Source organism: Lepus europaeus, chromosome 4 (assembly GCF_033115175.1).
Source record: "Lepus europaeus isolate LE1 chromosome 4, mLepTim1.pri, whole genome shotgun sequence".
Classification (NCBI taxonomy): Eukaryota; Metazoa; Chordata; class Mammalia; order Lagomorpha; family Leporidae; genus Lepus; species Lepus europaeus.
In genome coordinates, this window is record NC_084830.1 from 129,185,147 (window position 1) to 129,256,583 (window position 71,437).

The 71,437-nt window shown below is 48.4% G+C and overlaps 1 protein-coding gene across 2 annotated transcripts; it reads right to left on the bottom strand.

The window, feature by feature from the left end:
* Positions 1 to 722: 722 nt before the first annotated feature.
* On the bottom strand, positions 723 to 46,616 carry SLC36A1 (solute carrier family 36 member 1). Of its 2 annotated transcripts, XM_062188809.1 has the most exons (12): positions 46,507 to 46,616; positions 34,675 to 34,819; positions 27,445 to 27,535; positions 25,945 to 26,033; positions 25,369 to 25,464; positions 24,444 to 24,528; positions 23,513 to 23,731; positions 17,943 to 18,041; positions 14,500 to 14,666; positions 12,254 to 12,423; positions 8,901 to 9,010; positions 7,039 to 7,130 (listed from the first exon to the last, which is right to left on the bottom strand). In XM_062188809.1, exons 2-12 carry the CDS (start codon positions 34,812 to 34,814, stop codon positions 7,122 to 7,124), a joined length of 1,275 nt encoding a protein of 424 aa, XP_062044793.1. In that variant the 5' UTR covers positions 34,815 to 34,819; positions 46,507 to 46,616; the 3' UTR covers positions 7,039 to 7,121. The 2 variants fall into 2 exon arrangements, with proteins under 2 accessions (XP_062044792.1, XP_062044793.1); XM_062188808.1 differs by lacking the exon at positions 8,901 to 9,010 and having other exon boundaries at positions 723 to 7,130.
* Positions 46,617 to 71,437: the final 24,821 nt, after the last annotated feature.

The window sequence follows — 71,437 nt, forward strand, 5'->3', positions numbered from 1 at the left end:
CATAGGACAGCCCCACAGTGAAGAACTGTCTAACCTACAATGTCAACAATACTGAGGTTAAGAAACGCATTCCTGGGCTGGCGCTGTGGTGCAGATTAAGCCGCTGCCTGTGACACCAGCAGCCCATATAAGTGCCTGTTTGCATGCCAGCTGTTCCACTGCCAATCCAGCTCCCTGCTAGTGTGCCTGGGAAAGCAGCAGAGGATGACCCAAGTGCCTGGGCCTCTGCCACCCATGTGGGAGATCCAGATGAAGATCCTGGCTTCGGCCTGGCCCAGCCCTCGCCCTTGTAGCCTTTTGGGCATGAACCAGCGGATGAAAGATTCCTCTCTCTCTCTCTTTCTTTATCTAACTGCTTTTCAAATAAAATACATTTTAAAATAAATAAAAAGAGGCAAACTATTCAAATACTTCACTAAAGAAGATAGATCAATGGCCAATCAGCTCATGAACAAATTCATACCATCACTAGTCACAAGGGAAATGCTAATTAAACCACAATGACAGACCACTTCACGCCTAGCAGGAGGACTGTTTAAAAGACCACAGTATTAATTATTGCTGAAGATGAGGAGCAACTCTCAGACTTTGCTGATAGAAATCCAAAGTGGAAAAGCATATGCTTAGCATTCATTTACCAAACAACCCCACAATTCCACTCCTAGGTATCTACCCAAGAGAAATAAAAACATATGCCTACACATAAATATACATAGCAGCTTTATTTATAATAGTTAAAAACTGGAGGCAACCCAAACATCAACTGGCAAATCGGTAAACAAAGTATGGTTCATCCATACGAGGGACTACTACTCAGCAATGAAAGAAACAAATTACAGCTGCATGTCACGGATGAATACGTGAAGCATTATGCTAAGTGAAGACGCCAGACACAAAGGGTTACGTCCTTAAGGGTTCCATATACGTGAGCTTCCAGGAAAGGCAGAACTAGAGGAATAAAGAGATGAGTGGCTGCCAAGGCTGAGAGGTATGGGGATGGGATTGACTGCAAAGACGCACAGGGGAATTTTCGGGGTCAAGGAAGCATCTGTGTCTTGATTGAGATGGCAGTCACATGACTGCATTTGTCAAAGTTCACTGAACACTTGAAAAACAGGTCAGCTATGCACCCGTTTTTAAACCCAGAGAGGGGAGACCAATGGCCAAGGGTCTAGCATAGCACACTCATCAAACACACACACAGTTCCTTGGCACATATGCAGTGGTCTGAGTATGAACAAGCCAGATGCAGTCCTGCGTCTCTCAAGTTCATGCCTCCAGCAGTGCAGTGGGCTTCCCTTGAGGGTCCTGGCTATCTGGAAGGACCTAAGGTGTAAATGTAACAGGACTAAGAACTTGAAGAGGCAGACAGTCCAAAGAGGGCCCAGAGCTCTGCGTATCAGAAGTGGGCAGGACATGAGCATAGCCAACGAGTTCATCGCCAAACAACGAATGAAACTACCTCTGAGCTTTGGTTTTCCCCAAGTCACCTACCATCTCAGAAAACTACTCGAGGCACTTTAGAACCTTCTCTCTAGCCCTCACGTCAAACCCTGAAGGTGGATTTCCCTTCCAAGGCTGCCACGGACAGTGCTTTGGGTTCTGGAACCAGAAGGCTCTGTGTGTATCCCAGTTCTGCCATTTCTAATTTGGTGGCTTGGAACAGTCGAAGGAAACCCACTTCACTCTCCAGTTCCAGAACAGATCTCTATAATGAAAACAGAAACACACTCCCACCTTCCTCTCTTGGCAAAAAGGATCAGTGTTCTTTAAGGGCTCTGCTTTTAAACACAGTTGGCCCAAGAGCCAATGAGGACTGATTTTCAACTTGTCTAAGGGACAGCTCGGAGGGCCCTGTTTGTCCTCTTACTGTGACTAAAAGGGAAAGGGTCCATAGTATCTCTTCCAGGTTTCCATCCTGAAATCAGTCTCCACCTTTCTAGAAAGCTGACTGTTGGGCACTGTATCAGTTTTTTCTGAGAAACAGAGAGAGAGACATTTCAAGGAAATGGCTCCCGTGACTGGGGGGCCGGCCATCCTGAAACTCACAGGGCAGGCCAGCGACTCTGCAACCCTGGAGCAGGAGCCGATGCTGCAGTTGAGCGTGACTCTGTTCTTTCTCAGGGAGCCCCTCGTTTTGCTCTAAAGCTTCCAGCTCGCTGGAAGAAGCCCACTCACATGATCGAGAATAATCTTTCACTTAACGGCAGCGGACTGTGGATGGCAGCCACATTTATAAAAGACCTTCTCAGCAACATGTGGATTATGTTGGAGTAACGAGAGATGCATAAAACTCGCCACCACACACCTTTCACGTGGGGTCAACTCACAGGCACTGAAGGGGTTGAAAACTGCTGCTCAGGTCTTCAAGAGAAGCACAAGTTTCAGCAGGGTTGTCCAGTGGCATAAAAGATTTTCTGCTCCCTTTCTTGGACACCTCTCAATGCTACGCATGGCTCTCTTGTTCATGCTACTTCTCTGTAAGGACTGAGTGGTGTAGGCCAAAACACTTTAACCTAAGATCTAGTAAAGGGGCCTGAGTGTCATAAGAAAAAAATAAGTATGAAAACAAAAATGCACTGTGGCATAGCAGGTTAAACCACTGCCTGTGATGCTGGCATCCATTGTGGGTGCTGGCTAATATTCCGGCTGCTCCACTTCTGATCCAGCCCCCTGCTAATGCACCTGGGAAAGCAGCAGCAGATAGCCCAAGCGTTTGTTCCCCTGCCACTTACATGGGTGTCCCAGATGAAGCTCCTGACTCCTGCCTGGTCCAGCCCTGGCAGTTGTGGCCTTTTGGGGAGTAAGCCAGTGGACAGAAGCTCTCCCTGTCTCTCTAACTGTGCCTTTCAAATAAAATAAATAAGCTTTAAAAAATGCAGACTGCAACCTCTCAAAAATAAAAAATAAGATTCATTTATTGAAAAGGAAAAGTTTAACACATGATCCACAAGTAGAACCCAAAATAAGACCTCCTACAAGCCCTGGAAAGATCCACATTTTTACACAACCATGCTGGGGATACATACCCTGTAGCACAAAACGTACATGGTACTGCTGGCTGCTCAGGACCTGCCATGTGACAGTTCTTATTTCTCTGGTTCCCACATCCATTGACATGCTTCTCAATCATCTCCTGACGTTATTGTTCACCAAAAGAAAACAGCTTCCCCAGCACCATCTTCTTGTAAAAGAACAGATAAAAAACAGCCACCGCTACCCCCTCTCCATTGCTGCCTCCCTTACTCTGGTCACCTCCTGTCAGTCAGCACCATGAGTATCCTCAGACCAGGGAATGACTCAGGGGAAGAAATGGGACAGGCTGGGGCCAGCAAAGTCAACAGCCTCGCAACCAGCAGGACCAATGGCCTAAGAGTACTGACCGTGGTGTAGAAGACAGACCATATCTCTTATTCTGTCCTAATGGTCTTGAAGCTCTGTAATGCACTTTGGAAAATTAAATTCTAAGGCAGACTTGAAGCCGGCCTCCTAACCACTAAGTATCGCCTCTTGGGCTCTGTGTCTCCTCTTCCAGGAAGCAGCACTGTGTTCCCACGGGGGCCGAAGCTAAGCCTGCCTGATCATCTCTTCGGCTATGAAATAAGACTCCTGACACGGACCCTGTTACTGTGCGTAGTGAGTACAGAGAGCTGTAAACAGACATAAGTTTTTTTTTTTTGCACTTCCCCAAAATGAGGTGAATGTGTAGTGTTCAACACACACAGATGATATTCCAAGAAGGTGAGAGAACAGCGAAGAGGGAAAAATAATGTTTCTAGCATACCTGTTTGGGATCAACACTTGAGGACTATCATTAAAAGTGCAAATCGTAGCTTTGACGAGGGTGGAGAGTGAGCGGAAAGCAGTGAGCACCGGCTGGAGAGGCAAGGGCGTGTAGGTCCAGGCTAGGTCACGCTGTGCGTTCGCGGCATCTGGCCATGGTCTGTGCGGATGAAGGGCCCCTAGGGGCTGGGCAGCAGCACAGTCTAAATAACGTCACTTGTAAAGGGTGACAACACCCAGGCTAGTGGAGGAAAATGCTGGGTCACACTCTTCCCGGCAAGCACCTGCATTTAATAGGAGGGACTCTGCCCATGGAGAACTGGACACCTATTCCCAGAAGCTGTGCTTGGAGGAGGGAACCAGTCAGGGGCTCAGAGAGAGCTCCCTCTAGGGTCACGGCTGGGGCTGAGCTGGGTGCAGGGACACAGGGCACAGCAGTGCCTGCCCAGAAACCCCATGGTTTGCCACTGGTCCAGCAGATGCAACCCCGTGGTGCAAAGCCTCCTCTGCAATCAGATGGCTACTCATCCCAGTGTTTTCACCCAGGGCCCGGGGGCGGGGCACAGCAAAAGGCTGGGAAGCTGGCTCCCAAACAGCCATGGCAGCACGAGGGAGGCCTCATGACTCACAAAGGCCCAGGGGCCGCGGCAGAGACTCAGGTTTGCTTGCAGGAGAGGAGGAAACGCTGGGAGCCATGCAACTGCACAGCCGGGCACCCCTCTGCCTGCATCTAACCGTGTGTGGCCCAAGGCAGCGTGAGCCCAGAAAAGACATTAACCAAGGCGCCAGCCAGGCCAAATGAGCTTCCAGGAAGCCTAAAGCAGGAGCCATCTCTCCCCCACACCATGCTCTCAGCGCTAGGAGTCTTGAACTGGAGCCAGAGAACCTCAGTGCCCTGCTGCCCAGTCCTCAGGAGCCAGCATCTCAGACCTCACATGGCCAGGACTGCCTCTGGCAGCTCCAAGTTCCCAGAAGCCTCCAGTAAGGACGCCATGGGCAGGACTGGAGCCTGGCCCCCTGACCCACATACACCTTCCCACTGAAGGCAGCTCCCAGGACAGCTGGGGACACAGCGAGGCTAGCAGCTGGGCTGCCAGAGCCCCAGCTCGGAAGCAGGAGATGGCAGCCTCTGAGCTCACTCTGGGCACTTACAAGCCACAGGCCTTCCAAGGGCAGGGCCCCTGTGAATCTCAGCGAGACCCTTGGTCACAAAAGCACCTGTTAAGGATCACAAAAGAGCAGAAAAGGTAGCCGAAAGCACTGTTTTCCTACAGAAAAACAATGCAACCAGGTGGTATCTGCCCAAGTAAGTTCTTAGGCAGGTCAGGAGCTGCTGCAGTGACAGCCTACTGCTTCCCCTGGCTGGACACTGGGAAGTCGGCTCTATCTACCTGGCGACAGAAAAAAGCTGGGGCCAAGAGGGCGGGTCCCAGCAAGAATGAGCTTTGGTGAGACACACACACAAAAAAAACCCTGACAGATCTCTGCTGCTCTCCCTCAACTCATGGGGCCCTGCAAGGGCCTGGTGACAAGAGTGGGGCAGAGAACCCGCTCTGTCACACACGTGCACACGCACACGCAGCAGCTGGGCACAGGGGTCAGAGAATGCCTTCTGGAAATACCCCTCGCACTTGCAGGATAAGCCGAACACGAGGCACTGTGTCCTCCTCAGGCTTCTCCGAGGTCTGCTCTCCTTCTGAAGGCCGACCTGGAGGGGAGCCAAGCCTGAGGCTGTTGGTGACACTCAGCGCAGCAGGCAAGGGAAGGACAGGGTCACCGTTAGTGTTCAGCAGTTCCTTGCCAAGTCCAGGTCATGGAGGCAGCGTGGGGCAGGCACAGGTTCTGCCCTGGGTCCCCAGGGATTGTAAACAACCGAGCACCACGTAGTGTCAGACCAGCTGCTGCTGTCCTGTGGACTACACTTCCAGCTCCACGCACGCCGACCTCAACTTCTCATCCGTGGCAACAGCAGGTGTCTCCCCAGCATGATGGTGGCAACCGAACGTGGCCACCCCTTTGGCTTGTCGGGGCTGAGGCCGATAAACAGGCTTGGACGCACAAAGCCACCACGTGAGGAGTCTCCCTGATGGAAATGCATCCGGCATGTTCATCCTTTCCTGGGGCCTCGTGCACCTGCAAGTGTCTTTACAGAATGAAATCAGGCTGGTCACCGGGAGGCACAGCACAAGCCTCCCCCCAGGGATGTGCACATTTAGAAGGTCCTGACTCAAGTCTTGGAGCGCCCAGCCAGGGTGCTGAGGACCCACACTGACGTTCCCAGGAAAAGCCGGGTGAGGGTTTACAACAATTCGTTCCAACCTAGATCGAGAGGCAGAATCTAAAAACCAAAGCTAAATTTTAAATAAAATATAAGTATCTTCCACTGAGGCAGCACTTTGTGTCTTTGAAGAGCTACAGCAAATCACAATCCAGTACTGTGACCCACATGGAGGAATCCAGAGGCAAGAAGACGCCGCACAGGGGACAGCAGCGAGCCACAGAGAGGATAAAAGCCCCGGTGTGTACAGCAGGGGTTTGCAGCCTCTGGACAGGTCCAGATACCCAGTGGGGACTTGAGCAGGAAGGAGAATACTGGGGTGCAGTATCTGGGAGAGAGATGAAGGAGAGTCCTAGCTTTACAAACAGGGGGCATTCCCACTTAGATAATCTAGGCCTGGCCTAGCCAAGGAGAAAACATGAGGTAAGGGCCACTAAGATTCTTAAATAAAGTGAGCTGTGCAACAGGAGCCCTCTGAGAGAGGCGGAGCAGAGGGAGAGAGGCAGAGTAAAGGAGGAGGCATGATGAGGAAAGAGCTGAGAAGTTCTGGGTTAAAACAAGTACAAACCAACAGTGACAGCACTGTTCCTAGTGGTACTTCCCACGAACCTGCGACCCACCCGAGCCCCTGCCTTCAGTCTTACCTGGCCCACAGTCCCCAGGCACCAGGTGGAGTGGAGCCCAGACAGGAACCCTGCCCTTTCCCGAAGCATGGACCATCCCCAAGGTCCTGGGGACAGGTGCTGGGGGACACACAGGGGTGGAGGTGAGCAGGTGCAGAGTATGCACCCGGATCACTAGACATAGGCACTGGTGGAATTGATGAAGATGGGAGCGTTGCTTGGCTGGATCAGCTCATAGAGGGCCTCGTAAGTCCCCACCACAAAGCCCGTGAAGCCCAGGATGCTGATCAGGGCGTCCTTGGCGATGGTGAGGGGACTCATGCCCTCCGAGTAGTAGGTGGTGATCTCCAGGAGGGGCGGGATGATGAGGGCCAGGGCGCTGCTGCTCACGGAGCCCACCAGGGAGATGACCAGGTCCAGGCGGGGGATGAGGATGGCTAAGACACCTGCAGGGAGAGAAGACAGGCAAGTTCAGGATTCCAGAAGCTGGATGAGACCCTCTCATTGAACAGTATCTTCTAGGGTGGAGAGCTCTAGGAAAACTCCGATGTGACCCAGTCTGACCTCTAGATCATGGACACCTGGAGGTGTGAGACAAGCACAATCGGCAGAACTGAACAGGGACCCAACCTCCTGGCTCCATCCCCTGGCATTCAGCACTTCCTGCCATAGTGCAGGACTTCCATCCTTTGGAGGAATGGGGTCCAAATCACATTCCAAAGCAATCTCTGCCAGAGGGTGGGGGTTTGGAGACAGAAGGAGGTCCAGCCAACTACCTAGGAAAGACACAGGGGCAACTCAGATCCCTCGATCTTTATTCTATGAGTTAAAGCCCCTGGAAAGAGACAAACAAGAAGCAGCCAACTGGAAACACCCCCTCCTCCTGCTCCCCAACCCCCTCTTTGAAAGCCCACCCGCAGAAAGAGGACGAGAGCGTATTCCCAACTGCAGTTAGGCAGCTCTCAGCCGGGCTTGGCCGAGGCACGTACGGAAAGAGGGTCCAAGGACAACCTACAACAGACCTCGAGATTGGCCAAGAGGGCTCCAGGGGTATTGCTAAAGGCCTTCCCCTCAGGTCTGGACACATGGAGCCTCCGGTCTTGTAACCGCTGAAGCAACATGGGGCCAACGGTCGAGTTCAGAGAAGGAACTCACTGGGATCCTGGAGCCTGCGGTTTTGGGCCAGCTTCAGAAAAAAGCTGACTTATGCACAAGAGCAAGAGAAACGCTCTGAAATGAACACACACACGCTTTACAGAGACACCTGGAACACCCACGGCTCCTCTGTCAGGAAGCTCTTGCTGCTATTTTATGACCTTCGATGCTGGTGAAACCCACTGTGTTACTTTTAAGTGTGGAGAAGTTTGCCTTTAAAATTAACCATGGTCTTGCACAAGTAAATAATTCGATTTAGAGGGGTTACAACTAAAAAGATCCTAAAGCAAGGGAAACAACCTACATGTTAAAACATTAAAGCAGTAAATGTGTTTAGTAAATACCATCCACCCACACAATAGAATAGCATGCAGTCCTTAAGATAGTAATGAAGTGTATGTATACTCCGGATGTAACATTAAACTAAACTTGGAAAAGGAAGTTATACATTGTAATCGCAACCATCCTTACAAGATACACAAGATAAAATGCAGAAGAAATCTATTGTGTTAGGTCAGTGGGATACTGGGAATTTCTTTTTGAATTCCAAATGTAATAACATTAACTTAATTTTTAGAGTAGTATTTTTGTAGAAATTTCAAGTCAGACCCAAAGTATTAGAATCACAGAATTCTGGAGTCAAGAGAAGCCAAGGGGATCAGACACAGATGCTCTTCCTAACTCACAGCAGAGGACCCTGGGGCCTGGGGAGAGACCCTGAGGCAGGCGGGGCACAGGTGCACAGCTAACTGCTGGCACTGCCCTTCTTCACGGAGATGCACCTTGCAGAAATGGGCGAGGCAAAGGGCAGTGAGAAGCCACTGGGTTTATACCTGGAGCTTCCTGCTCTACAAGGCTTGGCTGCCTGGGATGTTTCATCACTGCACATTTGGCCTTTTAATGGACACGGTTTTATGTCGCTTCTTCAAAGACAGGTTTCTGGAATTCTCAAGCCCAACACAAGTGAAATGTTTCCCATGGCAAATGGCACAGAGAATTAGTCAGAACCACTCAAAGACAGGTTAGTGCCTCAAGGAACCGGAAACAACCATTGATCTTACAGCTTTGGACTCTGCCAGGTAGAGCCAGCCTCCTCCAGCCTCTCCTCCTACCCCAGTGACGGACCTGCTCAATCTGCACTTGCACAGCCAGGCTCCAAGGAAACGCGGCCCTAGACGAAATCATCACAGAGTGAGCACCACCCTCCACACTGCTTCTCTTCCTTCCCTCTCCGGAACTCTGCAAAAATGAGCTCCAAAAACCAGGCATGAACCCAGCCATCTGGGAGATGGGGGAGCAGCGAGAAAGCTGAATCCCAAGTAGGAAAAACTGCAATGGGCCCAAAACCCCCGTTCCTCTTGGAGATGGAGAGTGATGAGGAGGAGGACGAGCCGGGGAAAAGACAGGAAAACACCGCACACAGCACCAAACAAACCGCCAGTAAGATGTACAGGTAAAATCCAAAGTGATCAGTCACATCAAATAGCTAAAATCATACACCTGTCTGTCCCCAAGGACCTGAAAGGACACAGCACCTCACACAAACTCACACAGACACATTTAAGCTGACGCTGCTTCAGCGCCTCCGCTGGTTCCCTGACTCACTTCAGACTCTCCAGGGAAGCTACGAGAAACCAGCGTGCTCTCCGGGATGCAAGGGCTGCCTTCTCTAACAGGATGACACAGCAATGCTCAACTGTGACAGATCTCAGCACAGGGAAGACAGGTGCTCACATCTGGCCGTCAAAAGCAGCCTTTGAGCATCACGCCCCAGAAGGGCCATGAGAAGCAGAGAATGGGGCCAGGGAAAGTGAAGCAAAACCAAGAGGCTCCAAAGATAGCACAGGGTCTATGAATCAGGGACCGCTGCCTGGGCGGGGGTGGGGTGCACGGTGGAAATAAACCTGGCAGGAAGCAAGACATATGCCACAGAGAGGTGAAGCCAGGCTTGGCAAGAAAATGGGGCAGTGACAGGCTCAGTTCACCGCCCCGTCCTACTGAGCAGGGAGAAGAGCTGGCCGTCCTAGCATATTTTACCTAGACAGACCTTCTATTTCTTTTTTTATTTGAAAGGCAGAGTTACGGAGTGTGAGAAAGAGAGATTTCATGTGCTGGTTCACTTCCCAAGGGCTGCAACAGCTGGGGCTGGGCCAGACTTGAGCCAGGAGCCAGGAACTCCATCTGGGTCTTCTACCTGGGTGGCAGGGGCCCAGGCACTTGGGCCATCCCCTGCTGCCCTCCCAGGCCCACCAGCAGGGAGCTGGATCGGGAGTGGATCAGCCAGGACTGGAAGCAGCACTCATATGGAATAACAGGGTCACAGGCAGTAGTTCAACCCACTGTGCACCCATGCCAGCCCCGACCTACTTTTTCTAAGGAACCATTTTGAAAAAAAAAAGCGGTTTATTTAACTATCCCCATCTTTCTTCCAATACCCTTCAGGTTTGAGAATTTAGTGCTCAGAGTTCACATTATAAGTAGTGTGTAAGCTCCCTCCTCAACATTTAGCGCTAATGTATCCCGAGAGGAAACACACACCTGAATCAGAGCACAGAGAGCTGCTGGCAGAAGACAGGGTTAACATCTCGAGTTCACGGGTCCTGTCTTAGCAGCACACACCGAGGCAATTTACTGGAAGAGCAAGATACAGCATGCTCTTTCCTTTTCAGTCACTCGCAACAGCGTCTGGCTTTAGACAGCTCCGGGGGTCTGGAATTAGCTCCTGCTCAGGCTGCTCCTCTCAATCAGTCTAGCAGAGGGCCTGAAGTCTGCCAAATACAAGCTACTAACAGAAGCCAGACTCTCACTTGTCATCAGTGCTCTGGGGCCGCGGGATCTGACGTGTCTACTTCCGCCCTGTTCCTACCCAGACCTGTCCTGCACGAAGCCCTCAGGAGGACTGTGCTGCCCTGGTTCTAGGGTGCTCCTTTCCCCACAAAGGTCCTGGACACTGGACCTCCACCCTACTATCCTCAGAGCAGAGTAGGGAAGGGAGCTGCAGGTGCCTTGGAGGTAGGTCGGGACAGGCGTTAGGATGTCTGTCTACTCCTCACATCGGCCTTGGTGGAGCTTCAAAAACAGGCAGCTTTTTGCTTCCCTTCTCCTGCTGCCTGTCCCCAAGTAAGTCATCCCCGACTGTCCTGATCGTGCAAACACTCGGCCACATTCATGGCTTTCAGCCCTCAGACATTCAACCCTGGTGCCATAAAAAAAAAAAAATTGTAGGGGCCGGCGCTGTGGCTCACTTGGTTAATCCTCCGCCTGTGGCGCCGGCATCCCATTTGGGCACCGGGTTCTAGTCCCAGCTGCTCCTCTTCCAGTCCAGCTTTCTGCTGTGGCCTGGGAAGGCAGTGGAGGATGGCCCGAGTGCTTGGGTCTCCACACCTGCATGGGAGAGCAGGAAGAAGCACCTGGCTCCTGGCTTTGGATCGATGCAGTCCTGGCTGTAGTGGCCATTTGGGGGTGAACCAACGGAAGGAAGACCTTTCTCTCTGTCTGTCTCTCACTGTTTATAACTCTACCTGTCAAATAACTTAAAAATTTGTACAGACCTATCTTTACTTCACAGAGGCCTGGCCTAATTTAAGGAAAATTCCCAGGGAAGTCTCAGAATACTAAGGCAGAAGAATAAAACTCTTACCTTTCTTTTTTAAAAAAGAAGCAATACACAGCCAAAAAAAAAAAAAAAAAAAATCTATACTTGCAGCATTTCAGTTAGGAAAGCAATTGCAACTCTCCCAGAAATTTAAATTAGCTTTAGTTTACCAACTCACAGAAGTAGCCAAAAAATTGTTTTTATTATTTTCATTTGTTCTAGTTTTCAGCCAACACCAAATAGGGTAATATCCTATCTTCTAAGTCACACTGCTTGACATGGGGTTGGGGGAAGGGATGACAAGAAAATATAAAATGATAGGCCAAACATCTAGATTAATCCACAGCAATTTTCCCAGAAACCTATTTAGTCAAACTGCTAAGAAAAATGTCTACAATAGAATCATGCAAGCCCAGAATGAAATCTCAGGGAGAAAGTCTCACCCTGGAAAAAAAACTATTGAAAAACAAACATGCACCTTCTATCAAAGTAACCTGCACTCATTACGAATGCGGGTTAAATGGCTCCTTTACTCCTTATCTGGGTTAGTAATTGTACGTGGTTCCTCTGAATTACGACCCTCTCCACTACACGTGCTACTGTAGCTGTAGATGAACAACTACCATCATTTTAGCGTGTGTATCATTAATTCACATTACAGCTGTGCGCAGCTCCCTCTGAAAGTGGGACAAAGTGCTAGGTTCCCTGCTCATACAGCAAGGTGGTTTCACCACAACACACACTCTCACTTGTAAGCCCTGGGGACGGGGTGCCCTTCGGGGAGAAGCGGAGGAGCCAATTATCTTGGCTTCTGCTCACATGTCAGGCAGACCAGCACCGTGCGCACAAACAGGTCCACCACCAGCTCGCAGTGCTCAGGCGCTCGGGACACGAAGAAGGGGATGATGATCTCCGCTGGGACGTAGAACTGCAGTGCGTAGGTGAAGAAGATGCCGACGGAGTAGAGCAGCTTAACTGACTGGTACAGCCTGCGGACAGAGCCGGGACACATTCAGAAGCCTGCCCCGCACACTCAGACACTACCACGCACACGTGGCCCAGGCTGGCAAGACCTGTACCTAGGTTAGAGGCGCACCTGTTCTTTACACACAGCGGTCTTCTGGCGAGCCATTTATCTAGCGGATACACTTACACGTGTGCAAGGAATCTTACCTCCAACAGACCTCTCTTGCAGCACTATTTAAGGACGAATGACTAAATACAGATTAAATGCTAATTAGTACGGAACTGGTAAAACAAATCATGGTGTCCTCAGGTAACTTTTTATAAAAAAAAAAAAAAAAAGATTTATTTATTTAAAAGGAAGAGTTCCAGAGAGAAAGAGAAACCTTCCAGCCTCCTCTGGTTCACTCCCCAAATGGCTGCAGCGGCCAGGGATGGGCCAGGCTGAAGCCAGGAGCCAGGAGCTTCTTCCAGGTCTCCCACATGAGCGCAGGGGCCCAAGGACTTGGGCCATCTTCCCTTGCTTTCCCAGCAGTATTAGCAATGGACTAGATCTGAAGTGGAGCAGCCAAGACTCGAACAGACACCCATATGGGATGCCAGCACTGCAGGCAGTGGCTTTGCCTGCTACACTACAATGACAGCCCCACCTCATGTAACTCTGAAAAAGTGTGAGGCAGAACTCTAGGTGTGGATACGGAACTATCTCCACGGTAGACCATCAGGTGGAAAAATGATGAAGCACCATGGAGTCTACACAGGTACAATTTGTCTTAAAAAAACCAAAGCCAACAACAACAAAAAAAAACCCACAGGAGTAGGCATTTAGCCTAGCAGTTAAGATGTAGCTTGGGATAGCTATATCCCATATTGTAACACCTGGGTTTGATACTCGTTCTGGTTCCTCATTCCAGCTTCATGCTAATGCAGAACTTGGTGGGGAGGGGCACTGGCTCAAGCAATCGGATTTCTCCACTCATGTGGGAACATGGTCCTGGCTCTCCACTACAGTCCGGGCCCAGTCCCAGCTATCCTGGGCATTTGGGGAGTGCACTAGTGGATAAGTGCTCTCTCTCTGCCTCTCAAGTAAATAAACTTCACAAAAACAAAAGAAAGGAAAAATGCGGGAAAATAGAAAACCTTCCTCCCACCTCCCCCACAACATTTTCACAGAAACGAAACCTCTCAGGAGGAAACAGCAACACACTAGGAATGCAGCTGCCTCTAAAATGGAAAACTGGGGACTAAGGAGATGGTGGGGTGATGGGCTGAGAGGTTAGCACCCCGTCTGCCTCTGGAACATCCTGAATCCTTGTCACAGAGTGTGGACACACATTAGGAACACAAGGAAAGTGTAACACGCTTATTCATATCTTTCCTATCCAATCTGTGCTTCCCAGAACCAGAGGGTGGCTGTGCAGGACCAAGGGGGAGCACGCTCCATCTCTCCACTCTGCTATGGCTGTCCTCTTCCTCATGAGTCGCTTCCCAGAAACACTGCTGGTTCCCCCAGGCCACCATGGGATCTCCCTATTATCACCCCAGCCCCTCGACTGTGCAGAGTAGAAAAGAGTCTGGGATTGATGAGCTTCTAATCTTCAAGACAGAACACACGCCCAGTGACAGCCACCCGCTAAGGAAGCAGCTTGGCACGTCTCAGTGCTTTCCTACGAAGCACCGGCCAATCAGAGAGAGGCACAAAGGACTCCCCACAATCCGGGATCCACAGGGAGATGCCCCAATCTGTACATCAAGCCTGTGACTGCCAAGGGAGACACAGCAGAAGCCAGCAACCACCATTCACCCACCTCTCTCCCCACGTATGGTGAATGGTGTCAGTGAATGGAGTAGACACTCGGTCCTCTGGGCTTAGGATTTCCCAGGAGAAATGGCTTATCTGTTGGCTGATCAACTCACAGATTCAATGTAAGCCGCGAGAAGAAGCACCCATGCACAGAATGAAGTTCAGTGGGGACGATGGTGACAGGGGACAGGGCAGTGGCGGGCTGTTCGCAGAGACGAGCTAGAAGCGGAATCCACATTCTGGTCCACCAGTTTTTCCCAACGTGCACTGCCCCAGGTCTCCAGCCTCCCCCACATACCAGCAGTTGGGCAGGTTGAGGGTTATGCTGCCTTGGATGCTAGCTCCAAACTGCAGGTACCCCAGACACCCCAGGCTGATGTAGAGGGCAGTGACGATGGTCATCCCTGTGTACAAGATGATTGGAAACTTCCGGGGGTCCTTCATTTTGTTTTCAAGGGGCAGAACCTATGAGAAAGTAGTGAGAAGAGAAAGCACAGAAAAAAAGCATAATCAATGACCAAGAAAAAATTTACAGCCTCAGAAAAAACTTCTTCACCCACAGAATTCCCCATACACGTGTGTTGTCTGCTGGACAAACTGGTTATTTCATCAGAAGTTGTACTCTTGGGGCCCACTGATTCACCAGGAAACCCTAGGAGGTAAGTGGTGGTGGTGGGGAGGATGTAGGACAAGATCCCAGGACCCCCAGCCCAGACAGGCTCCATCCTGCTGCTGCAGGACCCCTGCAGGGTAGAAGCATCCTGCACCTGGGAACACACACGTGCAGACCAGCAGGCCCACCTGCCCTAGCTAATCTGTGTAAGAACAGGAAGTCAGGGAAGCTATCACTCTAGTTCCCAGAAACTACTTCTTTTCTTCACAGGCGCAGCCACCAGCAGTGACAATCAAACCTCCAAGTGAGAGACACGGAGACACTCTGACTTCACAGAGCATCTCAAGCACCAGGCGCTTAGCTAGGCCTGGTTTCCAGACTCCTATTTCAAGCCAGTGACCTTGGCTGCCTCCAGCTGTCAATCGGATCTGGGGTGGCAATGCGAGTCAGTCTCTGGCTGCCCCATACAGTGCTTGATCTTGTCACGACACTTCCTGCCTGTGGCTGAGAGGCAAAGGGCTCACGCTCCTGCAGCAGGCACAGGGCCCCTGAAGGATGGCACAGCCCTGCACTTCGCTCTGGCCCCAAGCACCTCCACCACCCCCAGGGTCTCAAACTTCAATTAATCCACACTCAAGTATAAGCATCTTCTAAACTTATGCATTACTTTCCCTTAAAGAGTACAAAGAGCCTGGGGGCAAGCAGCCCATCTCCTCCATGTCCCATCATGCCTGGGGCAGTTGTGTTGGACACACAGGGCACAGTGGATACATGGTGGGCAGCCTGGCAGCTTACCCCGCACAAGGAACAACCCTAAACCCAGAACTCCGAAGAACCGTGTTCCCCATTCTAAAAATGGAAAATACAAAGGAATCTAGAAGTCACAGATAAGGATGCTTACAAAATGATTCTGCATCTAAGCCTTGGCTAATAAAATGAAGCGAAGAGCAGCTTCTGCATTGTGCTGCTGGGAGAAACTGTAACAGTTTGGTACAACGTTCCCTAAGAACCCAGCCTCTCTGGCTATCTTTTCACTTTCTCAACCTCTTCTGAGTCCTGTATTCCTGGGCCTGCTTTTTGCAGCTGAAATATGGGCCCCACTCAGGTCCTTCCCCAGGGCTGTTTGTGCTCATGGGTCAAGGTGAGAACGTCTTTGCGGGCAACTAGAAACCCAAGGGGAAGCGCAGGGAGAGGGCTGAACCCTCAGGACAACCACGCTTCACACAGGATCCTGGCAAAGCCTCCCTTCCCTAACATACCCTGGCAACCCACCTGGGCCACTGCTCAGAACTTCAGCAAAAGCTGTATCTGCTTCTAGGTTTTCTTACAGTAAGGAGGGGCCAGCGCTGTGGCATAACAGGTAAAGCCACCACCTGAGATGCCAGCATCCCACATGGCACTGGTTCCTGTCCCAGCTGCTCCACTTCCAATCGATCTCCCTGCTATGGCCTGAGAAAGCAGCAGAAGTTGGCCCCAGGGTTTGGGCCCCTGCACCTATGTGGGAGACTCAAAAGAAGCTCCTAGTGCCTGGCCCAGCCCTGGCCACTGCAGGCATCTGGGGAGTGCACTAGATGATGGGAGATCTCTCTGTGTCTCTCCCTCTCACTCTGCTTTTCAAAAAAGTAAATAAGTCTTTAGAAAAATAAGTGAATAAGGAGTTAGAGAAATCAAGTGGGGAGGAAAGAAGTGTGAAAGGAGAAGGGTCTCTATGTTTTTAAGCCCTGGGCTGGCAAAGTCAATAGCTCCCCACAGAGAAAAATGCAGGACCCTTATTAGGAAAAACACACGTGAAAACCAAGTTAGGCTCAGCTGAGCGGCACCCGCTTCTTCAGGAAAAGAAGTTACAGTAGGGATGGGGGCAGCTGAGCCAGGAGTGAAGGCTCACACAGAAGACCCTCCCACCAGTGTTCCAGAGCAGAGACCCTGCTCACACATTTACTGATCCAGTGACAAAACCGGGGGCAGGCACTTGGCTTAGCAGTGAAATCGCTGGTTAAAACACCAGTATCCTAAACTGCAGTGCCTGGGTTTCATACTTGCCTCCAGCTTAGGACTCCAGCTCCCTGCTAATGCAGACCTGGGAGGCAGTGGGAATAAGTAATTAGCAACCTGTTACTCATGAAGGAGATGTGGATTGAATTTCCAGCTCCAGGTTTTGGCCTTGGCCTCGGCCTGGGGTCACCGCAGGTATTTGGGAAGTGAACCAGTGGATGGGAGTTCTCTGTCTCAAATATTCTTAATATCATAAAATCAATATTATTAATAAAAATAAAAATGTGTTAACACATTGAATATTTACCATGAGTCAGGAGCTATGCACAGCACTTCAGAAATGTCTCATTCAATTTCAACAACTATTAGTCATGGTGCTCACTTTTCAAGAGTAAACCATGAAGGCTCAGAGAGCTGAGTATTCATGCAAGTTGGCACAGCTGCTATTTGGCAGAGCCCAGACTTGCCCCCATGTCAGTCTGCCTCTAGACTCTGCGATCCTGAATGCCAGGTACTACTGCTTACTGCACCCACAGGAGCTGAGTGCACCATGAGAGGTCCTTGGTGGAATCCTTGAGAAGTTACAAATAAGTCATCTGCAAAAGTTGGAGCTGGGGAACCTCAATGGAACCCTTGAAATGCTATTAATTGCCCAGTAAGTCTCCGAATATCCTTTTCTTTAATTTTAATGTTTATCGACTTATTTTAAAGATAGAGTAACAAAGACAAAGACAGACGTGCGCACACACACACACACAGCAAGAGGCTGACTCTGAGATTTTCCTTTCACTGATTCACTCCCCAAATACCCACAACAGCTAAGACTAGGCCAAGGAAAAGCCAGGAGTCTAGAACTCCATCCAGGTCACCCACATGGGTGGTAGGGACCTAAGTACGTGAGCCATTATCTGGGTGCACATTGGCAGGAAGCTGGATTGGAAGCAGAGGTGAGACTTGAAACTCAAACACCCCAATATGGGAATGCCAGCATCCCAAGTGATGGTTCGCTTCCTGCATCACAAGTGCTGCACTTCAGAAGATCATTTCTAACAGCTTTTCCTCCGCATTGAAGCAGACAACAAAGACACGCAGGGCAGCAGAGAACACTCAGGCCTAGAGCTCAGTGCTCGTCTCACCATTCCGATGCCTTCAAACGCAAAGATGGCCGTGCCAAAGAACAGGGGGTAGGTCTTCCAGGGCGCCACCAGGGGTAGGTGGCTGGGGTTAGGGATCCTCTGAAAGAGAAAACAAAACAAAGCAAAAGGCTACACCATGACCTGAGATTGAACCCCACGTCAGAGTCCAAGATTCTCTAAAGGAAAAAATGTGGTTCCCGACACATGATGTGGAGACATTTAATCTCGGTATTTTCTCTCCAGGCTGGGAAGACCCTACTTGCTCTGGGGAGAGACTTGCCCAGTGCTCTATTAAGAACTCCAGTGTTGGAACTTGCCTAAAAAGAGTCACATGCTTTTACTAGGTAATCCTATCCCCACATGAAAAGAAATCCAAAGAAGAAAAAAGTTGAGCAAAGCTATTTAACACAGTAATTGAAAACAGCCCAAATGCTCCGCCAGACAAGTTAATTAAGTAATTAACCATAGACCAACTGTACTGCAGAATATCCTGACTGCTTAAAAAAGTAAAAATTGAGGTAATCAAGCAGAACCTAAAGAACTGCTTATGAAATAATGGAGAGAAAATGTGTCTTTACATTTATAGAATCACTATGATACAACTACATAAACACTTCACATAGATATAGCTAGAAGGGAAGGCAGTTGACTGTAAATTAGCCATTTCCTTCTTTTTCTTTCCCTTTTTAAATTTTGTCAATGAGTTTGAACACTTGGAAGATATTGTCCAGAGGCAGATAGGAGTGTTGGGGAAAGATAGCAAAAAAATTATAAAAATAGGCAAATTAGAAACAAAGAAAGAAAAAACAAAGCAAGGAAATATCACTCTTAGAATTATATATATGAACTACATATGGAATCTGTTCTTTTTGTATTAATATCATATTACCATGAGAACTGTGTTGTAGTAATTATCATGCATTTGCTGTGACTCAGAGATCTAATGTATTAATAAATGCCTTAAAAATAAATAAATAAATAAGTACTTACATGGAAAAAAAAACCCAGCAAGACAGTTGTTAACCACAGGTATAACGTAAGGTTGTGCAAGCCAGGAAGGAGAGTCACAGAACCCTACTTCTCCCACCACAGGACAACAGTCCTCGGGAACAGATTGCACTAAAGGAGGTGGTGGGGCGGGTAGCTCAGAAACAGCCATCCTGTTAGAATTTGTCTTTTTTAAACCATGGGTATACATTGTATGCCCATGGTTTAAAAAAAAGTAAAAACTGATTTAAAAACAGTCTCATACAATGTGCTAAGGCTTGCACATGGTTTCTCCCCTGCAAAACTCCTGCTGAGATTTGAGTGCCACTGTGGCTGTACTGGGAGGTGAGGCTGATAAGAGGTGATTAGGTTACTAAGCGGGCTCAATGGTTTTCTGGTGAGACTGGGTTAATCCTCCAAGGAATGAGTGTTCTCCCTCTTACAGGACTGTATTACTTTTATTTATTTATTTATTTTTAACAGGCAGAGTTAGAGAGAGAGACAGAGAGAAAGGTCTTCCTTCCATTGGTTCACCCCTCAAATGGCCGCCATGGTCAGTGCGCTGCGGCCTGTGCGCTGCACCAATCCGAAGTCAGGAGCCAGGTGCTTCCTCCTGGTCTCCCATGGGGTGCAGGGCCCAACCACTTGGGCCATCCTCCACTGCCTTCCTGGGCCACAGCAGAGAGCTGGACTGGAAGAGGAGCAACCGGGACAGAACCGGCGCCCCAAGCGGGACTAGAACCCGGGGTGCCAACGCCGCAGGCGGAGGATTAGCCAAGTGAGCCGTGGCGCCAGCCACAGGACTGTATTACTGGGAGAGGAAGTTGTAAGTCAAGGCTGCCCCTCGTGTCTATCCCTCTGTTCTGCCTTGTTGGGAACCAGCACGGGGTCCTCACCAGAAGCCTAACAGGTGCTGGTGCTGTGCCCTTGGACTTCCCAGCCTAGATAGCCATGAACCAAAATAAACCCATTTTCTTCATAAGTCTCCCAGTTTCAGGTATTCCTTGTAACAACAGAAAACAGGCTAAGATGGAGAGTTTTAAACTTGGTTTTAACTATACAAGTATTTCAATACATACAGGGCATACTCAAACAGTGTGACAGAACAGTAACAGGGCAACAGACGGAGTTCCATTGTTAATCCCCATAACAGGCTTCTCTTTGAAAGATTTCAGAGCAGCTATGCCACAGTTTCTCAAAAATTTTTTTAAAAAAGGAGAAATAGGTTGGCGCCGTGGCTCACTAGGCTAATCCTCCGCCTTGCGGCGCTGGCACACCGGGTTCTAGTCCCGGTCGGGGCACCGATCCTGTCCCGGTTGCCCCTCTTCCAGGCCAGCTCTCTGCTGTGGCCAGGGAGTGCAGTGGAGGATGGCCCAAGTCCTTGGGCCCTGCACCCCATGGTAGACCAGGAGAAGCACCTGGCTCCTGCCATCGGATCAGCGTGGTGCGCCGGCCGCAGCGCGCCAACCACGGCGGCCATTGGAGGGTGAACCAACGGCAAAAGGAAGACCTTTCTCTCTGTCTCTCTCTCACTGTCCACTCTGCCTGTCAAAATAAAAATAAAAATAAATAAAATAAAAAAAGATGCATTTTTTTTTTCTGTGCCCCTGGCTAAGGAATTAGTTAGACTTCTTTATAAGAAGCATTTCCGTACCTGGAATGAAGACAGACTAATAAGTGTTTCGGAGAGTGAGACTGCCCTGTAATTATTCCTGAGTCACAAGTGTACCTCGAGTTCCTGGAAACAGGTGCTGCAGTTGGCTGGTGGATAACAACTGCCCAGGTTCATACGTTAGACCAGGCTGAGGTGTCACAGGAGAATTTCACAATATGTGTGGGGACATGGTGGGAATGAGACCAAGATTGGTCCTGGCTTCTAACCTAACCAACCAAATGGAAAAAGCTTAATTTATATAGCAGATTAAGTTTGGAGCAGGCATTGTGGTGTAGTGTTAAACCACTACTTGGGTGCCTGCATCACCTATCAGAGTGGCTGGGATACAGTCCCATCTCTACCTTACTTCAATCCAATTTCCTGCCAATGTGCCTGGGAGGCAGTAAACAGTGGTTTAAGAACTTGGGTTCCTGTTACCCACATAGGAAACCTGGATTGAGTTCCTTACTCCTGGCTTTCACTTGGTCCATCCCTGATCATTGTGGCCATTTGGGGAGTGAACCAGTGAATGGAAGTGCTCTTTCATGCGCTCTCTCTCTCTCTCTTTCCCTGCCTTTCAAATAAACAAGTCTTTAAAAAATTCAAAATTCAGCGGGTGCCGTGGCTCACTAGGCTAATCCTTCGCCTGCGGCGCCAGCACTCCGGGTTCTAGACCCGGTTGGGGTGCCGGTTCTGTCCCGGTTGCTCCTCTTCCACTCCAGCTCTCTTCTGTGGCCCAGGAAGGCAGTGGAGGATGGCCCAAGTGCTTGGACCCTGCATCCGCGTGGGAGACCAGGAGGAAGCACCTGGCTCCTGGCTTCGGATCGGTGCAGCGCGCCAGCTGTAGCGGCCATTTGGGGGTGAACCAATGGAAAGAAGACCTTTCTCTCTGTCTCTCTCTGTCTAACTCTGCCTGTAAAAAATAAACTAAAATTCAATGCAGCATGTGCAAATATCTATGGGAGGTAGTCTCATTCCCTTCACCTTTATGTCCACTGCAATGCATCCTAGGCACCTTCAGAGCTCTAATGGCAAAGCAAAAGCATGCATTTATTGGCCCTTCCTGTTTGGTGATGAAAATGCACCCACAGGCCTTTCTTGCAGATTCATAAAAAACGGGCCATGGAGAGCTGTTTGTATTTTAAAGCACAGCTCTGAGAAAAGGCATTATGTGCCACCCATCTGACGTTTCACAACAAGGAGACAGCAGGGAGTGCTCATGGAGGACCACGCACATCTACAGCCATGGGATCACTCCTTAGCTCAGGGAGTCCCTGCCCTTTATCAAGTCACAGCAGTAGGTAACTTGGTCATTGTGTGAAAATCAGGCAATATTCCCCTGTCATGCTGACTGAAACTAAAAAGATGGATACATCCATTGTCGATCAGGGTGGGAAGGCAGATGCTCAAGTCCCACGGCAGGGAGTTCAAGGGAAACTGGTCAATCACTTTTAGAAAAATCCAACTGTGCAATATATAAAAATGCAAAAGTGTATACTCTTCAGCAACTGCAGCTCTAGATAAGTATCTTAGAGAAGTATTGCATACATTCACACAAAGGAATATGTAAGAATATTCCCCATCTTCATACTGAATCATAAGTGGCCTGAGGGCCCACTGACTGGGGACTGGTTAAATAAACCACAGCCCCCGAATTCCTGTGACACTGTATAGCAACCAGAAAGATGAAGCAGAGCCAGGATACCCACCTGCACAGCCCTCTAAGGCACTGTCAAGGCAAAAAATGGGCAGATGAACACATACATACTATTTTTGATTATATTTAAAAGCTTAACACCAAAATTTTGCATTATGTATTTCCCTACATATTAAATATGAGACAGACCAATCGCACAGAGTGGTCCCCCAGAAGGGAGACTTGATATGGAGATGTGGGTTTCAACAGGTGTTTGTGGCATCTGCATTTTGATGAATTCTTTGGGGAATTAAAATACCATAAGTTATGTTTTTCTTCACCTGCTTTTACTCTTTTCTGAAGTCTTGGCAAAGTGCATTGCGCTTAAAGGTGCACTTGCTCAGCCTGCTGGTCTACCCATTCACATTCAGATGCTCTCCCCTCCACACAGCTCTCCACAGGGATTATGTGATAGGGGGACAGTTTATTCTTTCTTTTTTTTTCTCTTTTTGACAGGCAGAGTGGACAGTGAGAGACAGAGAAAGGTCTTCCTTTGCCATTGGTTCACCCTCCAATGGCCAGCACGGCCGGCGCGCTGTGGCCGGCGCATCGCGCTGATCTGAAGCCAGGAGCCTGGTGCTTCTCCTGGTCTCCCATGCGGGTGCAGGGCCCTGGACTTGGGCCATCCTCCACTGCCTTCCCGGGCCACAGCAGAGAGCTGGACTGGAAGAGGGGCAACCGGGACAGAATCCAGCACCCCGACTGGGACTAGAATCTGATGTGCCGGCGCCACAGGCAAAGGATTAGCCTATTGAGCTGTGGCGCCGATCAGTTTATTCTTATAATAAGTGGAATTCTAATTTTGACAATTAAGTATAAAATAGAGTTGTTAAGGTATTACTTTAACCCAAATGCAGGTTAGAATACATGATTTTTAACTTGATCTCAAGATTTTCCCCTATTTTCCAGTTGCATACAATGATCATGCATTAACAATGTAATCAGCAAAAAATCTGATTTAGTGACCTCAGTGGAGGGGACCTGCCCGGATGCTGGGCAGGGTCCGGAGACATTTTTGCTTGTCGCAGCCACAGGAGTGGTTGCTCCTGGCACCTGATGTAAGGAGACCAGGGACACTAAACATCCTGCAGCACAGGCCCCACAAGCAAGGATGATGTCAGCCGCACACAGGATAAGAGCCTCTAATCTAATGTAACTATTTATGCTCCGCTTACTCTTTTCTTTGTCTCACTGATTATTTAGTGGGAGCAGAGGGCAGCGCTGGGCTTGTACCTGAACAATGAACTGGTAGATCATGACCAGGCTGACCAGCATGGAGATGTTGGCCAGCAGAGAGAAGACAGACAGGACCCGCAGGTTCCGGATGAAAACCAGCAGCACCAGGAAGGGCAGGAAGGCGAGCATGTAGAGCCGCGAGTCCACGGTGGGCGTCAGAATCACCGTCTCGTTGTTGTGGCAGTCACTGGTGGTCCCGTTGGCTGCTTCTATCACCTGGAGGGAAGGCAAGGAAGGAGAAGGAAAAGCTTCTCTAGAGGCCCAGGCCTTGGAAACAGGGGTGGCCCTAGAGCCTTCCTTGGGGATCTCCACGATTCTTATCACCAACCCGGCCCTCTGAGCCATACCTAAGACTGGAGGAGGAACAGACAGTCTGAAGTTTCTCTAGGCCCTGCATCTTTGGATGAGAATCAGAAAAACACACTGCCACGTGTTCAGTATTAAAACTTTAACTCAGGGGCCAATGCTGTGGCATAGCGCAAAAAGCCACTGCCAGTGGCGCTGGCATCCCATGTGGGAACCAGTTCAAGTTCCTGCTGCTCCACTTCTGGTACAACTCTCTGCTAATGCACCTGGGAAAGCAGTAGGAGATGGCCCAAGTGCCTGGGCTCCTGGATCCATACCAGAGACCCAGAAGAAGCTCCTGACTCCAGGCTTCAGATCGGCCCACTCCTGGCTGTTGTGACCACTTAGGGAGTGAACCAGCAAATGGAAGACCTCTCTGTCTCTCCCTCTGCCTCTGCTTCTCCCTTTCTGTAACTCTGCCTTTCACATACATAAGTAAATCTTTAAAAAAAAAAAAAAAAGTCCTTAATTCATTTGTTAACCAACACCAGCTTGGCAGGATCCCTAAATAGAAATTCAAATGCTGTCTCATCATTCTCCCTCTTTCCCTCCCTCCCCCTCTCTCTTTCAGCCAGGACCCTACCTGTTTAAAGTTGTCAGCTAGAAACACAAAATAGACACAGCAGAAGCCCAGCTGAGTGACAATCAGGAAGAAGTCCACGATGTGCCTGCAGGTGGGGAGGCAAAGAACACAAAGACCATTACGCTGGAACCCAGGCCTCCCAGAGGGCCAGTGTTTCCAACAGTGCCTTCCCCAAGTCATCACAGGCCCTTTATGGCAGGAGACAAGGATGAGCAGACCCCAGGAGTAGAGAACGGTGCCAGCGCCACATCTGAAAAACTGCCCTAAGGAAGAACTCTGCACACGCCCCACATCCTAGCAATCCCTCCTCCTACCCCCCCTCAGCTCCGCCTGGAACCCTTGCCTTCTCCTACCTGGCATGCATGTCTCAGCTGGAACAGCCAGACGAGAGAACATTCTATGCCCCCCAACTCTGAGTGCCAAGGGACTTCTCACCACACTCCCTTCCTCCTGGTGGATACCATTACTGACCTCCCATCCGCTGCACTGGCTTCCCTTCCCCAAGTCTTTCCCCTTACAGAGACTCCAAGCCCCTGAGGGCAAGGACCACGTCATTCACCCCAGGACACCGCCCCTCCCTACCTAGAACTGTTTGGTGCCACTCAGAAAAGACTGCTTCAATACGTGTGTTGGACAAATGAGTGAATCAAACACAACCACTGGTCATAAAGGGTCAAATCCAGAATTGTCTGCAGAGATCTTTCGGGCCATGCACTACTGATGGGGACACTGAGGCCCAGAGAAGGGAGAAGTCATATAGCACAAGGCCGCACAGTTGACCACCAGCAGAGCTAAGCTAGAACCCAAGTCCACCAGTCTAAGCATCACTCTCTCCACGGCTTATGCTGTCTCCCACACTGTACCTCCCTATCTGAAGGTCTCTACACTGCAGGACACAGCCTAAAGAAAAGAGGAAACCAGGTACCTTCCCCAGTGTGCGTGGTTCCGGAGCCAGGAGCTGGGGCTGGATTCTAGTCCATACATCACAGTATCCCCATAATCCACAAAGGGCTTGTTCAGTCTGGGAGAAAGGGAAGGAGACAGGAAGGGCAAACGTGTGGGTTAGACAGCGACAGCAGCAGGAGAAACGGAGCCACTGGGACTTGGCCAGTGCTCCCCACCCCCACTCCAGCCCTGACTAGCCTGGAGGTACCAACCCTGCAACGAATGTTCTCAAGGATCAGGAGTGCTAAGTCGACAGGACAGTTACTTTCACTGTAATCCAGTTAGCTGGTAAAGGCGTTCCAGTGGGTAAACGGTACCAAGCACACAGGATCAGAATGTGGTCCCTGTCTGTTGGACATAAGTACATGTGACAGATGACAGCAAGCCCTAAATGGACATAGAAATAACCAGGGAAAAGCAAGGCTGTGATCATTAGCATCCATCTTTGGCTAGTAGAAGAATCAAGAGTGATCTGCCTGAAGTGCTCACTTGGCAGGGCTGCCGACAGAACCCCGAAGGACAAGGGTCCCTCCGAGGCGGCTTGCAGGGTTCTCACCTGTGGCAGAAGTGGTGGGCACACTTCACCAGGATCCCCATGCAGTGCACGGCCACGATGCCCATCACCAGCAGGCTGAGGGGGCCCATCTGGGGACAGGCGAAGAGGGAGACAAGCAGGTAAGATTAGGAGGGAGCCCCACGGCAACCTGGTTTGCAACAATTAACATGCTGGTGAGATGCATGCGCTCCAGAACTTCTGGCCCAGCCTGGAAGGCATGATGGTGGAGATCAGCTCTGGGGGATGGGAGCTGTCTGAACCCTAGCTCGCCTTCCGCCTTCTGGAGGGTTAATCTTGTGCAGAGCGAGGGCTCCGGATAAGTCTGTTCTAACACTGTTGTGAGTCAGCAGGAGAGATGCTCCAGTGACTCTGCAGAAAGGGGAGATGGGCCGAGGGCTGTGGGGATAAGGAGACGCCATCTTTATAGCAAAGTCACAGAGTTCCTGACTGCTGGCCCAGCCCAGGCTCTTGTGGGATTTGGGTAGGAAACTTAGCGCTTGGGAGATCTCTCTCTCTCTCTCTCCCTCTTCATCCCCTTCTCCTTCCCTGCCTCCTTCCCTTCTCCCTCCCTCCCTCCCTTCCTCTCTCTCTCTCTCTCCTCCCACCCCCTGTTACTCTGCTTTCTAAATAAAAATAAATTAATTAAAAACTAAAAAGAAAGCTAAATGCTTAGCTAAGGACAGTTCACACGCCTCAGCCATTCTCCACTCTAACAGAAATCAGATTGGCTTTGGCCAGGCAACTGTGGGAGGTGAATCCTATGAAGAGGTATGATGCTCAGAGTTGGCCATTTAGGGGCAGGGCTTGGCGGGGGTGATACTGTGCAGAAAAATGGACATGTCAGTTACTAACTCATTAGCTCCATCATTGGTAGAAACTTCCCAGGCCATTTTATATTATCTCCATCGAAAAGCAAGCCCCAGGAGGGAAGAAATCTGATTAATTCACTGATATAGTCCAAGACCCTAGGATAGTACCTAAGGCACAGAAGCCTCTTAATAAATATTTTTTTTTTCAATTTGAAAGGCAGAGCTACAACAGAGAGGGAGAGACAGAGAGAGAGAGAGAGAGGGGAAGAGAGATCTACCCACTGGTTCGCTCTGCAAATGGCTGCAACAGACAGAGCTGGGCCAGGCCAAAGCCAGGAGACTGGAGCTTCCTTCAAGTGTCCCATGTGGGTACAGAGGCCCAAGGACTTGGACCATCTGCTGCTGTTTTCCCAGGCATATCAGCAAGTAGCTGGATGGGAAGTAGAGTAGCTAGGACTTGAACTGGCGCCCACATGGGATGCTGGTACTGCACATGGCAGCCTTACCCACTACACCACAATGCCAGCCCCAATAAAGATCTTTAGATGAATATCTTAATTTTGCTTTTTCTCAGCTGAATAATAATAGCAGCTTCCTTGTTTAAATTATTTAAATGAAGAAAATTTAGAACACAAACAACCATCTCCTAAAATGTGTTCTAATACTTCTGTCCTTCGAGAAGAACTCTTACCAAGATGCCAGCATTTTTCACAGCCAGAGGCAGCCCCAGGAGTCCTGTGCCAATGTTGCCTTTTAACAAGTGGATCAGGGTCTGAAACCATCTGAAGTGGGAAGAAAGAAGTCATAGAAATGTCAAGTTTGTTTATTAAGCACCAGGCACTGTACTGAGTACCTACCTGCTTTATCTCATTTGATTTCCACAACAACCTGATGGGATTTGCCAGATGAGGACCCAAGGTGGTCATATGGCAAGGAAATGGCAGAGCCACGGTTCAAACCCACCGGGTCTGAACCCAGGTCTCGTTTACTCTGGTGCTAAGACCTCCCTTCCCTGGGGCAATCCCAACTACCTGTTCTCACTCACTAGCTCTCTCTCTCTCTCTCTCTCTCTCTCTCTAGGAGAGGGTGGTGGGACTTCCCCAGGCACTCTACCCTTTGCTACAGTATCTGGGCCCTGTTCTAACCCCTGAGATAACCCCTTTCAATATGCCCAAAGCTGCAACAGAGGAGAGACACAGGACTGCGCAGCCAGACACTAGTGTGAGGGAACAGGGGAAATAAACATTCAGTCCCAAACCCTACAACAGAGAACTGCACTCAAAGTGAGTGGGGTAAAAGTCAGAACAGGTCAGGAGACCTTGGAGTAATGCCCTAGAGCTTTAGGGTTGAAGAAGTCCTCTAAGATGGTCACTTGTTTATCTTTCTGCCTTGGGGACAGGGATTTTCAGACTGTCCTCGATTAGCTACCAGGATTGCAAAGCTTTTATCCTTTCACTCAACAAGCACTACGCCTCCTGCATGAAACACTGTGCTGCCATGGGGTGGGGGGTGGGGGAGTAAGTATGAATCAGATATAGACTTCAGGTTCTAGAAATTAATGTCCCAGGGAAATGAGAAAACGCATTAACAGCCACCTATGGTGGTAAGAACTCTGACTTCAGAAAACCAAGCACAAGGCAGGCAGGAGAGCCTGTGCAGAGTGGACACCTGAACCGAGCCCAGCATCCGGGAATGGGCCCCCGGGAGGAAGACACCCCAGGTGAAAGGAAGGGCCTGGTGACAAGAGAAGTACTTGGGTTAGTGGGGTGTGCCTGCACAGGGAGTTTCTCCGCAGCGAAAGAGAACACATCAAACGGCTTGCAGCAGGAGTGGCATTGTCTTCAACATTTGCTCTGCTAGGTTATGTTCAGGACAAGAAACAGGTCAAAGGCAAACCAGTGTGTCTCCAGTCACTCAGGGTTTGGGCCTGGGCAGTATCTGGACATTCTTCTGCACAAAGAACCTAAATCCTTCAAAACCGGTAATTACACACATAATCTGCAACCCAAGAGAAACTGAAAGCCATCACCCTGTTACTCAGTGAGACCAGTAATCAGACCCCAGAGCACACTCTTCCTTGTACGTTCAGGAAGAACAATCTCTTCATCTTCCTACCAACCTTCTCAGGAAAGAGCAAGCAAATGGTACTGAGTGACAAGGGACCTGCTCTCCAGCACTATCCTCGGGAAGAGGACTGTAGGTGTCCAGCAGTGACTCCTACATTCTCAGCAGCCAGTGGCTGGGAGATAATAGGCCTATTGAATTTCCGTCTTGGCTACCTGTCTACCTGAGGCTTTTTCCAAATGCCCTTGAGCTGGGTTTCACAGAACACCAGGTCCCATAGCCCCAGCTCTGCCACTGCCTCCTTGGGGCAATTCCCTTCCCGCCTCTGGGGTGTTGTCTCCTCTGCAAAGTGCGGGACCTGGACTAGGTCAAGGTGATCTCCATGGTCAACGTCAGCTGGGAAACACCAGAATTCTAGGCACCTGGCCCAAGTTATTTCCAGTAGAGGACCCCTTGCTGTGATTACCCAACCCCGAGTGAGCATCACAATCAACTCTGCGGTTTGCAAAGGCGTCACATAAGCGTGCACTCTGCAGAGGGAAGAAAAGCCCACAAGTCCCCGCAGTCCAGCGTGGGCTCCCTCAGGAGTGCTGTTACACTTGCTGGTCTCAGGACTCCTTATGTGCTGATAAATTTTTAAGGACCCCGAGTAGCTTTTGCTTATTTAGACTCTATCTGCTGGTATTTAGTATATTAAAAATTAAAACTGAAAATTTAAAAAAAATTTAAGTAACAATAAAGTCATTACATGTTAATAACAGATTTTTAAAATGAAAAGTAACTCCACTTTCCAAAAAAGAAAATATGATGAGAATGGCACTTTTTTATTGTTGTAAATCTCTTTAGTGTCTCACTTAACAGAAGACAGCTGGATTACCTGATTCTACATTCAGTCTCTTGTTTTGGTTGAAGTATGTGCAGAAAATTTGTTCTCACAGACATGCAGCTGGAAAAGGCAGGAGCCCCTTATCTTACTTTAAGCACTATGAACGGACACTGAAAACTAGAGAACAATAAAGCGCAGTTCACGGTTACCATATCTACACGTGCTCTTCTGTGTCACTGCTATGATCTGATTCAAAGTCATTTAAAAACATACTTATTTTATTTTATTTGAAAGTTAGTTTGACAGAGAGAGAGAGAGCTCTTCCATCTGCTGGTTCACTCCCCAAATGGCCACAGTGGTCAGGGCTAGGCCAGGCTGAAGCCAGGAGAGCCTGGAGCTTCTTCCAGGTCTCCTACACGGGTGCAGGGGCCCAAGCACTTGAGCCATCTTTGGCTGCTTTCTCCCAGGTGCATTTGCAGGGAGCTGAATGGAGGTGGAGCAACCAGGACTCGAATCGGTACCTGTATAGGATGCCAGCTCTGTGGATGGCAGCTTAACCCACTGTGCCACAGCACGAGCCTCTGATTCCAAGTCATTTTAACACCAGGATCATCATCTTGAAAAGGAAGGAGTATTTTAATAGTGTCCTGGGATAAGTATAGTAATTTTTCATTGACATTACTCTAAAATACCAACATGTGATTGTTCCTTAAAACTTAGCTGCAGCATGGCAGCTGAACTTCTGTATGCTGTTATATCAGAAGAAGAGCGTGATCTTGCTCTTCGGATGGCTCTTCTACTCACATGAACTCTCCTAGCATTACATTTTGGTTATTTGGAATATATTGGTTCCCTGAGTTATAAAGATGTTACAAACACTAGTACCTTTCATTATACAACATCCAAAAAAATCACATCCCATTCTATCACCACTAGTCTCATCAGAGAAGTCTTCAATAGAGAGAAGCTGTCAAGTTCACAGCAGAGGGTACAAGGTTTGGCTTTGTATATTTTCCAATATTCCTTGAAATCAACAAATACTGTTGGATGTTTTTCTTCAGATAATGGCTTAATTTCTTTCCTTTTCAAGAAAATATTTGCCAAATACTCAGGTCTGAATAACCTACAGTTGTCTAGTTGTTCTTTCTAGTAAAAATAGTATCTTATGAACAAAAAAAAAAAAGAAAGAAAGAAAAGAATAAGAAAAAGAAAACACTAGTTCAGCTGAGAACTCAAATAATGGCTCGAGGTCATCATCTTTGGTATACAGAAGTGTTGTCACACGGAACATTAAAAGACCTGTACAAACGGTCACAATTCAACAAAATTAGTAATTTGTGCCATGAAGGACACTCTTGAGTGAAACACTTTTCTCTTTTGTGTGTACGTGACCTTGAAAAACACAAGCATGGTTATATAACTTGGAGCCACTGCCTCCGTTCACGTAGTGCCTGCAGCTGTACCCACCACTGCACCTGCCCCATCAGCGCCAATGTCAACAGAGTGAAAGACAAACAGTATCTCAGTGTTATTGTGAGGAGACGTCCATTCTCTGAGGCTCCTTGAAATGGTCTTGGGAACCCCCAGAAGGTTTGCAGACCACACTAGGCAAATGGCTGTTCCAGATCATCCAGAGAAGCCAAGTTTCTACCAGCTGGCTTCCTAGCCTGCCAGGCTGGGGAAGAAGCACGAAGGCTCTCACAACAGCTGGTCTTCCATGACTCAGAAGGGCACCAGGAAGAAAACTGGCCCAGCTCTGTACACTGAGACTATTGTCTGAACAGTCAACAGCTCACTGACACCAAATGTCAGGATATCACTTCATTGAACCATCATGGAAATGTCTGGGGTTTCCATCTGCAACCCCCAATTTGAGGTCTTAGAGAGCCTTTGAATTCCAGAAGAGCTGGGTGTGCAGTAGGCTGAGAAGTACTTCCAGGTACTCTGTTTCTTGGCAAACTATATAACAGGGTGAAGCAAATAGAAAAGGAACCCAAAACAAAATCTTGCCCTGACACTTCCTACATAGTAGATATCCACTTGGATTAGCGAGGTTCCCAAATCAACCTGTACTTTAAGCACATGTGGCATATTATGTACACAAATGCTAGTGTGGCTCCTGTGTCCCATGCTGTCACGTACTCAACCAATCCTCCAAGTTCTAGAGCAGTACTTTCCCTTGTACCACCCACGATGGTAATGCGATGCCTGTTGTCACCTACAGATAGGCTTTCCTGATCACCTACCTTGTAACAACAGTATCAGGGCAGGATGGGCAACTCAGAACAAAGACTACCCTGGAAAACCCAAGGAAAGTAACTTTTGATTTGTTCAATGTATAACAAACAAGGGAAAGCAATTATGGATTGAGAATTAATTACAACTCAATGAGATAAAAAGATATTCAGAATAGTTAACGGGCATGAATCAGCTTCCATGTGTCCAAAAGCTATGAGCTATCAGTACTCTGAATTTGCTAGGTGGGTAGTTTTGAGCTTTAGGAAGGTCTCTAAAAGTGAAAATCCAGGGGTGGGCATGTGGTTTCTGGTTAAGATGCCACTTGGGAGGTCTCTAGCTCATATTGCTGTGCCTGGTTTGAGTTCTGGCTCCTCTGCAGCTCATCCAGCTCCCTGCTAATGCAAACCCTGGGAGGCAGCAGACGATTACTCAAGTACTTGGGTCCCTGCCACCCACATGGGAGATCCAGATACATTTTCAGCTTCCTGGTTTCTGCGTGGCCCAGCCCCTGCTGTTGGAGGCATATGGAGATTAAATAGTGGGTAGAAGATCTCTCTCTCTTTCTCTCTCTCTCCCCTCTCCTTCCCCCATGCCATCTCTCTCTCTGTCCCTTTCAAATAAAGTGAAAATAAACAACATTATTTTAAAAAATAAAAACCAGACCCTATATGGCAACTATTGCACAGCAATTTGGATGCCTGAGAACAAAAGGAGCAAAAACTGGAAGGGAAACTACAGAGAGGGAAGGTTGGAAGAAGTATTTCACAATGATGAGCGTGACCCCCCAACCCCGAAGGGAAGCTGTCACGTGGCAGTGACAGTGTGTGGAGCTGCTTCTGCCTGGAGGACGCTGATGGGGTAGATAAGCTTAGAGCAGAGAGAGAAAGGGTGGGCCTCACTGCTGCCAGCTGTGTTCTCAGTTATCTTGTCCGTCAGCTACAACAGCAAGCACACAGAGAATCTGTAGCAGCATGCTATGGGAGAACTAAGCTTCAAAGCTGGAATCCTGGTGAGCAGAAATCAGCTGGGGGTGGTGAGGGGCCCGCCATGTGGACAGACCACGTGCCCTAGACCTGCGCAGTCCACGGGAGAAAACGCATCAGTGGAAAGCGCAGGCAGATGGAGCTTCCCCAGTGGTACTGCCATAGGAAGCTTCCCAGGTCCCCTGGGCAGTCACACGGTGGGGGACATGATTCTAGGACTGCTCAGTTACCCACACTCAGCCCACAAGGAAGGACAGAGAAGGTGCTAGCTAAGCTTGAGGAAGAAACAGAAGGTCTTGCAAAAGACAGGATGCTGGGATGATGAGAACTGTCAGAGGCCTGCTGAGCTTGATGGGTAGCTGGGAAACAACCTACCTTCCCACTTTCTAATTCCAGTGGTCAGCACCACCTGACCAGGATGGTGTCACTGTGTGGTCCTCGCATTTTTCTTATATCGGGGGTAAAGGAGGCCCAAACTCGGCCCAGGAGAGTCCTGGGTTTCCACAGACAACACTCAGCTCCTCCACAGGAAACCCAAAGTGAATCTCCTCTCCTCTACGAGGCCCTGAGATTGTTAAATGCACAGAGTGGCCCCCCTTCTTCCCGCCTCTTCGGCCAAATGAGCTGGCTACTTGGTGGCCGGAGCAGAAGTCTGGGGGGGCTTTGCCAAACTGGGGCTGGATGACACCTGGCTCTAATTCACACAACATCTTCTCTAGGAGCTTTTCTTTTTCTTTTTCTTTTTTTAAAGCTTTTATTTAATGAATATAAATTTCCAAAGTACAGCTTATGGATTACAATGGCTTCCCCCCCATAACTTCCCTCCCACCTGCAACCCTCCCCTTTCCCGCTCTCTCTCCCCTTCCATTCACATCAAGATTCATTTTCAATTCTCTTTATATACAGAAAATCAGTTTAGTATATATAAAGTAAAGATTTCAACAGTTTGCCCTCACATAGCAACACAAAGTGTTGGAGTACTAGTTATAGCATTAAATCACAGTGTACAGCACATTAATGACAGAGATCCTGCATGATATTTTTTTAAAAAAATGATTAATTTTCTTTGTAATCTCCAATTTAACACCAAGGTTGTTTTTTTTTTTCATTTCCAATTATCTTTATATACAGGAGATCGATTCAGCATATACTAAGTAAAGATTTCATCAGTTTGCACCCACACAGAAACACAAAGTGTAAAGATACTGTTTCAGTACTAGTTATAGCATTACTTCACATTGGACAACCCATTAAGGACAGATCCCACATGGGACGTAAGTACACAGTGACTCTTGATGTTGATTTAACAATTTGGCACTCTTGTTTATGGCGTCAGTAATCTCCCTAGGCTCTAGTCATGAGTTGCCGAGGCTATGGAAGCCTTTAGGGTTCGCCAACTTCGATCTTATTCCGACAGGGTCATAGTCAAAGTGGAAGTTCTCTCCTCCCTTCAGAGAAAGGTACCTCTCTAGGAGCTTTTCTTAAGTCCAGGCTCTTACTCAGCGCCAGCCTTCTGGGAGCAACACAACAGAGACAGCGTCGGACACAGACTGAAGAGTGACAGGCAAGGAGGGCCAGTCTCAGAACTGTCACGGCCCAATCTCCTTATCTTGCTTACTTTTATATTAGATATATCTATAGTGTATATATTTTTATATATACTATACATAGTATATATTATATATACTTCTATATATCTCACTTTCCACCATAAAGAGGGGATTGGTAAAATGGGGGAGGGGAACATGACCAAGAGAGATCTGGGAACCTGCACCCCACCCACAAAGGGGACAAGAAAACAGCTACTTACGTTGTGCTGTTGCCTTCCCCGAACCGCTGGTAGGAACCTGAGGAGAAGCTATTCAGGCCCTCCGATGGGCTCTCCTCGGGGCTCACGTCCGTGGAGCTGTAGTCGTGGTAGTCTTCGTTCCTGAGTCTCTGCGTGGACATGGTAGCTGGGGGGACAGAGCCACCATTAAGACTTCCGGCAGCTGGGGCCTTTAGCTCCAAGTCTAGGGTGGGCTCTGGGACAACGGTAGTCATGGTCCCCAGTGCTCACGGTGACAGCTGCACTAGGGATTAAGTATATAACCAGAGTGCCTGGTACCAGGAGAAATGGAAAAGGTGCAAAGTGCACAGGGGCCGGCCAAGCCCGCCTGGCTCCTGTTTCCCAACCTTCTCTGTGGGAGCCTCACTCATACAGTTTTTAATGTGTCGCAGTGCACCTGAACAAAACAGGCGAGGCGCTGCCTGGGAGGGGTGGGGATGACACAGATAAGTGCTTCCAGGAAGCTTCCCCGTTCCTTAGGGCAGAGTTAGCTACTCCTTCCTGGGAGAACATTTCTTAACCCTCAAACAATAGTGAAATTATCCCTTCCCCAAGAACAAGCCCTCAGAGCATGGCAGCCCGGCACTTCTCGTGTGTCCTCTTTGTCCTGGCCTGCATCAAAGAACCTTGTTGTCCTCAAAAACTCCCCTCTTGAAGAATCCAGTTCTGCTCACATGCCCACCAGGTCCCGGAGCCACAAACGGCATCCTCATCCTCGTCCTCTCTGCCGTGACCTCAGACCCAGCCTATACTCTTCAGAGAAACTCTCCTCTGACCCTGGGACTCTTTTCTTGCTCTGAGCTGAGAAAACAGTAGCAAATGCTGCTCAGGGGAAGATGGGGAGCAAGTGTGGTGCTCAGCTCTGGGCTTTGATTTAATGTCTCTTCTCTACAACCTTTTATGGGGCTCTGAAAACAATATCCCAGGGGGCTGGCGCTGTGGTGCAGCAAGTTAAAGCCCTGGCCTGCAGCGCTGGCACCCCACATGGACACTGGTTCTAGTCCCGGCTGCTCCTCTTCCAATCCAGTTCTCTGCTATGGCCTGGGAAAGCGGTGAAAGATGGCCCAAGTCTTTGGGCCCCTGAACCCATATGGGAGACCTGGAAGAAGCTCCTGGCTCCTGGCTTTGGATAAGTGCAGCTCCGGCCATTACGGCTCTCTGAGGAGTGAACCAGCGGATGGAAGACCTCTCTCTCTCTGTCTCTTCCTCTCTCTGCAACTCTGTCTTTCAAATAAATAAATCTTTTTTTTAAAAAAAGAAAATATCCCAAAGTATGGCACCTTGCCATCCTTTGAACTAAAGGAGACCAGAAGGCCCCAGAAGCAAGGCTTCTCTCTGACCTGCTCCTGCCCACCAGTCCCTGATCCCTCCTTCTCCCCTACAGTGAGTCACAGACAGGTCCTGGATGCCAGAGCCCCTGTTCCCCATTGTCAGCCATAAAACACAGACAGGGGACTCTCCCTTTTGCTTCAAAGACCCTCATTCCAGAGGGCGCCCGCCTTCAGTGTGGAAGGAAGGAAAGCTGCAGAGAGAGAGGCCAAGGAGAATCTGGAAAGAGGAGCTTTGCTGGGCTTCCCCTCCTCGGTCCGTTAGCACGCGATCGCCCCCTCCACCCCACCGCATTTCCACATGGCTGGCCCTGCTTCACCAAACCTAACCCGAAGAGGAGACGGTTTTCCCTGATTCTCCAAGTCTGCATTTCTGAAGGCTCAGCATCACACAAAACTTTGAATAAGCAAATCTGTCATGCCTAGTGTCTTTTTTTTTTATTTAGTAAATGTGAATTTACAAAGTGCAACTTCTGTATTGTTGTGGCTTTCCCCCCCAACTCCCTCCCTCCCGCAGCCCTCCCCTCTCCCACTCCTTCTCCTATCCCACGCTTCATCGAGTTTCATTTTCAATTACCTTCATATACAGAAGATCAAGTTAGTATATACTAAGCAAGGATTTCAACAGGCTGCACTCACACAACATCACAAGGTATAGGGTTTGTTCGACTAGTAGTGTTGTTTTTAAGTTTCATAGTAATACACATTAAGGACAGAGATCCTACGTGGGGAGCCTGTACCCAGTGACTCCCGTTGTTGATTTAACAATTGGCACTCTTATTCATGACATCAGCAATCACCCGAGGCTCTTGCTATGAGCTGTCTAGGCTATGGAAGCCCCTTGAGTTCACCGACTCTGAACTTGTTTAGTCAAGGCCGTATCACAGTGGAGGTTCCTTCCTCCCTTCGGAGAAAGGCGCCTCCCTCCTTGATGGCCTGTTCCTTCTGCTGGGGTCTTGTTCACCAGGATCTTTCATTTAGGTTGTTTTTGCCATCGTGTCATGGCTTTCCATGCCTGTGAGACTCCCATGATGCCTAGTTTCTTGTTAGCCTGTCTCCTGCTACAGAGGCATCACAAGTGAGCCTCCTGACAGGTGAGGGGAGGCTCGCGCCTTTCCCTCCCACTCAGTCTTCCTTTTTCAAAGGCGGGGAAGAAGAAACCCTTCCTGTCCCATGCTGGGGAAGGATGCTGACGGTGGTCCCCTGGGTGGACTCCCTCAGGAGTGCTACTGCAGAGGAGAGAAGAACAGGGGCTTCTCTAAGACACGCAGTAAGGACACATCTGGGAGTTATGTGGGCCCCCAGAATCTCAAAGACTGGCACTCAGAGAACCTTCAGAGATCATTCCGGTCCCCCTATTTATAGACAGAGAATCAACTCCCGAAAGAGAGAAGCAAAGCAGAACACACATCTCCTGGGCCCTGGCTGAACCCAGAAACACCTACTGCACACAGTGCCAGCCGCTAGGAGGGAATATCACAGAGAGCAGGAGCCAGCTTCTGTCCTTCAAGGATCTGCAATCAAATGAGGTAGAGAGCGGCCAGTGCTGTGGTACAGTGTGTTAATGCTTTGGCCTGAGGCACCGGCATCCCATATGGGCGCCAGTTCAAGTCCCGGCTGCTCCACTTCTGATCCAGCTCTCTGCTGTGGCCTGGGAAAGCAGTAGAAGATGGCCCAAGTCCTTGGGCCCCTGCACTCACTTGAGAGACCTGGAAGAAGCTCCTGGCTCCTGGCTTTGGATCGGTGCAGCTCTGGCAATTGCGGCTATCTGGGGAATGAACCAGCAAACGGAAGACCTCTCTCCTGTCTCTACCTCTCCCTGTAACTCTTTCAAATAAATAAAATAAATCTTTAAAAAAAAAAAAATGAGGCAGTAGTGGGGAGGAGGAGGGAAGGGCAGGGGCACCTTAACAGAATTGCAAAAAAAAAATCCTTCTGACATTCGCAGATTGGCACAATTGCCTGTCTGTAAGGGTCTGCGTACCACCTCACATCGAGTCTATCACAGATACCCGCTGAGGGAACAGGGAGGACGGGCCCTCCTACTGCCATCCCAACACCCTCTGCCAGAGGACACTTCAGAGCCGAGGGCTTCCCAGAGTTCCAGGCCCCGGGACGCTTCTGGAAACCAGCCCCACTCAGCATCAGAATGATCTAAGGGAGACCTCCTGGCCTCCAGCCACCTGTGATGTAAGGAGGAGCCTCAGCAGTCCCACAAGGACTGCCTGGCAGATTGCCATCAAAGGGCCTGGAAATCCCAGGAGGATCCTGCGCAGTGTCACTGCCACAGCCACGAATCTCAGAATCTGAGGGGGCTGCCTCTACTGTGCACTGAGGAGGTCAAGGGTACCCTCCGGCTCCAAGGCAACTCAACTCTCAGAGGACCAGGGGGAACCAGGAAGCATCTTCACACAGGCAGCACCTCCTGCTGCGTAGGCAATGCTAATCAGTCCGTGCGTATGTCAGGAGGCCGGGTTCTAGGCCTGCCTCTATCACCACTCTGTTTTGTGTAACTTCAAACAGTTTTCTTTGTCTATAATCTCAGTTTTCAAACACAAAAATGGGGCAGGAGAGTAGTCTCAAAAACCTGCCAACTCCCCCTAGTTCTACTCTTCCAGGAATCAATGAATGCAATCATTTATACAAACAATAGCTAAGGAACAGAACCTGCCTAAGGAATCCTGCACATTTCTGAGCATGGAGGGACAGAACACCGGAGCTGCTCCGTCTCCCAATCTCTCACCCATCAACCAAGAACCCACTCTGCTGCTTACTTGGTTCAGGTGTTCAGTTTATTTCAAACCCTGTAAAGCAGCAGAATGTTGCTTGAAAACAAAATGCTCAAAAAGAAACTAAAATCCATAGATCTAAAGCTCCATAAACCGTTGCAGGATGTGGGAGATGTGGCTTGGTAACTGCATGCCTATCAGCTAATGTGTTGGCTGATGATAAGCCAACAGAATCAATGATATAATAACAGATGAGCCAAATGAGTGAACACAACTCCAGGATGCATTAGGACAGGAGACAGTGCCGGGCAGATGGCAGCACCATCCGGTTTGCCACACGTGGCCTCACGTGGCCTTCTGCTCCGAGCAGCATACGATCACGGGACTAGCAAGTAGTATACCCAGGGGTTAGGGCCCAACCCAAGAGAGGAGTGGACACCAAAAGATGTCCTGTTTTCAGCTCTGCACTACATGAGGAACAGCTGGAAGGTACTGAGAAGGTTCAACCTGGCAACCTAGGAGGTACAAAAACTGTCCTTAAAACCATCTTGCTGGGGTCGGCGCTGTGGTGCAGCGGGTTAACGCCCTGGCCTGAAGCACAAGCATCCCATATGGGTGCTGGTTCTAGTCCCGGTTGCTCCTCTTCCAATCCAGCTCTCTGCTATGGCCTGGGACAGCAGTGGAGGATGGCCCAAGTCCTTGGGCCCCTGCACCTGCGTGGGAGATCTGGAAGAAGCTCCTGGCTCCTAGCTTCAGATCAGTGCAGCTCCGGCCATTGTGGTCAATTGGGGAGAGAACCAGCAAATGGAAGATATCTCTCTCTCTCTCTCTCTCTCTCTCTCTCTCTCTCTTCTCCCTCCCTGCCTCTCCTCTCTCTAACTCAGACTTTCAAATAAATAAAATAAATCTTTAAAAAAAACATCTTGTAGATGAGGCTTGTTTTTGGGGCCTCAAAGATCAGGCAGAGCTTGGATCAAGAGGTGGAAAGTCAAAGGAAGCAGATCTTTGGCAAGGGCTAAGAAAGAACCTCTATCAAAGACTTTTCAGGCAGGCGTCTCAACCAAACACACGCACTTCTGCAGGGGGCTCGGTGGAGTCCTGCATTTGTTTTAAGAGCAAATCATGAAGAAGTCCTACACTGTCACTTTCCTCCTCCTGTGCCACATTCCAACCTGAGCCCTTGTTCACATCCAAACAGATCCGCTCACTCTGGGAGCAAGCGTGTGCCCCATCCCTGGAAAAGTCCAAGTCAGAGCAGCTACATTAGGATTCAAGCTTGGGACAGGGTGGGCCACCCTCGACGGCTCCTACCAGCAACCAAGACTTCCCTGTCGTGCTCACTAGCTGGCCCTACCAGGTGCCAGCCTCCATGGTCACCCTGCCCTGGGCTCCCTTTGCTCAAAGTCTGCTGTTTTGACTGTCAGTCCCTGCCCCGTGGGTGGCTTTAATAGAGCCCATTAACTGTGAAATGAGGGCTGTGTTTTATGAGACTTGAAGACAAGCTTGTCCTTCAGGTTCCTGAGGACAATGAACAGAGTTTATGTATTATATATGGTCCGTGTACACAAAGCAAAATCTCTGTAAGGTATTTAGACCCAAAAGAATGAACCACCAAATAAGAAAAAATCCAAATGTGCAGTGGGTAAAAAAGCTTCAATTTTACATTCAAACAAAATTGTATTGAAATGTCGATCTTTTGTAGGACCTTGATAGGTTTTCCTGTTTTCCCTCATCTAAATTATGCTGTTGCATCAATAGACAGGACTTGCCCTGTAATCTACAAACTGTGCCCTGTTTTCAGCTTGGCACTGAAAACCAACAGTTGCCATCACTTTGTGCAATGGATGCAGTAGGAAAAAATGTGTTTGTAAATTGAATTTTATTTATTTTAAAATTTTCTGAAGGTATGTAATTTTCCTTTTCTTTATTTTAGAAGCAAAGACACAGAGCTCCCTGTCCACTGGTTGACTCCCAAAATGCCTGCAATGGCCAACATCAGAAGCCAGGGACCCAATTCAGGTCTCCCACGTGGTAGCAGGAACTCGGTCACTAGAGTCATCACCATTGCCTCCTAGGGTCCACACTAGCTGGAAGCTGAATACGCAGTGGAGTGGGGTGTTGAACCAGGCATTTCAATATGGGACATGTGGGTGTTTTAACTGGAGTCTTTTTTTTTTTTAAATTTATTTGAAAGGCAAAGCAGTTAAAAAAGAGAGACCCAGGAACAAAGAATGACAGAAATATCTTCCATCTGCTGGTTCACTTCCCAAATGCCTGCAAAAGCCAGAGCTGGACCACGCCAAAGCCAGCAGCCAGGAACTCCATCTGGGTGGCAGAGACTGGAGCACTTGAGCCATCATTCACCTCCTCCTGGGGTGCACACCAGCAGCAAGGTGGATCGAAGCAGGGGAGAGATTCCATGCCAGGCACCTCGACTCACATGCAGGTCTCTCAAGCATTGGCCTGATCCGCTATGCCACAGAGCTCGCCCCTGAACAGGAGTCTCAACCATAGGGCAAAACTCCACCCCAGAGGTGGCAATTTTTAGGGAGAATTCTGTAGTGATATTCTTTTTAATGTAAAGCCAGGAACTCTTGTTGTAAGTTTAAAAATGAATGTTTTCATTTTAACAAAGTATAGTATTTCAGGGTTCAGAACAAAACCTAGCTGTCAAAAAATCCTGCCTTCCTATCCCATTCCTGTTTATTGTTTTGGAATAGAATTGAGAGGATTTCTTTTGATAATTTCTAAGTACATTTTCCCTTCAAAAATCCCGCAAATCCAATTTCAAATTTTTAGTGTCTAGGTATGTTCAAAATAAAAAGAATTAAGGCTTAATACACTAAAATATTCCAAACCTGTACCATTCAATAGATTCATTTGGACAATTCAGTGGACAGAAACCACTAGTGCCTACTGAGCACTTGAAATATAATTGATTAAAACTGAAATGTGCACACACTGGATTTTAGTGACTTGACCCCAAAAATTGTGAAATATTTTGTGACTTAGCAATTTTTATATTGATTATCTGTTATAATGATAATATCTTGGCTATGATGGGTTAGATACTGGTAAAACATATTAAAAAGAAAAAGAAGAAGCAAGTGCTATGGCATAGTGGGTAAAAGATGCCATCTGCAGTACCAGCATCTCATATGGGCACTGGTTCTAGTCTCAGCTACCCCACTTCTGATCCAGTTCTCTGATGTGGCCTGGGAAAGCAGTGGAAGATGGTCCAAGTCCTTGGGCCCCTGCACCCACATGGGAGACCCAGAAGAAGCTCCTGGCTGCTGGCTTCGATCAGCCCAGCTCCAGCTGTTGCAGCCATTTGGGGAGTGAACCAGCGGATGGAAGACTTCCCCCCACCCCACCATTGTACTCCTCCTTTCAAATAAATAAATAATTTTTTTTTTTAAAAAAGGCCTTCCCTATCGTAAAAAAGAAAGAAAGAAAGGAACGAAGGAAGGAAGGAAGGAAGGAAGGAAGAAAGGAAGCTAACAGATTTCTCGGCCCAGTCTGATTCTACCTGAGCTTATGGTGCTCCGGATTACAGCTTGATTTATAAAAAGCACTACAAAAACAAAACAAAACAAAAAACCAAGACAGTGTTATGGTCGGTATACCCCAGGCCTCACCTCCTACCAGAGTCCATGCATTCGTGGTATTTGCAAAGTAAAAATGCTGTTCATTATTCTGAAATAATTACATTGGGTTGGACTTTGAAACCCAGAGCAGCAGCAAATTTGCTAAACACATTTTCTCTTCTCTGTTGCTGTAATTCTGAGGTCACAAAGAAGGACACAGACAGGAGTGCTACATATGGCGTGTGAAGAAGGAAGTGACAACATATGGCTTCTCCATCATTTGCTTTTAAAACAACATCAGAGGGCAGCGTTGTGGCACAGCAGGTTAAGCCACTGCTTGCAACACCCACATCCCCTATGGGAGCACCAGTTCCATTCCCAGCTCATCTGCTTCTGATCCAACTTCCTGATGATGCCCCCCCCCCCCCCAGAAACCAGCAGAAGATGGGCTAAGTACTTGGACCCCTGTCATCCACATGGGAGACCTCGATCGAGTTCCCAGCTCCTGACTTCAGCCTGGCCCCAATCCTGGCTGTTGAGGTCATTTGGGAAGTGAACCAGAGGACAGAAAATCTCTCTCTCTCTGCCTTTCAAATAAATACGTAAATGATCTTTTAAAACTATAAATAAATAAAACCGCATCCAATGGACTCCTCCTAGCTGCCCACAGAATCGCATTTCAAACATGGAGATCCTGCTAGGGAGTCAGGACAGCTGCAGGCTGCAGCAGGCTCTGCTCAGAGCAGCTGCTGAACAGGCGAACGCGCTCACTTCCGTCCCTGAATCACAGAGATCACGGAGGCGAGGCCGAGGCCGGACTTCAGTGAAGGTGGAGCTCAAGCTTCCGTCTCACAGCTGAGAAAAACAAGGTGCAGGCCCCAGCTGGCCGAAGACCAGCAACCCCGCATCCAGTCCCGCGTTCTGTCCACCACCGCATAAATCATGTATCTTCTCTACGATCTCTGGAGCATGGGTAGGTCTGAGGGAGGCATTCTGCCCAACAGAGAAGCTTGGGGGCCATGGGTGCAGCTCCAGCCAGTTCCTCAAATGCCCCTTTGCTTCAGTTCTCTCATCTGAAAGATGTCAGTGTCACCACATGGGCGTCATGGTGGAGATGAGAGGAAAAGGTACATAAATGCTCAGTCTGCTGCCTGGCTCATAATGGACCCCTACTAACGACAGTGATTGTGATCAGCACAACAGGGAAGTGCAAGGAAGGGAAGTGAGAAACTGTAGAACTCTCTCCACTTACTGCTCTGCAGAGCTGAGCCAGGTCCCCATCATGGAAATGCTGATCCTGCACCACAAACATCTCCTTAACCTACACGGCTGCCCTGACTTCATGGAAAAAGGGACACAGGGGCTCACTGAGAACTGGCCCTGGGGGTCAAGCCTTCCCAGAGATGTTTTGTGGAAAAGAGAAGACCAAACGCAGCATCACATGGGTTCTAGATGGGCATATTTAGATATACATTTGACCCCGCACTCACCAAACACAGGAGTTCTGCCCTCAAACCAGGAAAGCGGGGCCAGGGGAGGGAAGGTCAAGGCCTGGATTGAGATCCATAGACCCCGTCTGAGTTTCTGCTATGGGGAAAAGAGAAGAGCTGGCCTAGGTGTCGGGGGAGCCGCCACATACTTCTGGAGAGGCTCCGCTGTCGCAGGCCAGTGAAGGCAGAAAGACCAGACAGTTCACTCAGCCCAGTTCTAGGATCCCACTCCAGGTCAGGTGGAAAGAAAAAAAGTACTGTTGACCACAGTGAGTGCTCAGCACCTGATCCTTGAAGAGATGCCAAGCACTTAAAGAAAAGAGATAGAGAGTGAGCATTTAACACCTGGCTTGACACTCCCACATCCTGTATTCGAGGGCCTGGGTTAAGAATCTTGGCTTTGTTTTTGATTCCAGCCTCCTACTAATGCAGACCCGGGAGGCAGCAGGTGATGGCCCAAGAAGTTGGGTCCCTGGCTTTCACATGGCAGATCCAGAGTGAACTCGCCACTCCTGACTCTGGGCTGGCCCAGCCCCAGCTGTTGTGTGCATTAAAGGAGTGAACCAAAGGATGGGAGATCTGCCTCTCTGCCTTTCAAAAAGCAAAGAAAAACAACTGAGACACTCATGAGAAAGAAAAAGCTGGAGTACTGAACATGCGAACGGTGATGTGAGATCAGAGGCAGGGGAAAACTACAGTCTTACAAGTGTCCCTCTCCATCCACTCTCCTTCACGTCCCACATGCTAATAAGCCCAGTCCTAGAACTTCACAAAACCTCTGAATTGGAAGAAAAGTTAAACTGCATCTGGTCCAGTTGTTTACCCAGTACAGTACTGTCATCTACAACAGCCCCACAAATAACTGCACAGTGACAGCCACTTCCAGCGGCAGGAAGCTCCAATATGGGAGACAACCATTCCTTCGAAAGTTCCAAGTTCACACAAGAAAGTCCCTCCCTTGGACTTCCACCCATTGGTCCTAGTTGTAGTCCCTGGAATACTACAGAATAAAAGGAATCCCGCCTCCTGATACAACCATCGGAACAGACACACTCCGGATACCCACAGCTGCCACGGGAACGGGGTTGAAGGCACAGCCACAGGATTTCACGGGAAAATGAAGAGCCAGGAACAGGCAGCTATAAATGACATGATCTAAAAGATCTGGAAACAAAGGGTGAGACTTAGCACATCGCTGCTTACGGCTCTCACCACAGTCTCACGCTCAGACTGAAGCACCTGCCTTTTCTGTTCCTTTACTTCTTGGGAACATCTTTCAAGAAAACACGTTCTAAATGTACAGGTATGCTAACTACTGCAAACCAGGCTCCAGACAAAAGGCACCTTTAAGAGGGCCTGATCATGTTCAAAATAATAAAAAGACAGTGAAAATCATTTTGGGCTCTCAGTAGTTCACTGGGACAAAACACAAAGATGGAGAGGGGGAGAGGGTTTCCATGGCAACTTGGGAATAAATTTAGAGGAAACAGCTTCCTGGACAACTGGATTAGTTAAGTCCTGTTACAAGGTTAGTTAGAGTGCACAGGAAGGAAATAATCTCTGAGGGAAAAAAAAAAAAAACAAAACCAGACCTAGATACAGAGAATGACAAGCCAGGAGGGGCCCCAGAGGCCTCAACCTCATCATGATACAGACAGAAACCAAAACGCAGGTGAGGATGGGAGCCCATTGTGGCAGATTCGGACCAGTCTCCCAGTGCTCCTGTCCCAGTTCTTTCCACCACGCCATGCTACTATTTTATTTCAGCATCCACGCAAACCACCAGTGTTGCTCAAATCTAACAAGTTCCAGGCAAAATAAAGCCAAGGTTTTCCCATTCTCCAAGTTACTGCCAAGCTCTTCTCAGTCTCAGCCGAGCCACCACAGCCTCCCAGCAGCATCCTCCAGATCACATTCCATATCCCGGTACGATTTGCACAAAATTGCAGCTCAGTTAGAAAACAGACCTACAGAATGATGAGTCTGCAGAAACATCAGGCGCAAACAGGCAACCACACCCCAGGGCCACTTCAACCAGTGGAGGAGGCAGAGAGCTGCCAGAGAAAAGGGACGGGAAAGGGAGCTCCATCCAGCGGCCAAGTTCCCTGCAGGAGGCGGTGTGCGGAAAAGCACCAACCAGCTGCCGGAGCGAGGTGCGACTGAGAGCCGCCGGGCTCACCGTACCCTCGGGCAAGTCCCTACGTCTTCCTGAGCCCCGGCTTCCCCAACCGTGCTGGGGGCACGGATGACCTTCCAGGGTCTGGGGCTCCGGCACTCTGTGCCCCAAAGTCTCTTCATCAGCAAGCCGGGCGCGGGGCTCCTGCAGCGGGGAGGGACCGACTCGGGGTCGCCACGTCCCTTTGGGAGCGTGGAGAAGCCCAAGCTGGGTCGTGGGGAGGCGCCTCCCCATTCCGAGACCTCCGTTTCCCAACCTGTCAAACAGCTGGGGAGACCCTCAACCCCACAGGGTCAGGAGAAACAGCGCGGCGGACAAGGGATCTCCACGTGGCCTGGAATCGCAGCTCTGAGCCGGCAACCAGGGAGCCGCGCCAAGGACCCGCAGCCCAGGCGTGTCCACCCACTGACCGGCAGCATCTGCTTCCCCAGGGCGGAGGACGAGGTGGGCCCTGCCGAAGGCGGTGACCGCGGCCAGCCAGAGCAGGCCTGCTCAGGAACTCACCGCTCAGATTCCGGCTCCAGCCCGGGCTCTGGCAGGTGTCGGTGCAGCCCACCTCCCTGCCTCAGCGCCGACCCCTCACCATCCTCCCTAGCAGCCGGGCAGCTGCTTCCGGACCCTGTCACGTGACTAAGGCACCCCAGCCGGAGGCCAAAGTCACGTGTTCAGTGCTGCTCTTCTCTCCCGGTGCTCAGGCGCCCTGCCCCATAGCACCCCCTGGCGACCTACTGCTGCCATTGCAGCAAGGACCCTGCTCCTGGGGGCGGGGGGCTGGCTCTGGCAGGAAGGCGTGGATCTTGGAACGCAGATGAGTTCTGGGAAGAACACCCTTTCCCGAGTCGTGGGCCTGTGAAAGACTGCTAATCTTTAACACATCTCAATGAACACGTATTGCGTTTCTAATCAAGAGGTAAAACAGCTTTTTAAACATCCCCTATTCACGTTTCTAGATGCACGAAGTCTCACCTGTAGCAGCTACTGGAAATGGGACTGTGTGGTCGGGTAACATTATCGTTTACATATTTAGATTTTTAAAGTGACGTTTAAAAATGGATGGCAACGTCTCAGCATGTTTGAAAGGTATTATTATCTAGGCTTCTCCTCTTCCCTCCTGCTGTCTGAAGATTTTTCTTTACAAAATATGTAACAAATAGACTTCAGGTCAAAACCTGCCACAAGAGAAAAGAAGTTCATTACTTAATGACAAAAGGGTCAATTTATCAGAGGACATAATAATTGTAAATATATGCACCAAACACTGGAGCACTTACACAAGTACATAGTAATGAATACGGAGGGAGAAATAGGCAGCAGTATGGTAACAGGAGAGGAATTCAATGCCCCGCTTTCAACAGTGGATAGATAGACCAGATGGAAAATTAACAAGGAAATCCTGGATTTGAATTGCACTTTTGACCAAATGGATCTAACGGACATATACAGAGCTTTCTTAAGGAACGTTCTCCAAGATAGACTATACACTAGGGCACAAAAAAAGTCTTTAGAAATTTAAGAACATTGAAATAATATCTAGTATTGTTTCAGACCACAACAGCATGAAACTAGGAATCAATAACATGAGGAATCTTGGAAAATGCACAGATAGGTGGAAATCAGGCAACGTGTTCCTGGCCAGCCAGTTAGCCAAAGAAGAAATCAAAAGAGAAATTTTAAAATATCTTCAGACAAACAACAGAAATATAGCATACCAAATCCTATGGGGTGCAGCAAAAGTTGTTTTAAAGGGAAGCTTATATCTTAAAACTAAATGCCCCTTAAGGCATTCAGAAGGATTTGGATCAAAAGCCCATGAGAGTATTTCAGACATGGAAAGCCATGACAATGTGGCAAAAAAAAAAAAGTGAGATGCCAGCAGAAAGAACAGGCCATCAAAGAAGGAAGTACCTTTCACTGAAGGGAGGAGAGAACTTCCACTTTGGTTTATGGCCTTGTCTAAATAAGGTCGGAGTTTGTGAACTCATGAGGCTTCCATAGCCTTGGCAGCTCATGACAAGAGCCTCGGGTGATTCCTGACGTCATAAATAAGAGTGTCAATTGTTAAATCAACAACGAGAGTCACTGTGCACTTATTCCCCATATAGGATTTCTGTCCTTAATGTGTTGTACTATGCGAATTAATGGTAAAACTAGTATTCAAACAGTACTTTATACTTTGTGTGTCTGTGTGGGTGCAAACTGTTGAAATCTTTACTTGGTATATACTAAGTTTATCTGTTGATCTTCTATATATAAAGATAATTTAAAATTAATCTTAATGAAGAATGGGATGGTTTGCGGGTGGGAGGGTGGTCATGGGGGGAAAAACTGCTATAACCCAAAAGTTGTACTTTGGAAATTTATATTTATTAAATAAAAGTTAAAAAATAAATGTAGAAGTGTTGCTTTTTAAAATTAATATTAGTATCAGTTCAATGTACAAATTATAGATTCAGAAACTCTTGGTATTCTATCAGACAGTAAAAATAATATATGGATTTTTAAAATCTGTGCATGTAAGTCTGATTCCAATATGTGTTTGACTAAATATAATATATTTACAAATAATAAATTGTATTTGGAGCTTTCTAAAGCCTTTAAAAAAAACTAAATGCCTAATTAGGAAAGAAAATATCTCAAATAAACAGCCTATTATTGTACCTCAAACTAAAGTTTAGCATTAAGAAAATGAAAATCAGAACAGAAAGCAAACAGAAAAAAGGAGAACCAAAGAAAGAACCAAACTAAAAGCTGGTTTTTGAAAAAATAAGAAAAAAAATCAACAAAGTTTAAGCGAATTGTAAGAAAAAGAAGATTCAACTAAATTAAAATTAAGACATCACAACAGATGCTTCTGAAATAAAAAGGATTGTAGGGGAATTTTATAAACAATTTTATGCCAACAAACTGGAAAACCTAGAAGAAATGGATAAATTACTACAAAAATACAACCTAGGAAGACTGAATCTGAAAGAAATAGAAAACTTGAACAGACCAACAACAAAGAAAGAAAAAAAAAACTAATCAGAGACCTCCGAACAAAGAAAAGCCCAGGACAGAAGGCTTCAAGGCTGCATTCTAACAAGCATTCAACAAAGACTGAATACAAGTACTTCTTCAACAGTTCCAAAGTAGAGCTGCTTCCAACCCATTTTATGAGCCCATGTCACCTTCATGCCAAAAACAAAGACATTACATGAAAAGAAGACTACAGACTAATTTCTTTGATGAATATTATATAAAAGTCTCCAATAAAATATGAGCAAACTGAACTCACGAACACATCAAATACATTATATATCAGGACCAAATATGATTCATCCTTGGAATGCAAGAATGCAGACTAACATATATAATTAACATTAACAGGTTGAAAGACAAGAACACGAGTGTCTTAATTGATAAGAAAAAGGCACTCAACAAAGCCCCAAATCCTCTCTTGGGAAAAAAAAAATCTCAACAGTTTAGGTACAGAAGGAAAGTTTCCCAACATAATAAAGGCCATTTGTGAAACCATTATAATCATCAGGGAAAAAGTGATAGCTTTTCCACTAAGATCCTGTGTCCTATACACAGTAAGAATGCTGACTCTCACCACTTCCATTCAGCCTAGTACTGGAAGTTCTCTGAAGAACATTCAGACAAGATAAAAGAAATAAAGAGCATCAAAACAGGAAATGAAGTGAGAGTATCCCTACTTGCAGATAGCACAATCCTATATGTAAAAGATCACCAAGAGTCTGCTGGAACTAACACATGGATTTCATAAAGTTTCAGGATGCAAAGTTGACAAACAAAAATCAGTAGCATTTTAATACACAAATAATCTGGTTGAAAAAGAATTCAAAAAAGCAAGCCCATTAAAAATGTTTAGTAATAAAGTTATTCAAGGAGCTCAAAAACCTGTATAATGCAAACTTTAAAACATTGATAAGAGACATTTCAGAAGACACAAATAAATGGAAAGATATCCTTGGCTCATGGGTCAGAAGATTAATGTTAAAATGTTCATTCTACTCAAAGCAATATATATAGTCAATGAGATCTCTGTCAAAATCCAAATGACATTTGTCACACAAATAAAAAAAAGAAATCCCCAAATTAGTAAGGAACTCTGTTAGCCAAGACAATTCTGAAAAATAAGAAGCTGAAAACATTGTATTTCCTGATTTTAAACTATGTTACAAAGCTATAGTAATCAAAATTAGACAATATTGACATAAAGTGGACTCACAGAACAGTAGAACAGAGTAGACAATCCAGAAATGAATCCAAACATACGTGGCCTGTGAATTTTTGGCAAAGTCACCAAAAGGATACAATAAAGAAAGGACAGTCTCTTTAAATAACAGCACTGAGAAATTTGGATTTCCACACAGAAAAGAATCAAGCTGGATCCTGGGCATACATGATAGGAAAAAAAACCCTCAAAATTCACAAGAAGTTTAAAGGTAAGATCTGAAACCATAAAACTCTAGACAAGAACACAGGGAAAGAGTACTTGGACCTTGGCCTTAACAATGACTTTTTGGCTATCACACCAAAAGCTCAAGCTACAAAAGCAAAACTAAATGAGAGCACATCAAACTAAAAAGCTTCTGTCAGAAAAGGCAATGATCAACAAAACGAAACAACAGCCTATGGGTTGGGAAAAACATTTGCAAGCCAAATACCTGATAGGGGTTATTATCCAAAGTTTATAGAGAATTCATACAAAAGTAGAAAAACAAATAACTCAATTGAAAATTGAGAAAAAGACCTAGAGAGACATTTCTTCAAAGAAGATATAAAAATGGTCAATGGTACTCAACTTCATCGATCATCAGGAAAATGCACATCAAAACCACTGTGAGATATCACCCCAAACCCAACAGGATGGCTTTCATCAAAAAAGTAAAAAAATAACAAACATTGGCAAAAGTGTGGAGAAAACGGGGCTCTTGTATCCTGTTGGTGACAACGTAGATTGGTACAGCCATCATGAAAAACAGTCTAAAAGTTTCTTTAAAAATTAAGACCAGAATGACCAGATGCCCCAGCAATCCCTCTTCTGAACATATACCCAAAAACATGAAATCACACCTGGCAAAGATACCTGCACTCCCACGTTCATCACATCAGTATTCAAGGTATCCGAGATACAGAAACAACCTGTCAATGGACAGATAGCCATAGCAACGATGGTACAGTGTGTGTGTGTGTGTGTGTAAGGGAATATTATCCAGCCTTTAACAAGGAGATTCTGCCTTTTCCCACAGCAATGGGTACAATTGCAAGAATTATACAAACTGAAATAAAGCAGAAACAGGAAGAAAACTATTGTATTATCTCACTTACATGTGGAATCTATAAAGAACAATGAGTCAGATATACAGATACAGAGAATAAAACCATGGCTACCTGGGGCAGAGAGAGGGGATAGGGAGTTGGGGATGTAAGAGTACATAAGGCAGCAGGTAAGCAGGATGAACTTCCCGAGAGTTCGCATGTATGGCATGAAGAATTCTAGGTAATAAAATGGCCCTGTATTTGGGTTACTGTTAAATGAGTTGGTTTTAGCTGTTCTTGCCACACACACACACACACACACATACACAATGGGTAACTATGTAAGATAATTGATACACAACATGTGTATACATGTGTATATGTACCCAATCACATGTGCAGACCTCAAATATACACAAAAATTTCATGGTAAAATAATAACAGAAATAAAAATTATGTAACTACTCAGTTAAAAAATGAATAAACTGTTGATACCACTGCATGATAAATCTCAAAATAATTATATAGAAATAAATCTGAAAATAATTATGTTGAGCAGGATAAGTCAGAGAAAATGCTCCACTGGTATAATATTCTGGAAAACCCAAAATAATCAGTGACAGAAACCCATCAGAGGTTGCCTGAGAATGGGAGAAGAGCTGGAGCTGGAGAGGAGAGAGTGATTATAAAGAAGCAAAAAGAAGCTCTCTTTTAAAAAATTAGGTATCTATTTTTATTTGAAAGGCAGAGAGAAAAAGAGAGAGAGAGAGAGAGAGAGAGAGAGATCTTCCATCTGCTAGTTCACTCACCAAATGGCCTCAACGGCCCAGGCTGGGCAAGATGGAAAGCCAGGAACCTGGAACTCTATCTGGGTCTCCCATGTGGTTGGCAGTGGCCCAAGCACATGGGCCATTTTCAGTGGCTTTCCCAGGCACAAGAGCAGGGAGCCGGCTGGGAAATGGAGCAGCCAGAACTTGAACCAGCTCCCATAGGAGATGCTGGCCTCATAGGCGGCTGCTTAACATTCTACGTCACAGCACTCCCACCACAACCACCACACATACAAAGATTTATACTCAGATGTTGACAGTAAGCAGCTCTATCCAACCCAGGCGAAAACTGGCTAACAACCCCAATATTTATGAATAAGTGAATGATCATATAATTGTGGTATATTCCTACAGTGAGAAGGAACTGCTGACCCAGACAGAAATGTGAAGGAATCTCATCATGCTTAGTATAAAAAGTCAGACACAAAAGACTATATACTATACGCGGGTGATTCCATTTCTATAAAATTTACAAACTCTCCAAACCTAGTCCTAGTGGCAGAAACTGCTCAATAGTTGCTTGGGACAAGAGGCAGCAGAGAACTTTCTAGGGCTGTGCTGATATTGTCCAGCTTGATCGTGGTGGTGGTGGTTACATGGATTCCACACCTGTCAGAAGCTATTAACCTGGACAACTAAAATACTTGAACGTCATCGTTTTTGTCATAACTCACAAAGAAAAATGTTCAAAGACATTACCAGCAGCTGCAAAAAGCCTCTAAGGTAAAAGAAAAATGATTAAATGCACAAACACATGGAAGCAACTTGCAGGAGACTGTGCAAATACACGCAAATATCCCCAGAGAGAGAAAATACTGCTGTCATGAAATAATAGTGTGCTTTAACAAAAGAATATTCCAAGAAGCAACAGCTCTTGGAAATTAAAGCTATAATAGCAGAAAAGATAAACCAAATAGGAGAATAAGAAGCTAAGGATGAGCGAATTTGTTCTTTTTTCTTATTAACAAACCTGTAAGTATCTATGTGACAGGCACTGGAAATACAACAGTGAGCGAAACAGGCAAAAATCCCATCCTTTGTGAAGCTTACACGATAGTAAGAGAGACAGACCACAAAAATAAACAAGCAATATGTCGGCAGATGTATCTGCTAGAGAGAAAAATAAACCAGGAGCAGGGACGAGGGAGTCTGGGGGAGAGACGCAGGATTGCAGTCTTCTTAAATGGTCAAGGAAGTTTTCATTGAAAGGGTCACAGCCAAATAAAGGACCTAAAGCCGGTGGAAACAAGCCAGGGTGGTTGTTTTTGGGAAGAGCATTCGGGAGGGGGGGGGGAGCATGTGTCAAGGCCCTGGGGTAAGAGCACGCCTAGCCTGAGTGACGAATGACAAGGAAGTCAGTGTGGCTGGGGCAGAGCCAGGCACGGCGAAATGAGGACAGTGGGCCAGCGTGATAATGAGTGAATGATAACCAAGTAGTGTTCTCTGAGCCAGTTTAAGGACTTCGGCTTTTGCTCTGAGATGGATAGAGGAAGCATCGGCAGAGGCGTGTCACGACCTGGCTGAGGTATAAAGTGGTGCTTTCGCTGACAGATGGATGCAGGCAAGGGCAGAAACCAGGTACCAGCTGGAACCGGGGCTGAAATGATGGGGACTTGGACAAGGGTGAGAGCTGAACTGGCGAGAATTGATCAGCTTCTGGAAATATCTTATCATAGCGGGAGAATGTTGATGAGCGGGAAATGCAGGAGGGGAGAGAGGAGAATGATTCAGCCAAAGCGGCAGGAAGAGTGGAGCTTCTATCAGATCAGGAAGACAGCAGCAAGACGCTCTGGCGAGGAGCAAGGGAGCCTCACGTGGGAAGGGCTTCCAGACCTCGGGGAGGCCGTGTGATGCCTGCGGGGAGGGACTAGGCCCGGCTCAGAGAGGACACCTTGGCGACCGGCAGCATGCCGGTGGTCTATAAAGCCAGCAGAATGGGTGAGAATATCAATAAGGATGAGGAAAAGCCGGAAGCTGAAAAGAGGCCGTGGAGGCTGTCACTGGGGGAGGAGGAAATGCAGGAGCAGTGGTGCTCTGGAAGCCAAGAGCAGGGCATTCTGGGAGGAGGGAAGTGACCACTGCTTGGTGACCTCAGGGAAGACTAAAGTGAGCACTGTGTTCAGCAAAGTGGAAACCACGGACGGTGTTCAGAACCTGCAAGGCTCCGGTTCTCCAGAGTTCTGCACCTCCCGACCCTCCCTCAGCCCGCCCCTAACCTCTCACTCAGCCGGCGGCGCCCTCGCCCAGGCCCTCGCCGCGAGTGTCCGCACACGTCGGGGCCGCCCGGAAGAAGGCGGGAGAAGGCACCATTGGATGAGGACTGTTTCCGGGACTGGGTCCAGCTACTTGAAGAGATCCGGAGCAACCCCACAAGCCCCGCGCTAAGGCTGGGGCTACCTCACAAAGGAAACAAAGGGCCTGGCAGCGCCGCCGAGAGGAGCGCCCCCTGTTGCACTGAGAGAGCACTGCCGCGAGCGCAGAGGAGAGCCGCGGGCCGGCCGCCACCTCGCGTCGCATCCGGGCAACCGAGAGGAGGACCGGCGGCCCTCAGACCCTCTGCCTCGCCTCAGCCACACCCGCCGCCTGCGAGGACGACGGGGGGCCTGGCTGAGCCACGGAAGCGTCACGTAGCACACCCGCGTGTCGCTCCGAGCCGTCTGCGCTGTCCCACGTTGCACGCGTGGGAGACTGAGCCTGGGGAGAGGACGGCGCTTGTTCCACGCCGCCCGTGGTAGCAAGTCCCCAAGGTTTCTCCTGACCCCTCACGTAGACGGTGCGGCTCCTGGGTCACAGTTTGCCGCATGGCCGGAGGAGGACCGACGGCCCTATTACTGCAGACTGGGTCACGATGTGCCACGGGAGAGTGCAGAGCCCCGGATGTGGCGGCCCAGCCCTCAGCACCCATTCCCACCTTCCTCCAGCCTGCCTTCCCGGACTGCGGAGCCTGGACACGGGAGAACACATGCTGTACTACTATCTCATTCCCACAACGTCCAAGACCAGGTACAACTAATCCAAGGTGATGGAACTCTAGCCGAGGATTGTAGGGGCTGCGTGCTGTACCGCGGGAGGGGCCAGTGACTGACCAGAAAGAAGCGCAAGAGAACTTTGTGGCTCCGTCACACAGGTGCACTCGCTTGTCAGAACGCGCTTGTAATCAGTGCGTTTCCTTAAACCTCAGTAAACGTGCGCAAGCATCTGGCTTAGAAGCATGTTGGGATGAACTGAGATTTTGCCTGGCACTTGGTGCTCACTAAATAGTAGCAGGAGCATTAGTAATAATTATTACTCTTAATATTGTTATAGTAGCTTCCTTTTGAAAAGGAAGCTGGGAAGTTTTTCTACCTTTTTTACTTTCAACCTTTCTGCCTCTGACGTTTTACGTGTATCTTTTAGAAACATTTCTATTACATTTTTTAAAATTAGTCTTTTGCATCTGTTGTAATTCCAGATATATTTGTACTCATTGCTACCTCTTTATTTTCTTCTGTATTTTTATTTTTCGCTCTGATTTTTTTTCTCTTCACTTTTCTTCCCTTTCTGGGCCTTCTTTTGGATTATCTTAGTTTTTGTTTTTTTCTTATTCATTTTTGTCTTACCCTCTACCAATTTGGGAGTTAGGCACTCCATTTCTAGCTGTTACCCTTTAATTTTAATATGCAGAGGAAGACAAACCAATCAGAAGCACAGTGGTCACAGGTGTAACTGGCTGGGCACGCATGATGCATTTGTGGTTTCGGAAGTCCTCAAGAGTGACCACAGCAAAATAGTGGGAGGCAGAAAGAGAAACCTGGAGATGTGGGACTGGCCCTGGGGGTGGTGCATGCCTGCAGCCAGGAGATGAGCTGTGATCTGCTGTTTTCAAAGGGGCCCTTATTTTTAGAAAACAAGACCAAAAACAAGGGTGAGTTGAACACAGCCAGGAGCAAGCATGCTCAGCTCCCCCACACTCTGCAATACGCAGGTGTGGGGGACAACACAGCCCTGTCTTAGAGACCTGGTAGGAAGCAGTGACCTCAGGGGGAGCCGCATGCAGTGGGGAGGTGGAAGAGACTTGCCTCTGGCTCAGGCAAACCTTTGCTGCCCTCCTTGGCAAGAGCAGCTGCCTTTGTCACACTGCAGCCTCTTTTCATTTCCTTCTGAGTGCTTATCATAGATCATTTCAAAAACTTATTTATGGGAAACTGATTAATATTCATGATTTCAAACTGAGTCCATCATGGCGACAGACTGCGCTGCCTGGAACTGCTGGGTTCCCAGCAGCCGGCCAAGTGCCGGGCACTGGGGTACTCAGTCAGCACTTGGGGAGGAAGCAAAGGAAAGAGCAGCTGTGAGAATTCTGTGTGGGAGGAGGGGAAGCCCAGGGCTCCACCATTTCACGCCTTGTGCCATTCGTTCTTCCTAAGGGCACAGTGTGGACACGGCAGGCGTGGGGAAGGGAGCTGTATTTAAACTTGTGACTAATGAAGGCTCAGAAGCCGAGAGCTGTGTTTTGCAGCAATTGCAGGCAAAAACCACTTTTGTTCACTGCTTCTGCCAAACTCATGGTTGCTCCAATCCCTCGCCCACCCAGTGCTTGGATGGGAAGAGCGAGGTGTCCACCTGTCTGCTGCTGGGGCAGGGATGAGGGGAGCGCCCCAGCTGCCAGTCCCTGGATGATGCAGCTCAAAAAACCCGCTGCCAGCCCCCAGGAGCTTCCTAGCAGCTCCTCCACCCAGGTGTGGAGGCCAATAGAATCCTTTGAGTGTTCTTTCCTCCCTAAAAGGAGCCTCTGGGCCTGCAACTTTTGTGGGAATTCTTTTCCTTTTTCCTTCCAGTAACCCAAAGAACTAAATTGAGGCTTTTCCCCACTCTTGACAGACAGGCAAGGAGGAGCATAGACAAAACTGTGTTGGTAGCAAAGGCAATGTTCCATCCGGGTGATACTTTGACTCCCACACCTAAGTCCTCAGAGGCCCAGGAATTCAGCACCGCTGAGCTCCTGGGAACAGTGGAGCTGCAGCAATGACCCCAATAGACCCTCAGACCCTGTAGCTAAGGACCTCGCAGCCATAGCTGTGACAGATGTGTGCACACACCGGTGGAGTCCAGAGAGTGAAGGCCGTGCTCTGTGAAGGTGCAGATAAGGCGGGCACGATGTCCAGATGGGGAAAGTAGGGAAGGCTTTGTGCTAGAGATGGCAGAGACTGAGCTAGTCCTGGGGGAAAAATGTTGCCAGGGAAATCACCATAAAGTACTGGTCTACCTCCTCTGAAGAAAGCAGAGCACAAAGAGTTTGTCTCAGGTAGCAGAGAAATCTCAGCACAGTGCCCAGCACGAAGTAACTGCTCAGTAAAAGGTTAGCGAATTCTAGCACAGATCAAACAGGTTGTCCAGGTGATGAGCAGTCGGAGGGCAATGACCACGTCGTGTTTAGTTCTGTGTCCTCCCCAACATAACACCGAGGCTGAGCATGAGGAACTCCATAAAAATTTTGAGATGAATGAATGAAAAGAGGGGTCCTTTCTACCAACCTCTTAAATTATACACGAGGGAGGATTTATCGAGAAGAAATATGGTTAGATTTTCCCAGGGGCTTCTAAAGAGGGCTGCGTTGTCGCCACAGGTCTCTGAAGACAAGCTGCCACTGTCCTTGAGGATTTAAGGGGCCAGCATGGATGTGTTGGAGCATGGGCTGTAGTGAAAAAAAGCCAAGCATTTACAGATCGGGGAGAGGATACTGAACCAAATGGCCTCTGAAGTTTCAGGATAACAGGTGGTTAAGATCACAGAAAAACACACTCAGCTTCTGATCCCAGCATGGTTGCTCCTGTGCTCGCTGGGTGATCCTGGGCAAGGCCTCCCCATCTGAGTAGAGGAAGAACACACTCAGACTCGATTTCTCCCACTAAACCCTCGCAACATGCTCCTGACACCAGGCACGTGTGTCAAGGTTTTGCCCACACACCAAATGTGCAATCTGTCCTGCAGGCACACAAGCTGGGTATCCTCTAATCTGGTGCTGACACCACTTGGAGATGGCATCAGATCCCACAGGATGAGGGCTCTCGTCCTTTCACAGAGAGTAAACCAGAGCAGCAAAACCGCCCCCTTCTTTAAGATTCCAATTGCAGGTCCCCATACCTACGACCCCATCCTCGACTTCAATCTGTCAGAGCAGCTCACAGAACCCAGGGAAACACTTGCTTACATTTGCCACCTAGCACAAAGGATATTGCAAAGGATACAAAGAGACGCATGGAGCCAGTTACAGTGGCAAGGCTGCACCACACTGCCCGCCAGGAACCTCCATGTGTCCAGGCACCCGGGAGCCCTCCGGCCCGTTCATTGCACAGGCAGGATTATCAGCAGACTGGGTGAGGACATGCAGCAAGGCTTGTCTGTCTGTTCTTCAGCATTCTTTCCTTGGGACATGGGCCAGGACCCCCCTGGAACAAGGAGGGCCTTATAACCTCCGCTTAGGATCAGACAAGGGTAGTTAGAGGATGACCTCAAGGCGGGCTGTAAGTAGGGGAGATTAGCATTTCTAAGACTTGCCTTGGGGAAGAGAAATTGCAGTTTCTATGGCCTGCCTTGGGGAGGGAGACTTAAGTCAGGAACCGTGGGTGGAAGTCAAAGTTATAAAATGACACCGTCTCTGAGCCAGAGCTTTCTGATCATGGGCAAGGGTGGGGAGCAGAGTGCCCGTGGCTGGGAGTCATCGAGAGGATTCTGCAAGACAATGGCACTAAGCATCAAGTAGGCAGCACTGGTACCTGGGACTTCTCCCTCGGGTTCTGCGCAGGGTGCAATCTGAGTGTGGCACTGGCATCCCGCGGATTCTGTGCCTGTCCTAGAGGGGTCACAACTTTACCCATTTCATGAGGCATGTTCTTTTCAAGAGCTTGCAAAAAGCAGAGGGAGGAAATGCTCCTTCTCCCTGCCCCAGAACGCTCGCTACGTCAGGTCAGGCCACTGGTCCTAGAACCCTGGCACAGTGAGTTCCATAGTTGACATCAGCACCAAGGAAACGAGAAGGAACAGTAGATCTGCAAGAGCCACTGAGATGCATCAAACACCTTCGGCTTGGTCAGCCAGGACCTGGGGAGCTGCCGGGAGGCTGGGTCACCCCCCTCCCCAGGCCTTATCTTCTGGCTCAGTAGAAACGGCCAGTTTCGGAAAACTGCCTCTTCCAGGGTGGGACAGCACTGTAGGGTCATAGAAAGTGAGAGTGAATGCAGATCCTTAGAGATCCTCATGTTCTGTCCACTCCTGCTGCCTGTATCCCTGTTCAGGGTAAGGCATGTAGTATCTTAGGCAGGAAGCTGGCAGAATTGTACCCAATAATGTGACTTAGGAGCTTACACAGTCATTTGAAGCAGGAGAGAGCTCTGGGCAAGACTTCCCGGCACAGCGTCTTTGAGGGTGCCCTCTGGGGGGCCACCACCTTCACATTTGGGAAACAGAAGCAGGGGCCCCCAGGGAGACGGGAGGTCGGGAGCAAGGGGCTGCAGGTGGGCCCTGAGGATCAGCATCTGCCTTGGGATTTCCTCAAAGCTGGGGCCAGGCTCACTCTGCAGAAACCTCTCCTGCCAGCAGCAAGTGGCCTGAGCAGCAGGGAGATGTCCCCTGCCACACCCCAACCTTGCATGATTAATCCAGAACTGTAGCTTCAAGGAGTCTGGGAGATGCAGCTGTCCACTTTCCAGCCTCAAGGGATGCGGAGAGAGAAACTGACTACTGTCAGCCCCATCCTGTGTTCCTCAGGCTCTGTCTGAATACCTCCGGTGACAAGGAGCTCACTACCGGAGCTTCTGGAAAGGGGAATCAGAACCCCAGGGATCCTGGGCAGGAAGACTTACTTTCCCCCATGGGCTTTTGTAATATTTGCATTTTTGCCATGCACATGCATTATTATGATAAACTGTATATATTTTTTTAAAGTACAGCTAAGCCTGGCATGGCCTATGTTTTGCAGGAGAGAGAGAGAGAGAGAGACCATCTGCTCCTTACTCTGGATATATTGGTTTAAAGAGTTTAACATTTTTCTTTATTTGTTTTCCCTTTTCTTGAAAGGCAGAAAGATAATGAGACAGAGATACACAGAGGGAAACTGAGTCAGACAGAGACCTTCCATCTGCTGGTTCACATTCCAAGTGCCTGCAACAGCCGGGACAGGGCCAGGCATCCAGAACTCAAATCAAGCTTCTCTCGAGGATGGCAGGGACCCAAGTACTTGAGCCATCACCTGCTGCCTCCCAGGGTGTGCATTAGCAAGAAGCTGGATTGGAAGCGGAACCAGTGCTCAAAACTAGACTCTCCAATATGTGGTTGTCTCAAGCAGTGTCTTAACTGCTGGCAGGCCAGACACCCACCGCTAGATTCATTTTTTGTAAATACAGTCTCAGATCATATTGTTTTCTTCTGTGCTGGTCACTTATCTCATTCCTTTGTTCAGTCATCTGACCATCCGCCCATCCATCCACCCCACAGCTTTCATGCGGTGCTTCTGTACCTCAGGCACTTGCAGGCAGCTCATCTGTGGGCTCCGGGGCCAAGCTCAGCACTGACAGCCCCCCTCAGGTTTCCCTGCTCCCCCTCCTCAGTCGCTGCAAGTCCTGATCCATCTAGTGACAGGCAGCATCAGCACGGGGCTCCTGGAGCTCCCCTGCCCTGAAGAACACAGCAGTCCTGGTTCAGAGGGGCTGAGTGCCCCTGACTACTGCAGGGACCTGTGGTGTTGGTGTCTGCGAGGCTCTCCCACATGCCAGAAAGTAGACCTTCCTCGGTGACATTGGACGTGGTTTCACATCCAGCTTCCCTGGGATGGCTTCGTTCTCAAGAGTCCCGGTGCTGTGGCATAGCAGGTAAAGTCGCTGCCTGCAGTGCCAACATCCCATACGGGCACCAGTTTGAGTCCCAGTTTGTCCACTTCTGTTCCATCTCTATGCTATGGCCTGGGAAAGCAAGAGATGGCCCAGGTCCTTGGGCCCCTGCACCCATGTGGGAGACCTGGAAAAAGCTCCTGGCTCCTGGCTTTGGATCAGTTCAGCTTCAGCCCTTGCAGCCATCAAGGGAGTGAACCATCAGGTAGAAGACCTCTCTCTCTCTCTCTGCCTCTCTGTAACTTGGCTTTCAAATAAATAAATAAATACTTAAAAAAAAAAAGGGTCCCCATTTACCCAGTGACTCTGCATAGCCTGAAATAAGGAAGGCTCAGCTCATCCTGGCTCTGTGCTTTCCATTCCATGAGAACTGTTATTGTTATAATTTGTGCTTTTTAAAAAAGATTTGTTTATTTGAAAGACACAGTTCCAGAGGCAGAGAGAGATCTTCCATACGCTGGTTCACTCCCCAAATGGCTGCAATGGCTGGAACTGTGCCAATCTGAAGCCAGTAGCTTCTTCTGGTCTCCCATGCGGGTGCAGGGGCCCAAGCAGTTGGGCCATCTTGTACTGCTTTTCCAGACCATCAGCAGAGGGCTCGATTGGAATTGGAGCAGCTGGGACTTGAACCTGTACCTATATGGAATGCTGGCACTGCAGGCCATGGCTTTTCCCACTATGCCACAGTACAGGCCCTTGTTTTTTAAGATGTTAATATTAACTATTTTGAAAGGCATAGGGAGAGAGAGAGGAAGATGAACAGGGAAAGGGAGGGAGAGAGAGAGAAGAGAGAGCAATGAGAATCTTCCATCCACTGGTCTATTCCCCAAGTGGCCTCAACAGCCCAGGCTAGGACAGGCTACAGCCCCTGCACTTGTGGTAAAAATCATTGCTGTACTGTACTTGTCACACCTCTGCTGGCGTGAACCCTTTCGTCCACACAGCTCTGAGTTTTACATGTGACCATCTTGGCCACCAGAGGGAGCCTGATCTGAGGGTTTCTCACACAAAAATCCAGGAAAGGAACTTCCTGGTTCAACTTGGATTAGTGCCACCCTTGATCCAATAACAGTGATTAGGGAAACGGGCAGCAGATATCGTATCTGCGAGCAGATAGAGCAGATAACCCCGTGGACGTGACGGAGCATAGGAGAAATTAAAAGGAAATGAGGAATAAAGGTTGGGCAGCCTCCATCCCTGGCCTTCAGCTGTGCTCATTAATGAGCGTCAGAAACTTCTCCGGACACCGCCCTGACTGGGAATCAATACAGAAAGAGCTTGAAGCGTGCCTGGGAGTCCTGGTGTTGCACCTCCCTTGCTGTGTGGCCCTGAAATCATGCCTGCTAAGGCAGGGCTCAGAACGCCCCCCTGGTGAGGCTGTTTGGTGTAAATCCGCTGAGAACCCAGCGGCAGCTGTAAGAGAGGCGCCAGAGTGAGTGAGCTGAGTGGATTCAGATGCAGACTTGGGAGCAGTGGGTTTTCAGCGGGGAATGACTTTGACCTCAGAGGACATTTGGCAATCCCTGGAGACGCTTGCTGTTGTCATAACTGGGAGGGGGAAGCTGCTGGCACCGAGTGGGTAGAAGCCAGGGACACAGCTCAGCACCCTGCAGCACACGGGACAGCACCGCACAAGGGGATCAGCTGGCCCAGAATGGCAGTGCTGCCCGGGTTGACAAGGCCTGCTCCCGCCGAGCTCTCTGGATTCTAATTATTGCTCTACCACTTCTTTGTGCCTAAGTTCCCAGCTGAAAAGTGGATCACAAAGCTTCAAAGCTGTTTAGACACACAAATGGTGGTTCCTAAACCCTCCATAACGCTAATGAATTCCAAAGAACTGAGCTGAAATAGCTACCACTGTTTCTTATAATCGCCTTTGAAATTTTTATTTAGGTATTTATTTGAGAGGCAGAGACAGCAGACAAACGGAGCTCCCATCCACTGTTTCAGTCTCCAGACATCCACAACAGCTGAGGTTGGGCTGCAGCCGGGCGCCAGGAACTCAGCCAGGTCTCCCACGGGCATGGCAGAAACTCCATCACCTGAGTTCCACCGCTGCCCCCCCGGGCGTCTGCATCAGGAGGAAGCTGGAGTGAGGAGCAGAACCAGGTAACCAACCCAGGCACTTCAGTGGGCTTCTCAACCCCTAGGCCAAGCACCGGGCCTGGTTTCTTTGTTTTTACAGAGCGGAAGCAGGGTGAGGACCCAGATGCTGGATGCAGACTGGTCGAGAGGCTCCACCGCCTGCTGCCTGAGCCACAGTGACAATCCAGGCCCTCTCCAGCTGCAGGACAGGGGTCACCCTCTCGCCACTGCGCTGGCTGAGAAGGCCGCTCCTGTTTCCAGGCAGAAGGAAGCGGCTTCCAGGCTCCTGGAGCGAGACCTGTTGCTGCAGACACCCCGGAGGTCTTCTTGTTTGCAGGGGTTTTAGTGGGGTTAAAGGTTATTGTCCCTTTAAGAGCATTGTTCTCGATCATTGATCATTTAGTTCAGGGTTTCCCTACCCCTGGTGGGGGGCAGGTAGTGAACTGGGGAGGAGGGAAAGGTGTTTGTTGATTTCCTTCATTATGTATTTGTCCCCTTTTATTCACAGCAACTTAGAACTGCATTATAACACTTTTTTTTATTAAACTTTTATTTAATGAATATAAATTTCCAAAGTATAACTTATGGGTTACAATGGCTTCCCCCTCCCAAAACTTTCCTCCCACCCACAACCCTCCCCCCTCCCGCTCCCTCTCCCCTTCCTATCACATCATGATTCATTTTCAATTCTCTTTGTATACAAAAGATCAGTTTAGTATATATTAGGTAACGGTTTCAACAGTTTGCCCCCCATATAGTAACACAAAGTGAAAAGAAAAGAAAAAAAAATACTGTTGGAGTACTAGTTATAGCATTAAATAAGGGTGTACAGCACATTAATGACAGAGATCCTACATAATATATATATTTTTTAAATTAATTAATTTTCTATGCCATTTCCAATTTAACACCAGGTTTTTTTTTTTTTTTCATTTCCAATTATCTTTATATACAGAAGATCGATTCAGTATGTAATTAGTAAAGATCTCATCAGTTTGTACCCACGCAGAAACACAAAGTGTAAAAATACTGTTTCGGTACTAGTTATAGCATCACTGCACTATAACACTTTTAAAAACCACCTGATTTTCAAACACCGACTTGAGAAAATTAACGTAGGTGAAACACAGATGCCATGAATGCTTAAAGTCTCAGGCTGTTGTAGTTGAACCTCCTCACTGCTGGAAGGAGAACCAGAAGCTAGACCCGAGCCTCAGTTTCCCTGTCCTGAAAATGAAGATAAAGCCATCCACATTGTGGGGTAGGGATGAGAATTCAGTAACACACAGAAGGCCCTTAGCACAGCGCTGGGGATATGAGCGGCTTATCCACAAGGGACGAGGAACCCTACGTGAGGATCACTCTCTCTCTGGATTGCGGGATCCCCTAGTGCAAAACAGAGGCACAGGCCAGAGGATTTCCGCGGGGCCTCCCTGTCCTCTGCTCTCACTGGCCCCAGACGTTGGCCCCAGTGAGTGGCAGAGAATGGAAGCGACTTCCTCCCCACCTCTAGGTCCCCATCATGCTTGGTGCATGGAGGCACTGAGGTCCCACTGCTGGCCTGGGGACTTCAGCCTTGGGCCTCATTGGCTCCTGTCCCTTTCTCCCAGAGTCTGGGCGTCTCCTGCTGCCCCAGCCCACCGCAGGAGAAAGTCGCAGAAGGCTGAGCGCTCTGTGAGCACCACTTCCTGGCACTCTCCCTTTGCTTTCCTCCTGTTGCGTTTTCGCGAGCTTGGTTTCAGGGCGACGACAGCCGTTTTTCCTGTGTTTCTCAGTTGGGAGATCCCCAGCAGCCCGTCATGGTGGCAGGCCGGAAGCCCTTACCTTGCTCTTCAGGACAGCGTCTTTGGCTTGGGAGGTATGCAGAGGAGCAGTTAGAGATGGGTGAGTGCCCTCACCCCCGTGCTAGGAAGTCAGAGGAACAGCATGATCGGTGCACAGCAGGCAGGGTTTGAATCCTGGTTTTTTCTTCACTCTGTGCAGCTCTGTGATCTTGGACAAGCTACTGTTTTTACCCCTCTCTGTGCCTCAGTTTTCTCATCTGTAAAATGGAGATCCTGGCCGGCGCCGTGGCTCACTAGGCTAATCCTCCACCTGCGGCACCAGCACACCAGGTTCTAGTCCTGGTCAGGGCGCCGGATTCTGTCCCAGTTGCCCCTCTTCCAGGCCACCTCTCTGCTGTGCCCCGGGAGTACAGTCCTGCACCCGCATGGGAGACCAGGAGGAAGCACCTGGCTCCTGGCTTTGGATCAGCGCGGTGTGCCAGCCACAGTGGCCACTGCGGGGGTGAACCAACGAAAAAAGGAAGAACTTTCTCTCTGTCTCTCTCTCTTTCTCTCACTGTCCACTCTGCCTGTCAAAACAAACAAACAAACAAACAAAATGGAGATCCTGACACCCACGAAGCCAAGGGTGTTAGAAGGTCTCAGTGAGCACAGTTGATCCTTTATTAGTATTTTGTTTCGCTAGTCCTCACTGAGTACATGTGAAAGGCTACTAACAGGCTAGGGAGAGAGAACTGACAGAAGGCTGCAGGAGGTCAGGCAAAACTTTGTCCTGTGCAGGGCCCATGTGTAAAATGGGATAACTCACCACCTGTGATGACAGGCCCTGGCAGCTGGTCAACCTACTTAAGCACTCTGACCTCAGAATCAGTCCCTAAGTCCTTTCTGAAAACACCATGAGAGCACTTCAGGCATGGAAAGCCAAGACATAGTGGCAAAAATGGTTCTCATGAAGGATCTCTATGAGTGAGACCCCAGTGGAAAGAATGGGGCCTTCAAAGAAGGAGGTACCTTTCTCTGAAGGGAGGAGAGAACTTCTACTTTGCATATGGCCCTGTCTAAAAACCGATGGTGTTTGTGAACTCAAAAGGCTTCCATAGCCTTGGCAGCTCATGTCAAGAGCCTAGGGTGATACTGACGTCATAAATAAGAGTGTCAGTTGTTAAATCAACAACAGGAGTCACTGTGTACTTGCTTCCCATGCTGGACCTCTGTCCTTAATGAGTTGTATTATGAAAATTAACGGTAAAACTTGTCTTCAAACTGTACTTAATACTTTGTATGTCTGTGTGGGTGCAATAGTTGAAATCTCTCCTTAGTAAGGAGTTGGTCTTCTGTATATAAAGTCAATTAACAACAAATCTTAATGGAAAATGGAACAGGAGAAGGAGTGGGAGGTGGGATGGGAGTGTGAGTGGGAGGGCAGGAGTAGGAAAAGAAACACTATATCCTTAAAAGCTGTACATATGGAAATTTGTATTCATTAAATAAACACCTTCAAAAATAAAGGCAAATTAGCCTAATCATCATAAAAAATCTACTTAATCTGCTCTGCCCTCAAGCAGCACTTCTAGGTGCTAGAGCTGTTTGAATGCAGTACAAGGAAAATGACTAACAAGGTCAGTACTAAAAGGGAATTTCGCAGTAGGTTTTAAATATTTCTTATTCTCTGTGCCCCTTGAATGAGATCACAAACAGTACAATCTTTAAAACAAATCAGTTATTGTCCCATTGTTCAGAACAAATATAAACATATCCATTGCCTACTCAGAAATTTGAGAAGCTATCTTTGTTTAAAAAAAATATACATACGGAGAGAATAATATGATAAACACATACAAATTGGGAATTCTGTCCTATTCTTGCAACTTTTTGAAGTGTGAAATGTTTCAAAATGAAAGGCTAAATAAAGGGACAGCCCCAGCTTGAAGTGGCGTTCACGTCCGTGTGTGGATATGAACCTGAGGCCTGCATGTGATCTGGCTGCATCCCCAGCTCCCAAAACCAAGCACCCTGGTCTTCCTCTTTGGTGCTTTTTTTTTTTTTTTTTTTTTTTTTTTTTTTTTTTGACAGGCAGAGTTAGAGAGAGACAGAGAGAGAATTATAGACAGTGAGAGAGACACAGAGAGAAAGGTCTTCCATCTGATGGTTCACTCCCTCTGTCTCCCATGCGGGTGCAGGGACCCAAGCACTTTGGGCCATCCTCCGCTGCCCTCCCGGGCCACAGCAGAGCTGGACTGGAAGAGGAGCGAGTGGAACTAGTACCCGGGGTGCCGGCGCCGCAGGCAGAGGATTAGTCTAGTGAGCTGTGGCGTTGGCCCTAAGCTGTTTGTCTTTTGTCCTCCTTTGCAGGGGTGTTTTAGGCAGATGTGAGACTCCCACCTTATTGCTCTGGAGCACAGAATCGCAGACCATAGACAGCAGGGACTTGAATAGAGCAGAGGCCTGCAGTTTCCTTGACAGCTAACTCAGACCGCGAGTAAAGAAACAGATTTCTCAGTTCCAGCGCTGGAACAATGTCTACTGCTTCCCATCCTTTGGCCAGGAGTTGTCATTCATTCTTGTATAGAAAGTGCCCTCCTCTCCCCCTCTAAGCAGAAGGAATCCAAACTTACACTGAAGTGCACATACCTGCCTTACCACTGGATGAGCACTTACCACCTGGAATTGGGCTGCTGCGCCCCCTCGTGGGCAGAGTGGGGAAGCACAGTTCCTGCAGAGATGGCTGCCTGTACGTGCTAACAGCAATTTTATGTCACAGTAATGCACAGGCCACAAAGCTGCTTGGAGGCAAAGCCTTTCCTGAGTATGGAGCAGGATACTCTACTATGCATGGCTGGGCTTGAATAATTTTAATATCTAATGCTATAATTCAGTAGTCCTTTGTACCTAGTAGATTGGAAGTTAGTACCCTGTCTTGGGGCTGTTTCTTTTTTTTTTTTCCTGAGATATTTTTGTTTCTGATTTTTTCCCTGAAATATTTGTTCCTGAGATGCATGACCTTAGAGTAGCAAAAAATGGGCAAAGAAATCTTAACATAAATATAAACCACCATGTAGTTGAGTGTGGTTTTTCCCTTAGCAAGTTTTTCCGCTGGAAGACAAGATGTGACATGGTGCCCAGTTTCAGCTCATTCTGCATGAGGGGATGTTCGTGATTACCCCCATAGCTGAGCCTCAAAGCCAGGGGCTGCTTCAAGTTGGGGGCCACTCCAGGTGAGCACTACTCAACCTCCCCACCTGGGAGTGAGTGGGTTTAGCCTCAGAGCCCAAAGTTCCTGGGGCCAGGGGCTCTAGGATGGTGTATGCGATGGGGCTGGCTTGGCTCCCCTGTAACAGAAGGAAATGGAAAGACCATGAGTGAGGGCCAGCACTGGGAGGAGAGGCTGAGAAGCTCAGACAGCCTGCATGAGTCAGGAGCTGGACTCCTGTCCAGTGTGGCCATGAAGCCCTCTGTGTTCTTGGCAGGCTATTTCTCTTCTCTGGACCCCAGGTTCCCTCTCTACAATAAGAGTATCAGACAGAATGACTCCAAGTGTCCCCCCAGCTTCCATCTGTCCATCAGATCTCTTTTATGTGCAAGCAATGAAGTCCAATCCAAAGTAACCTAAGTTATAAAACTAAATGGAAAGTGGCTCTGTCTGCCTGAGGCGGCCGACAAGGGGCTCCCCAGGACCCGGCCTCTCCACCTCTCGGGCCTGACCTGCATTGCACGCCTTGCTGGGGGTGGAGTGGGGTTCTCTGAACATGGTGGATGGAATGTGGGTACAGTGTAACTCCTGTGAACCGAGACACAATAGTTGCCAGTGCAGTTGATCTAGCCCATGTCACCTAAAACATAGAATAGTTCCTGTCGCAGCTGGCACTGGAGAGCACTTCACGGCACTCTTCCCACTTCCCGGTAAGACAGGCCAGGTCTGGGACCTGCTGGGAAGGTGGTCAGGGCATGGCCACTGCCGGGATGCCAGCAGCTGCTTCTCCCTTTCGCTCTCCTTTCCAGACTGCTGGGGTTCTCAGGCACATGGCCCCTCCACCACTTCTGCTCTCGGCTTTGCGCCTGTACGTTGACGTCCCCACTGAGAATCTGCTCTCTCTGTCTGGGTGAGTCCAACTGAGAGCGTCTGGTCCTCGCAGGCAGATGTGGGAAGCTGAGAGCTCTGTGAACCAGAGCAGCGGTGAAGAGGAACCTCATTCCCGAGAGCTCTGGAAGCGCTCCGAGGCATTTCCTGCCTGGATGCAGACTCTGGGTTGTTTCCCCTTGGAAATTCCCAGGATGTCCAGCCTGCTCCAAGAGCTAGATTTGAACTTGGGGTTTTCCTCTCCCTGCCCACCATAGCCAGGTGGGGAGAGCAAATGAGAGATTTGGCCAGGGGTCATGACCAGGGGAGGGACAGCAGCCCGGTCCACAGTTACCCATGTGGTGAGGGTGGGTGGGTAGGGGTGGGCAAAGGGGGAATGTTTCCAAATTTAAAAGAAGCCAGAAGTCCTGTGTACGTGCAACATTTTCACATTTTTTAAAAGATTTATTTATTTATTTGAAAGTCAGAGTTACACAGAGAGAGGAGAGGCAGAGAGAGAGAGGTCTTCCATCTGCTGGTTCACTCCCTAGATGGCCGCAACAGCGGGAGCTGCGCCGATCCAAAACCAGGAGCCAAGAGCTTCTTCCAGGTCTTCCACATGGGTGCAGGGGCCTAAGGACTTGGGCCATCTTCTACTGCTTTCCCTGGCCACAGCAGAGAGCTAGATCAGAAGAGGAGCAGCCGGGACCAGTACCGGCACCCATATGGGATGCCGGTGCTTCAGGCCAGGGCGTTAACCTGCTGTGCCACAGCACCAGCCCCCATTTTCACATTTTAAATAATGACAACTAATTCAAAAAGTGTGGCCCTCCTGTGGTCCGCTTGCAGCCAGGGTCTAGATTTCATTCCCAGGTGTTTTTATGAAGCCCCCTAGGCACTGCCCACCGCCCCCCACCAGCCTGCCACTCTCCTGTTGGTTTCTGGGATGGGATTATTGAAGTTTCCAAATATACTTAATGGGTTTGTCTATTTCATATTTCAAATCTATCATTTTTAGCTTTGGGCTTTTTGAAGGTTTTTGCTTTTAAAGAAATACACATTTACATCATTTAGAGTTCTCTAGATAAGTTGACTCTTTAGCATTTTATAATATCCCTCTCTATCTCTGGCAGTATTCCTTGTTCCTAAGTATAGTTTGTTGTTAATGCAGCCACTCCAGGTTTCTTGAGTATTTGCATGTGTTTTTTCCTTTAATTTTAACCTACTGACTGTTCTTTACATTTAATGGATTTCTTGTAGAAAGCTGATAGTCGGGTCTTGTTTTTATATCCAACCTATCTCTGTCTTTTAATTGGTGTTTAGACCACTTATATATTTCATGCAGTTGCTGCTAGTTTGAATTCAAATCTATCTTGCTGAATATTCTCTGTTCCATCTGCTCTTTATTTTTTCTGTCTTTTTCTGCTTGTTTTTGGGTTGGGTATTTTTAAAGATTCTATCTTTAAAAATATTTTTAGTCATTGCCCTATGGTCTACAATTTATATCTATAATCAATCATAGACTACTTTCAAATAATATACTGCTGTAGAATCCGAGCCCTCCAGTAGTATATGACCAATTCCTCCTTCCCATTTTCATGCTATTTTTGTCCCATTTTATTTTTATACATGCTATAAACCCACAATGCATAGCTACTATTTTTGTTTTAAACCAGAAGTTGTCTGACTTTTTCTTAAAGAACCCAACCATAAATATTGTAGACTCTCTTTCACTCCATACAGGCTCTGTTCTGCTAGCAGCAGAGGGAGAGAATATATACACAAATGAGCATGGCTGCATCCCAATAAAACTGTTACTCGTAAAAATAGGCCGGCAGCCCATAGGCCATAGTTTGCTCATTCTTGCTTTATTTATTTATCTTTCTTATGTTTTTTTTTAAAAGATTTATTTTATTTATTTGAAAGAGTTACAGAGAGAGGCAGAGACAGAAAGAGAGGTCTTCCATCCATTGGTTCACTCCCCAGATGGCCGCAATGGTTGGAGCTGCGCCAGTCCAAAGCCAGGAGCCAGGAGCTTCTTCCAGGTCTCCCATGTGGGTACAGGGGCCCATGGACTAGGGCCATTTCTACTGCTTTCCCAGGCCATAGCGAGAGCCGGATTGGAAGAGGAGCAGCCCAGACTATTACCGACACCTATATGGTATGCTGGTGCTTCAGGCCAGGGCTTTTAACCCTCTGCACCACAGCGCCGGCCCCAGTTGTCGATGTGTTTTATTAACTCCTCATATGCAATCACCCGTCTTATAGTTTGTTGAAGCAGTAGGTCAGACAGCACGTGCCACAGTGACATCTGTCAAGGTGGCTGGCCACAAAATCTCCAGTACCACCTTCATCCCAACTCCTAAGTACACCGCTCTTATCTACCTTACGTCCGTCAGCACAGCCAGCTCGCCTTTTTTCTTTTACGTTTATTCTTCCTGGGAGTGGGGCAAGACTTCTTCCTTTTCTTAGTACCACCAGGAAGTCTCAGCACAAGATGAAGTGTGGACTGCTTTCAGATGTGGTGGGCAGGGCCCATCCATCTGCAGT

Coding starts and splice junctions, on each gene's coding strand:
- SLC36A1 (XM_062188808.1), bottom strand. CDS start 34,814: ATGTCCACGCAGAGACTCAGGAACGAAGACTACCACGACTACAGCTCC. Junction 26,034..27,444: donor TGAAAAATGCTGGCATCTTG/GTAAGAGTTCTT, acceptor GCCTGTCCCCAG/ATGGGCCCCCTCAGCCTGCT. Junction 24,529..25,368: donor AACCACGCACACTGGGGAAG/GTACCTGGTTTC, acceptor CCCCACCTGCAG/GCACATCGTGGACTTCTTCC.